At 34.2% G+C, this 72,089-nt stretch overlaps 1 pseudogene; it reads right to left on the bottom strand.

The window, feature by feature from the left end:
• Nucleotides 1–35,709: 35,709 nt before the first annotated feature.
• Nucleotides 35,710–37,292, bottom strand: LOC132519083 (inositol polyphosphate 1-phosphatase-like; annotated as a pseudogene).
• Nucleotides 37,293–72,089: the final 34,797 nt, after the last annotated feature.

Here is a 72,089-nt window from a genome sequence, read left to right as displayed (position 1 = left end):
GAGAAAGGACAGCCTCTTCAATAATTGGTGCTGGGAAAACCGGACAGGTGCATGTAAAGTATGAGATTAGATCACTCCCTAACACCACACACAAAAATAAGCTCAAAATGGATTAAAGACCTAAATTTAAGGCCAGAAACTATCAAACTCTTAGAGGAAAACACAGGCAGAACACTCTATGTCATAAATCACAGCAAGATTCTTTTTGACCCACCTCCTAGAGAAATGGAAATAAAACAAAAATAAACAAATGGGACCCAATGAAACTTCAAAGCGTTTGCACAGCAAAGGAAACCATAAACAAGACCAAAAGACAACCCTCAGAATGGGAGAAAATATTTGCAAATGAAGCAACTGACAAAGGATTAATTTCCAAAATTTACAAGCAGCTCATGCAGCTCAATAACAAAAAAACAAACAACCCAATCCAAAAATGGGCAGAAGACCTAAATAGACATTTCTCCAAAGAAGATATACAGGTTGCCAACAAACTCATGAAAGAATGCTCAACTTCATTAATCATTAGAGAAATGCAAATCAAAACTACAATGAGATATCATCTCACACCAGTCAGAATGGCCATCATCAAAAAATCTAGAAACAATAAATGCTGGAGAGGGTGTGGAGAAAAGGGAACACTCTTGCACTGCTGGTGGGAATGTGAATTGGTTCAGCCACTATGGAGAACAGTATGGACGTTCCTTAAAAAACTACTAATAGAACTACCATATGACCCAGCAATACCACTACTGGGCACATACCCTGAGAAAACCAAAATTCAAAAACAGTCATGTACCAAAATGTTTACTGCAGCTCTATTTACAATAGCCCGGAGCTGGAAACAACCTAAGTGCCCATCATTGGATGAATGGATAAAGAAGATGTGGCACATATATAGAATGGAATATTACTCAGCCATAAAAAGAAATGAAATTGAGCTATTTGTAATGAGGTGGATAGACCTAGAGTCTGTCATACAGAGTGAAGTAAGTCAGAAAGAGAAAGACAAATACCATATGCTAACACATATATATGGAATTTAAGAAAAAAATGTCAGGAAGAACCTAGGGGTAAGACAGGAATAAAGACACAGACCTACTGGAGACCGGACTTGAGGATATGGGGAGGGGGAAAGGTGAGCTGTGACAGGGCGAGAGAGAGGCATTGACATATATACACTAACAAACGTAAGGTAGATAGCTAGTGGGAAGCAGCCGCATGGTACAGGGATATCGGCTCGGTGCTTTGTGACCACCTGGAGGGGTGGGATAGGGAGTGAGGGAGACACAAGAGGGAAGAGATATGGGAACATATGTATATGTATAACTGATTCACTTTGTTATAAAGCAGAAACTAACACACCATTGTAAAGCAATTATACCCCAATAAAGATGTTAAAAAAAGATTCATTTAAGATTTATAGATTATGAAATCATCACCCATTCTACACAGAGTGAAAAATGATTACCAAGACAAAACTATTTTAAAATAAGTCATTCAGTATCTAATAAAATTTGCAGAGGAAGCAAAAGACTTTTTAGGGCACAGTGGGAAGTCAGAGATGTTCATTGATTTACAAAAGGCATACATGACTTAATACACTATGCTCAGTATAAAGTACTTTGGAATCACAGAAGTACCTCACTTCTTAGTAACTGGACCTAGCTTATTTGATAAAACAGTGAAGAGAGTCCATCATTTACATAAGACACTCTTTAAAATTTTTACTATAGGTATCTGAAACCAAAATGTAAAATTATTTGAGCATGAAAGAACTTTTTTTTGCATTTTATATTAAATTTTGTTATAGTGTTTAAAAAGTAAAAATATGTATTACCTAAAATGATTCCACATTATTCCCAGTCTGGAACTAGGAGGAAATGTAGTCTGCTTGGTAGTGCTTTGCTTGGTAGTTGATAGTTCAGGAATTCAATTCTGCTTATCTCTGCATATTGGATTAAAAATTTTCTAATTCTTAGCACTGTATGTAGCAATTAGCCAATGTACTGATCTTCATTATTAAATGTATCTTAAACTTAATCAGAAGTACACGACTTGAAGGTCTTCCTGTTAATCACATGTATTTCTTTGTATGAATTTATAAGAGGAATGACTAGGCTTTAGTAGAATGATACAGCATTGAACTAAAACAACTGCTCTATGTCAGTCACTTCATGATTATAAATTTTAAAAACTGAGCTAACGAGATATACATATGTATGTGTGCTGTCGGATAAGGCATTAAACAAAAATCTAATAAAAACTGTTCTCTGAAGCTTGTCATATAATAAAAAAAAGAAGAAATCATTAATACTTTGTCAAATATAAATCTTATTAAAATGAAAAATAACCTAAACACATACTGACAACATATAAGATTTTTTTTCTCCCACTGAAAAATCTGCTTAGCATTTGTCCTGTTTAACAGTTAAGCATTTGATTATCAGCAACTACTTCCAAAGCACAAACACTAAAGCCTCAGATAACACCCAAATCCCTTAGTCAAAAAGACCAGTCTTCATGATGAATTACTTGTTTACCTTATTGATAAATCATATTTGTTGAGGTCTCTACTTACCAAATTGGTTTTTCCCCAATAAGCTGTGTCCTCTTTCACCTTTTGGTTCACCTCTCTTATCTGGGATTTCCTCCACTGGTTTCCCTCCTTCTGAAACAAACCCAAATGGTTTCACACTTAGGTCTTGCAGATTTTACTTAGCAATCAGTTCACATGAAAATTCTCTTTAGGAAGCCAGAAGACTGGCTAAATGACACCATTAGTGGGCTTCCACATGTTCTGTGCATATACTCACCACAATACTTATTCAATATTGCATTAATTTGCAACTATTACATTCTTCCCAATGCTTGTGAGAAACAAGAATATACTTTTTCAACACTGTATCCCCAAGGTCTAGCAAAATTCTCAGAACAAAGTAGTTGCCTAGTCAATAGTTTTGGAAAAATATTTATAATTAAATAAAGGATGGGGAGCTGTTTATTCTAAATAACACTATAATTTAGAGTTACATTAAAGGGAACTATGAAATCATATGTGTTAGAGAATGGCGAGAAAGAAAAGTACCCACTGAACTGAGGAGGTAATTTGAGACCAAGAAGCGAGGCAGACAGCTCCACATACAGTAAGTCCCCTACATACGAACCTTCAAGTTGCGAACTTTCAAAGATGCGAAAATGTGTTCGCATGTCCAATAATGTTACTTCACATGTGTGGTGTACACTGTCACGTTCGTACATCATCTACAAGTGGTTGTGCTTTTGTGTACTTTACGGTAGAGAGTACAGTAGTACAGTGTCTTTATTTCAGGCCCAGGATGTCCAGAAGCAAGCGTAAAAGCAGCGGTGATGTAGCTGGTACTGGTAAGAAGTGCCAGGAATCGGAGGCCCAGAGAATGGACAAAGAGAGGCAAGAGGAAAACGAAGTAATTGAAGAACTGAAGAGATTCAGGACACAGGAAATGGAAAGGGGATTTTCTTTATTTGAGGAGGCACTGTAACTTTTTGAGGTATAGGACCCGAATGTAGAATGGTATATGAAGGTTGCAGCAGCCATTCAGAAGGCAATCCAGTGCCACCATGTCATAGATGTTGAGGAAAAAACAGCTACTACCCAGGGATGCCATTTTTTCAAGAGGGTAGATAGAATTGAATCCAGCAAGGAACCAGAACCTGTGCCACCAACGTCAGGTGTGAGTGAAATTTCAGCTTGCCCTCCATCTACTATTGCTGATGATCCTTTGGCTCTACCATCTCCCACCTCCTCTCCCTCCTTCAGTCAACAACTCTCCTTGTTCACTCGATGCCAGCTCCTGTATGCCAGCTGTTATACTGTACTACTATATTTCTAAGGAGGGTGGGAGGGAGACGCAAGAGGGAGGGGCTATGGGGATATACATATGCATATAGCTGATTCACTTTGTTATACAGCAGAAACTGACACAACACTATAAAGCAGTTTTACTCTAATAAAGGTGTTAAAAAGAAGTTTTTTATTTTTTGTTTTCTATGTATTATTTGTGTGAAAAGCATTATAAACCTATTACAGTACAGTACTATATAGCCGATTGTGTTAGTTGGGTACCTAGGCTAACTTTGTTGGACTTAAAAACAAATTGGACTTACAAACGCACTCTTGGAATGGAACTCGTTTGTATGTAGGGGATTTACTGTAATCAATGGATCAGTTTTTTATAGGGTAATTTACTCACAAAGTAGGATCAGTTGGACAACAATCTGAAAGCATTCACAGCTGCACTCTGCAACACTGAGGGGCCATTGGGACAATTTTATCAGTAACCTAGGGTATGGGAATGCTTTGGAAGCATGGGAGTGCTTGGAAACAGGAAGTGCATCCCTAAGTCAATATTTATGGATACTTAACTAGTCTTGTGGGTGCCTGAAATACACAATGAAGGTCTTCATCATTGTTTGGAGGCTAACAGATCATAGAGGCCACCTGGCCCTAAATATCATTAAACAACATCTTTTAACTACAAAGTCCTTGACAGTAGAGAAGAGAATTACTACACAAAAAAGCCCTAGGTAGGGTCGGGAGGAACAGAATAGGACCAAGATGGCATCAGTTATGCTGACAGCCATACGTGTATGTCTCATTATTACAGTCTTATATTTTATTTCTGAGTTATCCCAATTAAACATATAAAAATCCTAAAATGATAGAATAGCAAATTCCCACATATATATTTAGGCAGTAAAATTTCTATTTTTCTTTTATTTTTAGGTATAAGAAATAGACAATTTAATATATGTCTGTAATTTTATATATCCATTGGCATTTCTGCTAATGTGCTTGTGATCTAAACCCTTTTATTCACTTGAAATTAACTCACAAACCGTACTAAAAAATTTGATGTCAGTATCAAACAAATTACTCTCACAACTAAAGTGGAATTATCGAGTATCTGGCCTCAGACACTACTGTAAAAGACAAGCAATTACGATTAATTACAAGAAGTAATTAACACATGGCTTCTAAACAACTTGTCAGCTAACATTTGATATATAAAAAAAGTTTAAAATAGAAAAATAGATTGAGTAATTTTTAGCTTTACAAATACATATATTGGGCTTCCCTGGTGGCGCAGTGGTTGAGAGTCCGCCTGCCGATGCAGGGGACACAGGTTCGTGCCCCGGTCTGGGAAGATCCTACATGCCACGGAGCGGCTGGGCCCATGAGCCATGGCCACTGAGGCTGCGCGTCCGGAGCCTGTGCTCCGCAATGGGAGAGGCCACAGCAGTGAGAGGCCCGCGTACCACAAAAAAAAAAAAACACAAAAAACAAATACATATATTTGTAGATATATTTGCAACTGTTTCAGTGGTACCACAAGATACTTTTAGTGCATCAGACTTAAAGATAAAGTAGGAAAAAGTGTACAAAAGTTTGTATACATATTTAAATAGGCATTTTGTTTTTAGGGTTGGTTATTTTTCCTTTGAGCCATTAGTCATTGAGTAACTTCAGTAAAACTTGGGCTATATCCCTTCATTAAAAGCATCAATTACACTTATATGTATTGTCTTTATAAACTTTGGTCCTTAAAGACTAGTAATTCTGTAATTCTATTTTCCTTGTTTGCAAAGACACTGTCCCCTATCTGCCTCAAGTAGATAAGACCTTCCAGGGAGTGAAAAATAAAAAAAGGGCATGAATTCCACCCTTTTGGTATCACCTTAGAACTGTTTTCAATTTTTACTAGATGCATTGATGTCTAAGGTGAAATTTTACATTTGATCCATATTCATTTACATGTACTTCTAGATCTTAAAAAAAATTACCAGTAACTTCAAAGGAAGAAAAACCAGAAAATTTACTATTAAATTAATAACCAGTAAATGCACTACTTCTTAGAGAACAGTTTTGCACAGTGTAACTGTTCTCCTATGACTGATACTGTGTTTAAAATCTGAACTTTATTCAGACTTTATAAGTAATTTCTCAGGCAATCAGAAAGTTAATTAAACAGTTGTTCTATTAATAAAATTTAGATTTTTACAAAGCACTTTTCAAACAAAATTTTCATATTTAGAGTTTACATTTAATCTGTACTTGTTATGATTTGTAGTTTCCAGTATTTTCTTTTGATATTTTTCCTCTAAATGATTTGAGTCAATTTAAAAGAACATGTGGATTAAATCACATTTTCTTGTATCTAGTGATTGACATTTTATATTATTAACATCAGGTTTAAGATAGAAGTGAAAATTCTCAATTCAGTCTATTACATATATCTTCTAAAGTTTAAGATTATATTTTATGTATATTATGAGCAAATATTTATTATAAATTAATTATAACAACACCACATCTAGAATATGTGTTTAAACTAGTGTTTCAACATTTTCATAAAACTGTTATTTTTTTCATTCCAGAGTGACAGTGTAACATAAGTGGATTGTCAAAAACAGCTTCCTAAAGATGCAAATATCTTGGAACAGGTTTAAAAATAAAGTTTGCTTTAGAAGAGCAGTGACTGATAGACAAAGAAAAGGAGAATGAGGTGGATAGAAAAAAGACTGAATATTCATTCTTTAAATACACATTTGAGTGCACTCTGCTGGACACTGTGAAAAACATTATTAAACCAAATACAAGTTCAATGCCCAGGGAATATAATAGTAAGTAGAATGTAGAATGTAAGTAAGATCACAAAACTGAGAAATGAAAAAGAGTACTGCTGACATTCAACTGGTTCACATGTACACGTACCTCAAGACTGTTCAATAAAGAAGACTCTCCTTCCAGAAAAGCTTTCCTTAAACCCCCAAGGTTAAAGTCATGCCCCTCATAAGATCTCCCATAAGTTCCTGTGTAGACAGATTATTAGGTCCTCAAGCCCCATCCAGATCCACTCTGCAATCCCACCCCAAACCCCATCCCCAGCCAGGAGCATCCGCGACATTCACAGTATTGCCCTATCACTCTTGCATTATCTTCCCCATATCCCAGGTGATCAATGATCTATGACTGGTGTGGGAGTATAAAAGCCCAGCTCTTACCTTCAGCTGAAACAAACTTCCGAATGTATACTACAAAGTTCCTCCTGAGATTAGGTTTGTCTGGGACTTTAACTTAAATGCCACCCTTGCCAAGTTTCTTCCCCTTTTCTATCCTGCCTCCTCCACATTCTTTTTGGCTCCTCCTGCAAGCTTTTCCTGAATAAATCACATGCACCTGGATCTTTAGCTTATGATGTGCTTATCAGATACCCTCACCTAAGACAGACATCTTTCATTATACGTATCAAAAATCACTATACTAGCTGTTTACTGGTTATTTTGGGATCATGTACTCTTCATCTTTGTGTCTTCTAAGTATGACACAAAATAGTAAATTTAATCCTATTGGTTTGCTGATGCTGGAATAACAGAATGCCACAAACTGAGTGGCTCTGAATAACAGAAATTTATTATCTCACAGTTCTGGAGGCCAGAAGTTAAAATTTAAGGTGTCGGTGGAACTATGCTCCCTCTGAAGCTACTAGAGAAAGATCTGTTGCAGGACTCTCTCCTAGCTACTGGCAGTATAACTCCAATCTTCACATAATGTTCTCCTGTATATGTCTCTTCACATGGCATTCTTTTATTAAAATACCAATTTATTGGATTATGGACCCACATTACTCATGTAGGACCTCATCTTAATTTAACTAATTACATTTACAATGACCCGATTTCCAAATAAGATCACATTCTGAGGTACTTGGGGTTATTATGTCAAATATGAATTTTTCAGGACCCAAATCAACCAGTAACACTATTTAATACCATAACCAAATTAAAAATATATTGAACATAATATAAAATAATCTAAATGGAATTTTAAAAGTTATATCTCTTTTTATTATATGCTTATTCTATGTCAGACACTACTCTCAGCAAACAATGTGAATTAGTATCTTTAGTCCTCAAAAAAAGATGAAAAACCAAGGGAACAGAGATTAAATGCACTTTAATTTGGGTTCTTAATCTGCAATGTTCACCACTGCCCCACAAAGCAGATAATCTCATCATACTGGGATAACTGTGGAAAAGCACCAGCCTTTAATAAATACTAATATGCTTCAGGTAATTTTATACCTGAGTTGGAAAAACTCCACCTGTGTGTGTCCTTTACTCCATCTACATGGAGATAGTGTCAGATCCCACAGGTTAAGGGCTCAGTCCCTCAAGACTGCTCCCGCCCAGCTTCAGATGCCAATTGCAAACAGTAGGTCCTCAGGTCACCCACAACATCTGTCCTGCTGGACTTTAAATCAGTAGTTCCCATGACCACCTCCTGGGGTTTGATTAATTTGCTAGAGGGGCTCACAGAAATCAGGGAAACACTTATATTTACTAGCTTATTAAAGGATAAATTTATTATTCTTTAATAAAGAATACAGATGACTAGACAGATGAAAAGATTCATAGGGTGAGGTCTGGGAGGGTCCTGAACACAGGAACTTCTGTTCCCATGGAGTCAGGGTGCATCACCTCACCAGTAGGTGGATGTGTTCACCAACATGGAAGCTCCCCAAATACCATAATATTGGGATTTTATGGTGGCTTCCTCATGTGGACATGATTAATTATTAACTGGAAAACGGAAGGTAGGGCTGATATTTCCGAGCTTCTAATCATGGCCTGGTCTTTCCAGTGGCCACCCCCATCCAGGAGGCATCCAGAAGCCCTTCCAGAGTCACCTCATCAGAACAAAAGATACTCCTATCACCCAGGAAATTACAAGGGTTTCAGGAGCCCTGTGTCAGGAACTGGGGCCAGAGACCAAAGATTAGAACAAAAGATGCTCCTAGTGCTCTTATCACTTAGGCAGTTACAAGAGTTTTAGGAGCTCTGTGCCAGTAACTGGGGATAGAGACCAATATATATTTTCTATTATCTTACAATACCTTACATCAGTCATATTCCATAGGCGTTACCTGATTCAGGTAATATCACTGTGCTGTTAAAAAAAATTATGTAGCAAAAAACTTGCCAAATTTCAGATCAATTATCCTTTAGTAGTGGAGCTTAAACCTGTCTGATTACAAACCTATAGGCATTGCACTACAATGAATTTAAGTCATGTGCAGACCCTCTGTAAAGGTAAAGCTCTCACGAACTCCCAAATTTGAATACTTATTTAAATACAAACTCATATGTTATCTACTAAAATAAAGCTAGGTTTAAAATACACTTACAAATTTTAATTTCAAATTAAAAATCATAAGTTATGTAAGCAGAAGCATTATTAAAATTAAAGGTAAGATCAACTGTGAAATATTATATCATATTGAAAAAAATTCAGTCATTATTTGTATGGTCTAATTACTTTTACAGTTTACACCTCCAAATATAGTATTGACAAATTTAATCTACATTTATCAAAAACTGCATAGCATATTTACCACTACTCAGCAGTCAAAATATTAAAAGTTAGCATCACTCTAATACATCCACTAGAATGTGATTTTGGTCTTGACCACAGGTCCTTGGTTCTCTTGACTTTGGACATCTTTCAGACAATATGTTGTATAAAGATTCACTTCTCTCAACACATTTCTCCTTTTGAACCACTTCAAAGACATTTTCCTATATAGTGCACCTGATGCAAATGAATTATTTTTATGTTATATTACCACTTATTAGCTCATGGACACAATTAAATAAAATATGAATAGCTGCCCTACTTCATGATGACAAATGAAATAGTTTAATATTGAAATTAATTCCTTAAATCTTAAATACAAGTTTTGATTTATGAAAATGTATTTTAATTGAAATTTATCGGTATAAATAAAAAAATTTTGTCCATATACAGAAGTATGATCATTGATGATCATTCAAATTAACTATTATTGCGTGTCTTATAAAGGCCAGGTACTATTCTAGATGTTTAAGATATATCAGTGAGAAATATAAAATCTCTGTGCTTATGGAGTTTACACAAAATGATGTCATTATACATTAAGACATGCCAAAGTAGGGTAGTCATATACACTTATCACTATATTGAATGTTAATTTCTTACTATAGATTTATACTCGGCAGCAAATATATCCTAAATGTTAACAAAGATATTAAAAAATTGAGTGCTAATCTTGTCTACAAGGTTATAATTTGGAGAACTACTTGTTAAGGGTTACTAGACTATCATTTTAATACATTTGTTAATGTTTTTAAAAATCTTATCATGGAAATAAAATTTAAAATTCAAATATGTTATATAAAACTTATTGGTCATGACTCGAGTTAACATTTGTGGATCTACAAGTGTTCAGAAAAATCCCACTTGAAAAGATAATGATCCTAATATGGTTATATTGAGTTTGAGTTGTCTGTGATACTGACAATATACATGTATTTCTTATTATTCCTAAGGTTTAAAAATGAGTCCAAATTTCCACAGAAAAATAGAATTGACTTACAAACATTTGCAAAAATGGTCAGTTTATATACAATTTGAAACACACATTGAAACAAAATTCTTTTTTTATAAAATTCTCAAATTAGTGGAGTGTCTTCCCCCCTCCCTATTTTTCTCTCATCTACTTATCTACTTAAATATTTACATCTTAATTTTGGTGAAAATATATGACTATGGGCCAGCAGTGGCAATGTAAATTCATCCTAATATTTCTGGAAAAAAACCTGCTAATATTCATCTTTGTGCTATTTACCTCTGATTCTCTCAAGTTAATACAAATTCATCTTACATAAGTAGAAATATTCAAAGGATCTGAATAGAAAAATGGACTTAAAGAATATCACAAACACATCAATATAAATGTAAATATTGTTTTTAAGAAACTATATAGCACTAGCCAAATAAGTTAAAATGTAGAATAGAATACAGCTATTAAAATAACCCCACAGAAATATATATAATGATGCCTCTTTATTCACTTATTCATATAATTTATATGATTGAATATCTCTTGTGTGCTTGAGACTATACTATGTATTGGGCATATAGCACTGGACAGCATACATGTGGTTAACTTCCTTTATAAATCTTAGGAGAAAAAATAATTAATAGACATCAGTTAAACAGTAAAATGAAAAGAAACAAAATATGAATGGGTATGTTACATACATAATAATCAGGTTTTGAAAAGTATAATCTATTCAAAAAAGTCTATATTGATATATTTCTAGAAAACAGACAGTAAGACAAAGAGGCATAGATGTGATTATAAGGAGTAATTAGCATTTTCCCGTAGCACAGTGCTTGAGCTTCAGCATTAAATTCATATACCTTTCAATAAATGTAACAAAATGTCTTTATAGTAAATAGACAAAATCAAACAGTTTTGTCATTGTGTGTATGCACATGTATACATAAAATAACACAAATGTGCACACGCATATTCTATGGATTTATGGTGCCCCATCAAAATACGTGATTCACAAGCATGAGCCACATATGTAATTTAAAATTCCTAGTAGCCATATTAAAAATAAGCAATAGGTAAAAATAATTTTAATAACTATTTTTATTTATTTTTATTTTTTTTATTTTTTTAAATTTTTTTGCGGTATGCGGGCCTCTCACTGTTGTGGCCTCTCCTGTTGCGGAGCACAGGCTCTGGACGCGCAGGCTCAGCGGCCATGGCTCACGGACCCAGCCGCTCCACAGCATGTGGGATCTTCCCGGACCGGGGCACAAACTCGCGTCCCCTGCATCGGCAGGCAGACTTTGAACCACTGCGCCACCAGGGAAGCCCTTAATAACTATTTTTAAACCAACCTATCCGACATATTATTATTTTAACATACAATTAACATGAAGATTATTAATACTATTTTATTTTTATTCTTTTGCACTACATCCTCAAAATATAGTGTGTACTTCACACTTACAATGCCTCTCAATTTGAACTAGCTAGATTTCACATGCTCAATGACATGTGACAAGTTGCTACCATTTTGGACAATGTAGATTATAGGTAAACTAATATAATTTTAAAATGCTAAGGGAGCAAAATATATAGGAGAAAGAGTTGAATTCAGTTAGATGTTAGCAGGTGCTTTTATGTAGTGTGCCTATAATGAATAATTTATTTTTACCTAATCTGATAATGTAAGCAGCTCTTTTGCTCCTTTCCTGTTTGTCTATTTTGGTTACCATTAACCCTTAATTATAAAAATGAGATCACTAGGTAACATTTAACCTAACTCCTGACTTGTGCTCTTCTGAATGCACACAATGCCTTGCCTAACTTGTTGATTCTAGATTAAAAGAAGTAGGAATGAAGAATTAAATAGTTAAAGAATGACTAGCTCTCCACCCCCAGGAACCCCCTTAACAATTCTATAGGTAGACCACACAGGCAAGATAACAACTGAAGAAAGATCATGAGGAGTCAGCCAGCCTGCATGCAATAAAAATGATGCAGAACCTAACCTTTTGCTTCAACGATTAACTGAGATCTTCCCTTTTTTCGCTTTAAAAACTGTCATGGCTGAGCAGAAACTTCAGAGTTGTTTTGGGGACATGAGTCTATCATCTCCCTAGATTGCCAGCTTTTCTCATTAAAGCAACTTTCCTTTCTACCAACACTTGCTTCTCAAGTATTGGCTTTTGAGTGGTGAGTAGCAGAACCTGAATTTGATAACAATAACTGTATCACCTTCACTGTACATAATCTGAATGTATTATAAAATTACAAATTAATTTTGTAATTACATTTCATGTATATCCAAAATAACATTAACGTCTGGAATTTCTACTACTTAGTTTAGAAAGCACTTGTAATTATAAAACATGAAAAGAAGCCCACATCTGTTCCACAAATATAAATGTCAAATGGACAGAGGAACTGTACCTATGCAAAAATCTGTTTGAAAAGTAATCTTATATTTTAAAACAGTAAGTATATGTTTAATAAACTTTCTCCTAAAATTGATTAGCTATTTTAACCAAAACAGTTCCCAATTAAAATGTTTCAAATACTCACAGACTTATAAAAAGGATGATTTCATTTCTGCTTTAGACTCTACAAAAAGTAAAACATTATTACCTCACTCCTGACCACCAAGATTACCTAACAGAAATATTAACGTCAATAGCAGAAAATAACGCTTACATTCACTGGACAACCAACATGCCAGACATCTGCCTAAAAACATTATATATTATCTCATGTAATTTTTATTACCGTCTCATGAGATAGGTGATGTTCATAAATATGGAAAATAACAAACAGACCAGACTGTTTCTGGAGTTGCCTTTTTTTGTATGTATAAGTAGAAACCTCAAAAGGACAACTGTGGTAAACATGATGGCTCTCGTTATGCTATATTTCTCATTTTTGAAGCCCAGCTTTGGGATATATACCTAAAAGTGCTTGTGATATGAATTCAAGTTCTATTCTAATTATAGAAGTCAGTGGCTACAACTTTAACATAGCCTGTAGCTAAAATGCCTAACAGGAAATAAATGGATTAAATAATTATAACATTAAAAGACACAGATTTAATTTTTTATGTATCTAAGCAGTAGCAATTTACATTTTTAAATTTAGAAATATTAACATGATTTTATTTCATTTTTTCAGATGCAAATATATAATCATTGCTTTAAATCTAACTTGGACTCCTGAATGACAGATTTGCTCCTGTAGAAAACCATACAGAAGAGGCAAAACAGTAGAGATGTCAAGTCTAAAGGGGGTTAGAAATGACAGAGCTGTCCTGGACTTGTGGATCACCTCTTTATAGACATGTGACTGTAAACAGATCAACTGACCTCTTTATGCCTGTACTGTTCTCCTCTAAACTGTGTATAATAGTCCTGACCTCCTAAGGCAGATGGGAGGAGTAAATGAGATACTGTTTGTAAAGCCCTTAGCACAGTATGAGCAAATCACTTACCTGGTAGATAATAATGACTTCTTGGAAATTACTACTATAGGATTAGGGAATAGATTTTTATGGTAAGTAAATGAATATAGTGCTTATAACAGCATCAAGACGAATCATTTTCTAATGATCTCACAATGGTTCTAATTGACCCTGCTTTGCTATTCATTAGGTGTGAATTTCTGAAGTTTCTTTCAAATAGGTTAACCTATATAATCATTATTTTAGCCTGAGATCATTTTTAGTTAATGTAGCCTGAAATGTGAATCTGGTGAGTAATGCATTTTAGTTTCATTGCCAAGAATTCTGAGAATATTCCCAAATTTGCTTGGCAAATGGAGTGTGTCTCCATAAGGTCACAAATTTAGCACTTTTACATAAAGAAGGTGAAAAAGCATATGATCGTAAAATTTAAAATCATTTAAAAAATTATAGGTGCCATATGGTAATATTTCTTTTTGTTAGTTGCAAATGTAATTACTTAAACATTTATTTTCTATACCATATCTTTATCCATGTGGTATGGAAAATAAAGGTAAACTTAATCCCTGCATTTATAAAATATAATGATTTCCACTTTTGCTTTAAGTATATTAATGAATGTTATATTATAAACATGTTTTATACAAAAAGTAATTAGTTTGAACCCTTCCTTTTTCCTATAATTATTGGTCCGTGTAGTCATATTTTATTCTTTTGAATATTATATAAAATCAATATATGTATGCAATAGAACTTAATATGGTTGTAATACAATTATAAGTTAGAAATGACAGACTCAATGGAATAGCTTTACTCAGCTTTTCATAAATTGTGGATGAGCCCAAGGATATTTAAGTTTAAGTAGTTTGTACTTTAAGCTTCAGAATATTTCTCAGGGCAAGTGCATTATTTATACACCACCAAATTTTATTGACCCAGAGTGATTTTGAAACACTTGCAATTAACAAACCAAAATTTTATGTCAGAAAGAAAAAATTTTCCTATTCTATTTTTATCTTTTTGTTTTAAATGTTCTTTAAACTGTTGATAAAGAAGATGAAACCAGAACTGACTGCTTTATGTACTTTCAATAATAACAAATTGCTGACACTACTTTTTTCTTCACTGCAAACCATTTTTGGCTCTTTTGTAGAAAGAGCCTTAGTGACAGAGGTGAAAGCATCTTGTGAGTCACCAGCAACATCCACATAAAAAGATAAATCTTCAAAGGTTTTTTTTTACTGGACCATGTTCTAAAATGATAATGCCTTTTAAGTCCAGATTTAAGAAATGCTTTTCAACTACTATTTCTGCTTTTGTAATGCAGCATGAGTGGCATATAACCTTACATGCTGCAATGCAGCACAGTATTTTAGCTGAAACATCTGAAAATAACTGTTCTCGAAAAGCAAAGTGAAAATTGAGAAAAAAAAGCAACACTTTCTGAATAGATCATATTTATCTATAGAACCCGTAATTTGTAAAAGTTTTGAAATAGTTTCTATTTCCACAAATGTACCTTCAGTGAAATGCCCAAATAATGGCATTCTGCATTTTTAAACAAATTGGTAAATTTATATCAATTTAGTGAGTTCTCTTTCTCTTGCTATCTTCAGGAAGCGGTGAGGAAGTTTAGGAATGTGTATTACCTGAATAGAATAACTCATTTTGTTTTGTTTTTCAAGAATATTCATTTCTGTTAAAAATGGATTAGTATTACTAGATTGAAATATAACTTATGACCTTATTAGAAATGGAATTAGCTCACATGCAATCATTATGGTCAGATGTAATGAAATAGCACAGGAGCCACATGGTGATAGCTATGACAAATACCATGACACTTAAATATAGGAAAAGCATCCTACTCTGGGCCACACACTTTGGAGGGTTTCACAAATACTAATGCTGAAATAAAAATATATAAATAGAACTTTATATATTATAGAAAACATAAATACAAATATCTAAGTATATACATGTATCTATATAATTATTTTTCTTTTCATTCTCTTAAGAAAGTTTGTTCAAAATCTGTAACTAATCTAGTGAATGAAATATACTAGAGCAGGCCCTTTGGGGAGAACTTAGCTTGCCAGGCCAGAAGACACAGTGAGACTGAGAACGTGTGAGCAGGTGGAAGGAGGAAAGGACTCAAGTCACCTGGACAGTGTGCCTACACCACCCAGTTCCCCAGATAAAGGGTCTTCTTTCCTCCCCTCTGCTGTAGTGGTGTTTTGGGAAATATTGAGTGAAGTGTGGCATGGGGGAGGGGAATCAGCCTGTCCTGGTACCCTGGGGTCTTTGACCTTATCAGTCTCTAATCTGGATTTAGATGAGGTAACTCAGATCAGGACTGTATCTTCTGCTTCTCACCCTGAGACCACTTCCAGGACGATAGATCATAACAGAAATTCTTTAACATCCGTCCTCAGAGTTCCAGTGACTGTACTAAGTCCCACTTCTAATGAGTACAGTTTCCCATACGTTGAAGTGCCCCTAAGTCTTTTTTTTTTCTTTTTTCCCCTTGACATTAGCTTCTTGATTTGCTTTGTATTGCTTAGGAATCTTATAGATAAGGTGGAATAGGGCTAAGAATCTTAGTGCCTGATTATTTGTATTTTGTTTCTTCTCTTCACTTGGATATTGGTAGTTAGCAGACTTTCAGAAAACCTTAGGGTTATGGTGACAATAGCACTAAATAATTAAAGTTTTGACAAGATTCTGTCATGGAAAAATTAGAACTTCAGCGTCTACTCCAAAGAATTTAGGATAATATAACCCATCTATGTGCCTTAGAATCAAAACTTTCAATAAATTTAAATACCCATTGGTTAGCATTTTTAGATTGGCATGAGGAGACCACTAAAGAGCAGGAAAATTCTAATATTATTTCTCCTAGAGACTCATGAATAAAACCTAATGAAAATGTGCAATATCTAACATCCAAACTTAAACACTTCTCACCCTATTCTGCTGCAACTCCGGATTGGCATCCTGCCTCCTCAGACCTCAACTTCTTCCTCCCCTTTTCTTTGCTTTTCCTTTTCTCTTGAACTTTGATCAGACCCTTTTCTGTTTCACACACGGGCCTTTCCTAAAGATACTCCACTCACTGAACATTATCATAATATCTTATACTGTGGTTGGAAAAAAATGACAAAACTCTGGTTCCTTAATTTGAAATCTTGCTTGAGATCATACTTGCATAATCTCACTGAGGTCAGCAAAGATGAAAGTTTACTGAAGAATTTAGCATTGCTCTGTGAACTTTTATTCTAGGATTCCTTGATCTCTATCAATTAGTTTATTCCTTTGTAGATCCTGGATATGTGAAAACTTGGTAGAAAAAGCAGGAAGGATTGATTACTAAAATGTTATCAAATATATGGATCAAAATTTGACCATAGATGGATATAAAATTAGCATAAAAATAGGACAATTCATTTTAGTAGCTTTATCCGAGGTTTTTTCTCAAAACTGATTGATCAAAAATTCAGTCTGGTAAACAGGAAGAAGTAAGCATCTACTTCAGAGTCCCCTTAAATGCCACCTTCTGGGAACACACGGATCAAGATAAGGGTGAAGATATCACAAAAACTGTATCTATGCTCTTTGTTGATCATCTTAAACTTTCTGTTAGAAACAGAAAATAAAATGGCAGATTGCCTTTCTCCCCTAAATTACAAGAGCTTGCTGAGCTCTTGGAAGATACTCTGACTCAGAAAAAAGAAAAGTTACATATCAAATTAACAATGCTTAAGATCAAATAATTAGCTGAACCCAGGATAAGGACACCTCTATGTCTAGGCTAGAAAAAACACACCATCAAAATTGTAAGGAAATAAAGTAGAAACTAACACACCATTGTAAAGCAGTTATACTCTAATAAAGATGTTTAAAAAAATTGTAAGGAAAATAAACACTGAAAGAAAAATTATCCAAAAGAATGACTCCTCTCCAAGGAAATAGCCCCCTCTTGTCTGCCCACAATTTCCTTAACACAAAAGTAATCTAATTATTAAAATCTGTTATGCCTTTTGAAAACCATCAGTGAACAAACTGACCCTGGGGATAGCCAAGTGAATTCTGCACTTTAAATAGCATGTCCACTGTCTTTATCTCGGCCAAGAGTCAAAACCATACATTCTGGCATTCCCAGAGATAAGATATAGCTTACCAGTTCAGCTATAAATTAACTCTCTCTTACAAAGTTAACCTCCTGACGCTGAAACAAGTCTTCTAATTATGAGCTGCTATGATCATCTCTTCCCATGCATCTTTTGCAATATTTATAGAACAAAAAAGCAAAAGGACAACTTTCAAATACTATTTTTGCATCATCAAATGAGGTATAAGTAAATCAGTCAAATTATTCTTACTAATTATATCAGTATTACACTAAATAGCAACTGCATCATTAATCTAAAATTATTACAAAATAAGTCATTTAGAAGTACAATAGTATTTTTTTAGGGTTTCCTAACAAAAGCAGTCCTTGCCTGTGTTATCAAATGTTGTCATGGATTGTGATATAAGCCAGGAGTCAAAGCTTTGTTAATTCTGGATTCCAGGTCTCTTTTGGGGCATAGCCATATGACCTATTTCATACTACAAGATTTTATTGACCAGGTTTCATAATGAGCCTTATATTTAAGTAATCCTTCAACCATCCCACAGCCCCATTCCCCAAAACACACACATATACACACACAAATAAATTCTTGGTTAAGCTGAACAGGATTCCATTCCCAACTACTCTAGTAGGTATATCTGTTGTTTGTTTATACATGGGGCCTTGGGATCTGGGGAGCACCTATGCAAATTACATTCATTCTCCATTTAGGAATTCCCATAGACTAGGTGGACAATAAATTTCTCATAAAGTTCATTGCTTTTACTTCTCTTACCAAGATCTAGACCATTGTCCTTGAACTACCTCTGTTTTCATCTCAAGGAGCATTCTTAACGGCGCCTCTTGGTTCAGTGTTCATGCTCTTTTCCACTGTTATTCCTATCATGCTGTTTATCCTTTGAGGTTATTTTATTCATTTTTCAAACAAGCATAATCTGTCTAGACTGCTTGCATCCTTTTCCTTTCTCCTGAAATAAATTCCCCTTTAAGTGGCCAATAAAGGCCAGCATGACTTTTTCCTCAGTATGTCTCTCCTTAGTGAAGGCAAATTCGGCTTGCCCAAGGACTCCTAGACTTGTGCCAATTTCTCTAGGCTCTTTTAGGTAGGAGGTTTTGGTAAAAGTTTATCTACCAAACATTTTGTTGCCTTAGAATGTTCCTTTGATAATTACAAATTGAGTACATACTTTGGACTCAGAAATGTTGAATTCCCCAGGGCAGTATCATATGGATTGTAGTCATCAAAATATAATTTAGTTTGAGCATGTCAAAGAATTTCTCATAGATATCTTTGGCAGCCACTGGAGTTATAAGAAGCAAGAATATGTGCCACCAAATCACCCCTAAACTAATATTGGCCTCTGTTTTCCAAGTGTTCTTTACCTTAACTATTTCCTTCCATCTACTCACAAAAAATGCTCTGTATACAGTAAGACACTGTTGATAAGTCAGGAATGGAGCAGGTGGTTTGACACAATGGGTATCTTGAGTGTCAAGATAAGTTTTTGTCCCTCTATAACAGAAGCAGTTGCAACTAAATCGCAATAACTAGCAATTGCCTTTTAAATACTGTATAACTTGAAACTGCACAGTAAGTTTGTCCAAAATCAGGATGATCTCTGCTGGGTGGCAGTAACAGGTTTTCATGTCTGATCATTATGGACATAAGTTTCAGACACTTCCAAAATCATTTGAGCATGGGGTCTATACATGCTGGATTGTACCATGTGTTTTTTTTAAGCTGAAAGAAAGCTTGCTCTTGCGAGAAAAAAATCAAATTTCATTGTTTTTCTGGTAACTTTGTGAACAGGTGCTAATAATATTCCCAAATTTGTCATGAGATATCTTTAGAAACTGAAAAACCCAATAAATCTCTATATCTCTTGACTGACTACGGAGACAGCAGAGTTAATAACTTAGTTTTGATTGTCTGAGCAATGTCTCTATTGCCCCCCCTATTTAAGTAATACCAAGGAATTTTATCATTTGCTTTGAGCTCTGTACTTTACGGATGTTAATTAGCCATCCTCCAATGGTCATATGATTAATAAGTATTTTTAATTATTTCTTGGATTAGTCTTCAGATTGTGATATCAACATTTTATGATTAATATAATGAATAACAGTACTTTCCGACTAAATCCTATCTATATCTCTTATCACCAAGCTGTGATTACAGTAAATGCACATTTCAGCCAACCCAGGTGAATGCAAATAAGCTTTAACTTTCTTCTAAACACAGAGTTGGAAAAGAAGGTAAGAGCCAACCAAGCTGTGTCCTTCAGTTTGTGGCATATTTTGAATTTTTGAACTGCTGATACCATATTAGTACAGCTGATGCTTTTGAAGGCAGCACTTTATGCTATCCTCTATGATCTACAGTTATCTTTCAAAACTCATTATCTTCTTAGGAGCCAGGCTGGACTATTAAAGAGTTTTGTGATGCTAATATATTTGCATCTAATAGCTCCTTTATTAAACCAGAATATTTATACCTCCCAGGTATCCTACATTGTTTTAAATGAAGCACTTGCATATATTTAGATTATTCTAAATGTTCCCATTCAGACTTTCCAATCAAAGCAGCTTGAAAAGCAGATATGCATATCATCCCTTTTTCCTGGATTTTGGATAAGGGAGAACTCCTCCATTTAGACATCACATATATTCCAATAATACATTCTGGCAATGGTGAGCCAACACCCATAAATAACTTTTGTTCATAAATTCCTGCTTTGGGCCATATTTTCCCCTGAAAACTTTCTATATTTGTATCACCATATCCCATACCATTTATTATCTTCTTAATTTTCATTAGCAAGTTTATAAAGGATAGTACACTAACACCAGTGTCCATCAATTCTAAGAAATTTCCTCACCAGGAAATTGTTCCCATCTCAGTGCAAATGACCTCGGTCCCCTACTAGGGACTGTGCCAAGACCCTGGCCCTCTTGTCAGTCAGAATCCTGATTCTCTGCTGTTTTAATTGGCACTGACTCTGAAAGGACAGTAGACTTCAGTTTTCTATAATCATCAGATTTTAAAAAGTGTATCAAGGCCAAGATAAAGTAAGTGAATTTGTCATAGTCCTTTTACAACCTGAGTAGCTGGTAGGGCTGGATGACCTGGTCTCCTATAGGCATCCATTAAAATTTTAGTAGCTACTCCATCTGTTTCTTCCTTTTTTTCATGTCATTTTTAATTGAGCCTCTGAAGAATTCCACATAGTTTAATTCCACATGTAAGGTTTTCTCATACTTTTTCTTTCTTATTGTTCCATTTCTTTTGTGTAATCCTGAATAATTTCCTGCCATTTAGCTCCATTTTGGGGCTTAAAATCCCTAACAGCTTTCTGCCATCATCTTTTCTCCTCAACAATAAAGTAAATAGGGGTCACAAAAAATTAGAGACCCTTTTATCAGAGCATCAGTCATCACTTGGTGAGGGGTATGGAGACGGTAGAAACCTTAATATCATACTGGAAGTAAAGGTCATGGTTTTGTGGCTCTAGCAGCCTCCAGCTGCTTCTTTGTTAACTTCAGTTTTACTAGAACATAATAAAAAAAACTACAGCACATTCTTGGCTGATTTATCTTTTCAAAAAATTTATTTTGTAATACATTTAGCTGTCCACCTAGCCCTGGATCCATGAACTTCATCTCATTTACAATTTTCCTCCTGTCAGTGGACATAGTGCTTGTACAGCCTCAACCCAGCAATGCCCAGGAAGTCAACCTTTAAACAACAATTATTCCCCAATCCCCTTGGCTTTATATCTCCCAAACATTGTCTTAGTCATTGTTATTTAAATTGCATTGTCAGAGATGGTTTCAAATATACCATTCTCATTGCCAACTGCAAAGATTCCATACCTATTGATCTTTAAAAGGTGTCAAAACTTGTACAGAGCATCCTCATGTTAAAGCTTATTTTAAAGCAACCAAAAAAGTACAGGAAAGCAATGGGATTCAAGAGACATCCAGGTGAAAGCTCTGAGGATTCTTATTCACACACATGTTCTTTGTCCCTAAATTGAACCACCAATAATTGTACAATGAATCCTGACTTCAGAAAAATTCAGCGCGGAATGAATTTCCCTGTGGGGTTTTTATGTCCCTCTAATCGCATATTCAAGCCAAGCTGCCTAACCAGTTACACCAGCTGAAAACCATCAGTGAAAAAACTAGTTCTACAGTTCCTCGTGTCCCAGGGCAATGGCTAGGGAGGTGCGCAACTGTGATCTCTGAGCAACTGGAGTACAGCCCAGTCTTGAAGAGGGGCCCTGGGGAGACACTACAGTATTCACTACAAGTAATCAATATTTCTAGGGTATGTCCTGTGATCAATATGTATTCCACGTCATTATAAAGTGAGAAAAAGAAGATATTTGTTCAGTGCTTCCTATGTAGCAGATGATATTATACTAAGGGCTTTACACTCATCATCCCAAATCCTAGCAAAGTAATTATTATTAGTTCCATTTTACAGATGAGGATACTAAGCCTCATAAACTCGACTGGTAACTACATGTCTGAGTCCACCCAGCTGGTTAAGTGGTGGAGCCAATTTTGATATCAAAACTAGCCCATTTAATCCCCAGTTCACCACACAACACATGCAGCACACTCTCAGAATGCTTAGAAAAGAACTAATGTTCACAAACGTCAATTTAATATTGTAAGATTCTTAGTCCTCAAAGAAAGATAAGATTATACTCAGTAAACTGAGCTTCTTAAATAGGTAAAAAATTCCCAAGACCAATTGACAAAATATTAAACAAGGACTGAAATGAAAAAAAAACCTCTGGTAGCCCAGAAGTGGCTGAGCAGATCAAGGTTTTCACTGTGCATTACAAATCAAAGATAATTACATTTTTACTCTATATTTTTTAAACAAACAAGCAAAACAAAAACTAGCCTTGGGAAGTTGTGAAGTCATCAGGGATGTTTGAGGTTCAAATGCCACATCATAAATGACCCTGCCCTTATCATGGCCAAGAGTTAAAAGCTAGACATTCCGTCTTCTCCAGAGAGAAAGATAGTTTTCCCAGTCCCCCTGTGAATTCACTCTCTCTTCAATAGGAAGATTAAAAATTGTCTATATTAAAACCAAAGATATTCTGTTTATCCAAATAGAGCATAAAGGAAGTGAATATTCACCTTAAAATAGAAATAATATTGGACATAAAACTGAGAAATAGTTTCCAATATATAATTTAGATGCCTACAAATAAGTAAGAATAAGGTAAACAAATCAATTTATATGAAATAAAGAAACCTTAAATAAAGTATTCATTCAAGAGGAAACATGAATAGCTAATAGGCATATAAAAAGATGTTTATCATCACTTGAAGTAAACAAAATGAAAATCAAAATAACCAATAACATTTTCCCTGTCTCCATTTGATAAATTTTTTAAGTCTGAGAGTATCAATCATTGCCAAGAATTTGAAGCAATCAGAACTTTATATCCCTGGTATAAATGTAAACTTATACTGAATGGTGTAAACAATTTATGCCAATATTTTAGATGACAATGTGGCCTTTTACAGTAAATTTAGAAATGCTTATATTCTGTTACTCAGCAATTCCACTTCTGGGCATATGCACTAGAGCAGTTTTTTTTCAAAATTTAATAGGGACTTATAGTAAGAAATGTATTTAATATTGTAACATTGTAAACACATGCATGCTTACAAGAATTTGTGTCCATGTATATGAAAACAAAAGGAAAATATATCCCACACTATTTGTATGTGTATAAAAAAAAGCTCAATGAGCAATATTTGCCACAAAAATATGAGATGAACGATGAAACTAATGTATTCTGTTTACTTCTTTCTGTTCCTTTCTAATCCACCCCATTACATTCACGAATGTAGGACACAATCCTCTATATCACCTTTATGACCCTGTGAAGTGCTGTGACTTAGACTGAAAAACACTACTCTGTACATGTGTATAGGATATAATACCCTTGCACATGTGTACTAGATGACATATATAATAATTTTTAATTAGCAATGTTATAGTAAAAATGGGAAAGAATCTTTCAAAAGAGATGAATTCTTATGCATCCTGTAGTATACTATGCAGTAATGAAAATAAAAGACCTGGATCTAAACTACATATAACAATAGATATGAATTTCACATATATACTGTAGAGCAAAAAATAAAGTTGCCAAAGTATGTAAAAATATAATTCCATTTATGATTTTAAAAATATATAAAACCAATCAGTATTTGTCTGTGTGCATGTGCGTGTGTGCGTGTGCGTGTGTGTGTGTGTGAGAGAGAGAGAGAGAGAGAGAGAGAGAGAGAGAGAGAGAGAGAGAGAGAGAGATCTGGAAAAAACAAAGGAGTGGTAGATAGCATAGTTAATACATTGGTTGCTTTCTGGCAAGAGCACACAGGTGGTTTCAAAGGCATGTATTCCAATCTTAAATTTTGATGTGTTTATCTGTGTAACTGGTACATTGGTGTTAATTTTAACCTTAATTTTAACATATGATTTACATTTATCACCTTTTGAATTCCGTTATTAATAATTTTATGAAGGTATGATTTTAAACATATATATATGATTTTAAACATATATATATGATTTTAAAGTAAATTGAAACATACAGGAAATAAGAGATCTAAAAGGGGATGTGTCTACTACAAAGAAGATCATTGGCCAAGGACAAAAGTTTTCTCATTCTGACTATTAAAAGCATTCTGGCCTCAACATTAGTCTTTTAGCTTCTATTTTTTCATCAAAAGACACTATGCTCCTTTATATATTCCTGAAAGAATGGAAATCGGTTTTAAATATATATTCTAGTACTATGGTAAAATGGAGATAAATAAGGCTAATAGAAAATATTTTTTTCTTTTTCTTATATGTATGCAACAATAACAACAACAAGCATCCCTATTTAACACTTGCCATATGTCTGAAGTACGTTCACTCATTTGATCCTCAAGAACTCTGAGACAGAGTTTATCTCCACTACACAGAGAAGAAAATTGAGGCACAGAACAGTTAAGTAACCTATGCAAGTACACACAGCAAGTAAATTGGGGAACAATGGCTTAAATGACTCCAAATTTCAGTTTATGGAAAGAAAAATCATAGTACACAAGTCTCACCAGGACTTTAACTATATGTTGCTAATAAAAAGTTAGAAACAACTGTAATTAAATTGATTGGTTTTTGTGAGCAATTTATATATTTGTAGTGGTTAAATATGCTCTATTATTAAATATTCCAATATAATATCCTTAAACTATCCTTATGCAAATTCTTCTTATTTGACACTAACCATGTACATGAGCATCTCTATTTCTTTAGATATAATATTTATATATATATTTTTTTCTATCAATATATATGTATATATGTTGGTTTTCCTAATAAATGAAATGATAAATTGTTTCATATTATATCAATTTATAGTGTGTCTTCCTGATGTATTTCAAATAGTTAATATTTGGTTTTAAAAATATCTTTATTTTTTTAATGTCAAATGTCCAAACTAAATAAATTTGTTCCACAACAAAGATTTATCAGTGGCTCAGCCTGTAGCATAGGAAGTCACAAATACCATTTAAGCACATATTTTATAATACAAAGTTATCACAAAACTATAAACTTGCAGTCAGACTGTGGAAATATAAGGTTAAAATTAAGGATTTTAAGAGGAAAAAATGCCCTGTGAAAACACAAGTGAAAAAAATACCAGTGTTTCTTCCTGAATATTTGCATGTGAAAATGAAACCACAGATTTCACCCCAAGAATTTCCTGTCATCTCAAGCTTAAATGAAGGTGAAATATACTTGGGGCATGTGTATATGCGTTTGTGATTCAAATTAGCATATTATTTTTTGTCAGTTGTGTTTTGTGTTTGCTTGAATGGCTATTGGTGGCATCTGTTGAGGAACCAATGAGAATAGGGACCTGGTGAGTCAAGGTTTTGACTTTTGTTGTTCTGAAAGTGTGTGCTTATGATCTGTCATTCCACAGAAAAAGTTTCTTTTAAACAGAACAGACCCTACTGCTTTGGGAGTTCTGCTGTCTTAACATATTATTTTTAAAGTCATTTCAAGAAAAGATCCCTTTACCTTAAAAAACTAAAAATAGAACTACCATATGACCCAGCAGTCCCACTACTGGGCATATACCCTGAGAAAACCATAACTCAAAAAGAGGCATGTACCACAATGTTCATTGCAGCTCTATTTACAATAGCCAGGACATAGAAGCAACCTAAGTGTCCATTGACAGTTGAATGGATAAAGAAGATGTGGCACATATATATACAATGGAATACTACTCAGCCATAAAAAGTAACGAAATTGAGTTATTTGTAGTGAGGTGGATGGACCTAGAGTCTGTCATACAGAGTGAAGTAAGTCAGAAAGAGAAAAACAAATACCATATGCTAACACATGTACATGGAATCTAAAAAAAAAAGGTTATGAAGAACCTAGGGGCAGGACAGGAATAAAGACCCAGATGTAGAGAATGGACTTGAGGACATGGAGGGGGGAAGGGTAAGCTGGGACGAAGTGAGAGAGTGGCATGGACTTATATATACTACCAACTGTAAAATAGATAGCTAAAGGGAAGCAGCCGCATAGCACAGGGAGATCAGCTCAGTGCTTTGTGACCACCTAGAGGGGTGGGATAGGGAGGGTGGGAGGGAGACACAAAGAGGGAGGAGATATAGGGATATATGTACACGTTTAGCTGATTCACTTTGTTATACAGCAGAAAGTAACACACCATTGTAAAGCAATTATACTCCAATAAAGATGTTAAACAAAAAATCAAGGAAGAAAAACAAAAAGAAAAGATCCTTTTGAAGAGAAAAAATTTAATAGATACCATGTTGAGTAAAAGAAGCGGTTCTTTTTATTTTATTTTATTTTTAACATCTTTATTGGAGTATAATTGCTTTACAATGGTATGTTAGTTTCTGCTTTATAACAAAGTGAATCAGTTATACATATACATATATCCCCATATCTCTTCCCTCTTGCGTCTCCCTTCCTCCCACCCTCCCTATCCCACCCCTCTAGGTGGTCACAAAGCACCAAGCTGATCCACCTGTGCTATGCATCTGCTTCCCACTAGCTAAAAGAAGTCATTCTTAATGTAACTTAGTTTTTGAATAATTGTGAACAAACCAAATTTCCACCACCTAAAATACTTTAAATATGAAATAAAAGATCTCTCTCACTCTCACTCACTACAACATGAATATACTGTAAAAATTAAGTTAATATCCATCACTATTACCTACTGTCCTTTCGTTAAGCTTTCTTTCTTCTTAAGTGTTAAAGCACAAGAAACAGTAAATTATCTAGAAGAAAACTCTGGAATGCAAAATAATTCTATAAATTAATACATTACTTGTATGTTTAATAAAAGAGTTTAAGGAATCCATAAACTGAATATTCTACCCTTTATTTTGGTCTTTAGTTTGTCAGATTCTGGCAGTCTTTCTTTACGCTCAGTGACTCCAGATCCAGAGGCATTCCAGTTTCTGAGTTGATAGATTGTGCTAGGTACAGCCTTATTAAGTAACATTTCACTTCTAATTTATTCTTGTGTGGATTTACCTATGTCAGTTTGACACCTCACCCTGCTTCCTGAGATACCTAAACCCTCTAGTTCCTGATCCTGACTGGATTTCTTTAGGATAAATTGTCTTGAGTCATAAGACATTTATTTTGGCCAGCATTTAGGTTTCATCTATTTCTACTCTTCTAGGTGAGTTACTGATTCTTCTTTCTAATTTCACTCTATCTCTCATCACCTACTGTCTCTTTCATTCTCTTTGTCCTTTAAAGTGAAATTCAGAAGAAAGCATGTATTAATTTTTCATGTTTAATTAGAAGTCCGTGCATGTTACTCCATGTTACTAGCACCCACTAGCCCTAAATTAAAAACCCTCAAAAGGGTTGTTAAAATTTCTATTACTACATAGAATAATAAAACATAACAAATTTTAACCTTTCTATGTTGGTACAAGAGTTATAAGAGAATGAAGAATGAAGATCTACTGAATAGCAATGTGTAGTCCTCACTGGCTGAAATTCGGATACACTCACATTCCTGGAACTAAAGCCTCTAACTAAAATAGATGTCTTACTTGTAATGGAAAAAAGCATCTTTACCTTTTTCCTTATTTATTTTAAAAGGCTCTAAGGCATCCACTGATATGTCATTGCTTAGGAAAAGAACACTATACTTTGGACTTAAGTTGAATCACATTGACATATTCAAACTGCACTTACAACCAATAATATTCACATAGTTTATTCTCTAAGTATACAAAACCTTCCTGGCTGCCCTATACTCAAGCAGAAAATTAGTTATTTCAATGTCTTAAAAGAAATACACTTATGATTATTTATATTCAATACACTTATGGTTATTTATATTCATTACTCTTGAATATCCCATTACTGACTATACACATTTAAATTATGAATTCAAACTGATTCATTCAAAATCACAATATCTACTAAAGTAAACTCCGGAGACTAATCCCATGGGGAAGAAATACTTTATTTTGCATCTTTCTAAGGATAATCTGATATATAAAATTACTTTCCAGGTGAAGTTTGTCAAAAACCCTTTACTCATTAATTACTGTGATATTCTGGTTTTCACTTATATGCATTTACTACAATTGCCCTACTTTGGTACTAAATATCACAAAATAAGTAAAATTGCTTATCTGTCATTTGATCATTGATTTGTCACACGAATTCTGTGAAAACCATAATAACCTGAAAAATGCACTGAAGTAATATATTCTCTATACTTCTAAACACTCTTCCTCCTCTAAACAGAGCATACGCTAGAGATGAATAATTAGATAAAGGCAGTGAGACAATATTAAGAGGAAATAATAGTGAATATAAAATACTGAATTTAAATTCAAAAGGTTTGATTCTTATTGAGAGTGTGACTTATAGTGGGGGATACTGGAAAGATAAAGTAAAAATGCAGATAAAATTATTTGTAAACTGTACAAGACAGTAAGTTACAGTGATTTTTTTAAAGTTTTTAAGATATCTCAGCTTAGAATAAGAACAGCTCACAAGTATGTAGAATTTGTGTGTTTGAAATTATTTCGAACATGTCTTTTTGGATTGAATACGTTTAAATCATTAAATAATATACACAAAGTTTTAAACAAAGCCAGTATATTAAGAGTACATATCATAAATGTTTAAAAATTATAGTCTGCCAAATGACTTTTTTTTTATTAAAGAGGTTTATTTGAAGGGTGAGTCATGCAATGAAATTGGTAGATAGTTTGTCTTGGGCTCTGCTTTCCTGGAATTAGTATAATGTGTCATAAGCAAAACCCTTATTTCACACACACACATATACACACACACACACACACACACACACACAGTCACACAAGCACTTCCCTAGGGCAAGTAAAATGAATAACTCTTAACCTCTAGGGTACTGAATGATTTAAGTACTCCCCATGCTGATGTTAAATATTTATTCTCACATTTACTGCAACTGAAGTCAGAAATAGTGCCTCAAACTGACAAATATTGTGTGAACCACATGTGAAACAATGAGCAAGCCTTAATAAGTACACTATAAGCTTCCTGCTGTTTCATAACCCATATTACTGGCAGAACAGTATTTTTCTAATATGAATCTTATGTCAATGCCCTGCATAAAATCTTTCCTTCGCTTCCCTTCAAAAAGATAAGTGAAATTCAAACTCCTTAAGATGGTGGGAAGAAGGCTGCACAATTGGCTGTTTGCTGTCACCAACTATTTCAACCTCATTTGGTATACTACTACCCCTCTTTTATATGCTCAAGGTGCACAGCTATAACTACCTAGTCCATGAAATATCCCAAGCACTTTCCTGACTGAAAATCTTAATTCTTACTATTTTCTCAGTCTAGAACACTCCTCCAATCCTCCTGCTATTTTTTAGTCACTAACTCCTATTTATACTTTAGGATTCTGTAATAATACTTCTTCAGAGAAGGGTTAACTGGTGCTTCCCCACTAAATCAGTCTGCATTGCCATTATGTCTATATTATACTTTTTTCTTTTCCTTTATAGCACTTCTCAGAGTCTGTAATGAAATAATTTTTAGTGTGATCACTTATTTATGGTTATTTCTCCCACTGAACTATAAGTATTCAGGGGGAAGTGATCTTTGCTTATCATTGTATTACCAGTGATCTGGTCAGTGTCTGGCACTTCATAGGCACTTGACTGTATGTGAAATAATAATAGTAAAGAAACATACAAATACAACATCACTTGGATGATATAAATATCTCTGAGTAGTTACTGTGTGCCAGGCCCACATGCTAGATTCTGATGGTACAGGTAAATAAAGCAGAATTGCTCTTCTGCTAGAAAGTATAGGCTGACTATTAGAACAAACATATAATCAAACAAATGTACAAATTCATTATGTAGAGAATGAAAAATTGGGTGGCTATGCTGTCTGGTGGCATTATGGTATTTATAGGCACATGAGCTCCCTCTGGAAGAATGGATCAGTGTTTGTTAATTAAAAAGGAAGGAAGCAGCAAAGAGCTTATAACTGGCATTGTGAGAAGCACCATGGAAAAAGAGTGAAGAAGACGTGTGCAGTTGAATTATGCTTCCCTGTAATTAACAGGAACACAATTTAAAAAAATTAAAGAAGAGACTTAACGAGCTCACTTGTGTGTGTGTTTGTGTGTACCAGAAAGACACTTCTGAAAACAGGATAAAGTCTTATTAATGAAAGCTTGGTCCACATACAGCAACATAAGCATCTTCTGGAAGTTGGATAGACAGAAGAATCTCAGGCCTACCCAGAATTACTGAATTGGAATCCACATTTTAAAAAGATGCCAGGTGACTTTTATACAGTTCTAAAGTTTGAGAGTCACTGCTATAGAGGATGGGCTACAGGGAAGAGAAGATTGGAAAGATTGGAAAATGGAAGAGGAGTTATTTCAAAAGCACAGAAGCTTGATAATGATATCCAAAGGAAAACAGGAGCATTCCTGTTCCAAAGGGAGGTCTAAATTTAAGTATACATGAAACACAGTCTTTCCAAATTGAAGTCCATGTCAAGAATCCCATATTGCTCCACTCTGGTGGATTAAAATATTTATCATTCAGCATATTTCACCTTTTCTTCTCTTCCACTACCTACATGGATGAAAGGGTAGATACCATTAAAAGACTTACCTTACATCTCAAAGCTTCTGTTTTATTGTTGGTTATCATCCTCACATCTGTCCCTTCACTTTTGTCTTGATCATGCTATATTTTCAGCAATGGGATATTAGCAGACATTGAACAAGTAGAGAACTTCAATATGTTTGCATGTTGAGCATTGCTTCTTTTCCTTCTGCCATTTCCAAGAGAAGAACATGCACTGGGTGACCAGCTAGGATGAAAGAAATGAGAGACACATAATGGTGACCTGAACTAATTCTTTTCAAACACTGCAGCTACTCTTAGATATTTCTCATTTCTTACATACTTTCAGATCATTTGCCTCAATAACAATAGCAACAACAAAAACCTGTTGAACTTCTTAATGAATAGCACTAATTGCATTAATTTGAGAATATTGGAATTTTATATTGTTTTCCCACCCCAAAACATCTAATTTTATGTCTTTTGAAGATTTTACATTTTTTAATATATGCCATATAACATTCTTATAAAGCTTATTATGGGGCTTCCCTGGTGGCGCAGTGGTTGAGAGTCCGCCTGCCAATGCAGGGGACTCGGGTTCGTGCCCCGGTCCGGGAGGTCCCACATGCTGTGGAGTGGCTGGGCCCGTGAGCCATGGCCACTGAGCCTGCGTGTCCAGAGCCTGTGCTCCGCAATGGGAGAGGCCACAACAGTGAGAGGCCCGTGTACCGCAAAACAACAACAACAACAAACAGCTTATTATGAATATTTTACAACTTTACTGATACCATATATGGGATATTTTGCTTTCCTAAGTGTTTTGTTTTAATACAAATAGAGAAAAAGCAATTGGCATTTAAAAACTTCCTGTATTCACCTTGCTGAATTGGTTTTGTTTCTCTAGAGAACCATGATTAATATGAGGAAGGAATTTCCTTCCTAAATTTTCTATTCCTCTAAATATAAAGTATTTTTAAAATTCTCTCTCATGATTTGTTTGGCTCAGGAATTTGGAATGGGCTTAGCTAAGCCATTCCAGCTCAGGTTGTCTCACGTGGCTGGATCTGGAATAGCGGGTACCTACTGTACACTGCACTGTCTCTGGCTGATTGTCTCTCTCTCTTTGTGTAGTTCCAATGATTTTCCATGTGGTTGTTTCATGTGTGGTGCTTACAGAGAAGTCAGACTGTTCATACGAAAACTCAGGGCTCCAGTACAAGTAATCCACAGAGACAGGCATAAGTGCATAGCCACTTAGGATCTAGATCTGGAATGCAATTGTATCACTTCCACTATACACTACTATCAATAGCCACTAAGTATAGCACAGTTGCAGATGGACTAGAAAAGTGATCAATCTAATCTACAGATATATAGAGAGTAAGCACTGGGGCTCTGAATATGTTGTTGGAAGAAAGAGTGACCATGGGTTCATTTGTACACAAAAGTTACTTAAAACCTGTTAGGCACATACATTGTTTTATCACTGTGGTTTGGAGTTTATAGATACCAAAAAAGAGGTATACCGTTTAATATTATCTTTTCTCAACTGTTGAATTCTCTTTTTTATACTCTCTCCTATAGAGCAAGATAGAAAATTACAGTCTCTAAGATGTTTTGCAAGCAGAGTTAAAATTCTGGTTCTTCTGCCAATGAGGGATATTTGCAGAAGATTTGGAAGACAGAATAGAAATTGAAAGTATTCTTAGATGAGAGCTGAAGACAGTTGCATGGGAACTATGTAGAATACAAGTTTGCAGTGGCTTCTGGAAAACATCCCCAAATCACTTGTGTGTTATAATGCGGGAAGAGCCAGCACTTCTGGATTTCCCAAGCTAATTCAGGACCCTTACTCTTCAGCCTACCAATTATTGCAAAAGCTTCTGATGCCCTGTATTAAACTCCTTATTGCTGGGAATATTAAAAATTTGTAGTTTTTCTGACAGAACTTTGGTCAAAGATGGAAACAACATACTTCAGATTATGGTAGCATTTACCACTTATGAGGCTGTCAGTGGTATTTTCCAGTAAGACTTCTCAGACCAACCTGAAAGGCTTATTAGGGAGTACCCATTTAACCCATAATAAAACAACAATACCAAAAACATATAAAAAATAAATTTATCTAAATCTCTCAACATTTTTGTCTATGTTTTATCTACCTATCTATCTAATAATACAACTTCCCTTACTTATATTCCTCTTACTTTTCCCCAAATGCCTCTCTTTGTCTAAATGAATATAGGTGTGAATTCTCAGTTAAGTAAATTTTAATCTAGTTTTATATAATTAAGGCATATTTATTTCTCATTATATTAGTCTTGAAATATTTACATTTAATTTCCTGAATATGAAAGACATACACACAAAATATTTTTCTGTGAGGACAAACTATGCACCGTCTATAGATTCAAAATATACAATGGAGTATTAAAGGTTCTGAGAATCTTTTATCAAATATCACATGATAACATTGAGTGGATGTCCCTAACAGTTTTTGATAAATAAATCCTGCTAAACTCTTCATCTTAGAAAAGGCTGACATAGAATGTTTGATCAGAGCTGTCAAGCATTCTAAATAATTAGCAGAACAGATTAATTTATTTTCAGATTTTTAACTACTTACACTGATGTCAACACTATCCAGTCATCACATAATCATTGTGCTGTGAAAATAAAGTCAAATGCATAATTAAATGTGTTGATTGGCAACCCTTAGAGTGAAAGGGGAGAAGTATTATAAGGATAAAGACCAGCTGCTTTCTCAGAAAGACAGATGAACAGAGAGAAAGAGCAAGAGGAGAGGAGGAGAGGGGGAGGGAGAGGGAGAGAGAGAGAAAGTGCGAGCGCACGTGCTCGCCAGAGAGAGAGAGAGAGAGAGAGAGAGAAAGAGAAGCAGGTCTGTTTATTGAACATGTGGCATTCTCAGGAGGAAACTAAAAACATATTCCAATATGCAAGTATTCTAATATGTGTAAGCATCCTAATAAAATTAACATTTATATTGTGTGTATAAAATGTTAATTTTATATCAAAGATGATTCCTGAGAACTCAATGAAGTCGTTAAAGTATTCAATTTCATAATCCTCTTCATAGTCTCACATTCTTAAAGACTTGCTTTTTAACTGCTCAAGATTCATTAGCTTGAAATTCTGCTACTCATTTTCATCAACGTTTGAATTCTCAATTGAGATGTGATATTTCACTCCTGCCACTATGTCAATCTGGAATCTTTTCAGAAATAAATTAAATGAAAATTTCAAAGCCTTACTGAATAAAATAATTTATGGTATATTAATTAGTCTCAAATTGACATTAAACTGTCTTTGTCTTTTGCAGATAATAACTAAGACTTCTTTGTCCAGGCTTTTAAAAATCAATATTATTTCTGTACTTCAAAACCAGAGCAAGAAGGAGGGATGTTAACAAAGTGTTACTGTATGGAATAAAATCTTATCTATGGAAGAAAAATTGTCAGTGTCCTTTGCTAATGTGATGTATCTAATAATAAATTAGTTTACTGTATTTAAATTCAGTGTTTTATCCCAAGAAATAATATTCTATGTTGGTGTTCAAAACTTTTCTCAAATGCCAATCTCACTTGGATACTTAGTCGGATGGATGCTTTGTTGTTCTTTCTCCAAACTATTTTCTTTTCCCCCTAACTATACAGAAAAACTGTCGTTTTTCTACAATGTAGCACTGTCTGCACTTCAGAACTGTCAGGTAGGGCCATGTGACTGAGTTCTTGCCATTTGAAAGTGGATGCAAATTACATATACCAATTCTATGCCCTAAAATCTCTATGGAATACTCCATGCTTACCCTCTTCTTTCAGATAGATGATACCAGGCTAACCTTGAAGCCATGTACTAATAATGGCAGACTGAAGTATAAAAGACACCTTGTTCCCTGAATGACTATGTGGGGTAGAGTCTCCTTTTCCTCCTCCCCACCAACCACAACGGGCAGTGAGGCGAGTAACAAATGTTCATCATGCAGAGAACCTTGAAATTTCTTGTCTTATCGGGTAGAGTGGCTCTCATTAAATACCCTAGTACAGGTTCCTAATTAGAACACATGTAGACAGCAATTTTATATTACTATAAGTGGCAACAGTATACAGTTGACTGGTAATACTTAAAAAAATAAAACATTAATAATAATAATAGTAATAAATTTATGTGGGGCATTTACCCTTGCTTGAATTTATCAGAAGTTTATAAACAAGCAGGACACATCTTGATTTAATCAGCAGGAAAAATGAATTTTGGAGAAAATCAAAACTATTCCAAGATCACATTTTGCAATACAGAAAAAAATGTTATTAGAACTTAGTGATATATATATGCTCCTCAAAAGAGGAAGGTGAATGTTGACTATTCACCTTCAAAACAAGCACAAAACTACCTTCAAAAGATAGAGATGTGAAAAATAGTTTCACAGTTCAGTTTATAAGCATATGAGGACAAAGTTTATCTATGTAGTGTGCAGCTGCAGATTCAAGACTTTAGATGAGGAAGCTCAGAAATGTCTCTTGCTGCTTTCTTGATCTGTATGCAATTAGTCCTCCCTTATTGCCCCACTGATTTACTGCAGTGGCACCTTCATTTTCCATGTGGTACCAACTCCAGTTTCTGGATTCTGTTCCAAGAATTCTTTTAAGTTTACCATTCCCTCACCCATGGCCCTGAGTTTGACATTAACAGTACAAGACACTCACTTGAATGTGAAAAGATATATCTTTTCTGAAAATACATAAATGTCAGCAAGACCTTGGACAACTCAGGGCTCTTGTAAGCAGCCTTAGTTGCCGGGAATAGGCTATCTCCACATACAAGTGTTAGGTAGTTAGTCAGACATTAGCAGCAAGGAGGTGACGGTGGTGAAAAGAGGGGAGTAATCAAGTCACACCCCAACCATCTGGGAACCCTCCCCTGACTCCACCCAGAACAGGCAAAACTATGGTCAGGTGGTGGGCAACTTTTCCTAATAAAGAGGGAGCACAGTAACACGAAGGAACTTCCCCGGGCTGCTCATGCCCAGACTAGACAGGCGTATAAAACCTAGAGTAAACCCGAACTCATTATACCATCATTATAATAAAATCTGCATGTGGTTTTGCTCCCCCCCGCCCCATGGACTTTTCTTAGTGAAGCTAGGGTAAGGGCATGCACAATAATGAACTTGTTACATGACTCAGGACTGTGAATCAAATAATGACCCCCTGTCACTCACCCATGATCACACCCCACCTCCTCGCAGAATTCTCCTTATAAACACCCTTAAACCTGTACAGAAGGGCTGGTTTCACTTTGCAGAAGCAGCCCACTCTCCCTCTGAGATTACAACTATGCTTTAATAAACTTTGCTTTGTGCTTAAGCCCAAAGTGGTAGTCTGCAATTCTTTACTTGCTATCGTAAGGACCGAGATTGCTGGCCCAGGTCTTCTGTTGACCTCCTCAGTTGAAGCTATTTGACACAATGCACACCAACCCAGTAACAGAGGTGACAGTGAGATTTTGATAGTCTCCTTTTCACTTGTACTGATAGCTGAAAACCAGTGGGAGAATTCCACCTGAGAGCTGTGTTTTTGGTCAGTTGGCTCTGCATTTTATTACCATTTCTTTTAGAAATGGGGGCTGAAATGCATGGATATTGGTCCCCATGTAAGAAGAGCCCCAGTAGTACTGTCCTTTCCAACTGAGAGTGCTTAGGTCTTGTGATACAAAGGCTGGTTGATGACAAACATCAGGGACACCCCTATTTGTACATCCAATTAAGACACCAATTAAGATGGTGACACACTGAAGTCCACAGGAGAAGATTCCTTGGTTGGATTTAACGTCAGCAGAACCTTTTATACACTGGTAAGTTGAATCTATGGGATCCACCCAAATTCCCAAAATGTCCTGTGGAATGTTGACTTCTACTGAATCCAGAGTTGGGTACATAAAGGTGACAGACATCCTGATGAACAAGTTTGGCGAATGCTTTAGATGCCAACTTGTTACCATTAAGGACTTTGCTAAGAAGCTCTACTGTTGTACAAAAGGCAGCAACATATGTCATTTCAAACATTTTCAAAAGCATCTAGTATTCCTAATTACAGATGATTACTAATGAAACAAAGGCCAATTAAATAAATCAATCAAAACACAACAAATTTGACTTGAGGGAATTTAAGTTTCAATTTCAAAGTGAATAATATTCCTATGGCATGATAAAATTTTAGACATTTAAATTGTCACTAAATAAAATTAGTGCAACTATAATTTACTTTCTCTCTAGCTAAGTATCCTAATCAAAAAACGGTTGCACTGTACCAGCTTCCAATGTTCTTAGAAAGTTTACAAACCATGTAGGCATACATGACCAGTAGAAATTTGATGACAAAATATGGATTATTACATTATTTAGTTATTATCCAGGTTAACAAAATTAATACATTATATATAAAACTAAGAAAAATATAGAAGTTATTTAAATATAGAAGTTATATAAAATGAAGTTAAAGACTTAACTTGCATTGAATTAAAAAAAAACAGCAGTAGTAGGAAACTAAAATATGACAAGGGGCAGGATCAAGATAGCAAAGTAGAAAGATCATGAGCTCACCTCCTCCCATAGACAAACCAAAACTACACCTATATATAGATCAACTTTCTCTGAGAACAACCTGAAGACTAGTAGAACAGCTCTTCTATAATTAAGATATAAAGAAAAAACCACATTGAAGGTAGGAGAGGCAGAGACTCAATGTAATCAGCATCCATATCCCAGGTGTGATGACCACATGCAGCAGGGGATACAACAAACACGGCAGTCCTCCCTAAGGAACAAGGGGTTTGAGCTTCACACTGGGCATCTTAGCCCTGGGGACCCACACCAGGAAGTTGAGCCCTCATAACAGCTGGCTTCGAAAACCAGTGGGGCTTATGCCCAGGAGAGCCAGAGGGCTATAGGAAACCAAGGCTCTACTCTTAAAGGGTACACATAAAATCTTACTCACTCTGAGTCCTGGCACAGAGGCATCTGGCACTCCAGCCAGTCTGCCAAGGTCACTCCAGCCAGCCCCTGGCCATGCCCACTCCAGTTCCAGCCACGCCAAGGCAACTTGCCCAGTGCACCCCAGGAAAAACCTGGCCTGCACCAACTCCAGATCCAGCTATCTAGCCAAGGCAGCCCTAGTTCAGTGTACTCCAGGACCCTCCAGCCTGTGTCTGCTGCGGCCCCAGTCCACCTGCCAAGCTACCCAGCACAGGCAATCTATATACGAAAGGCTCCTACATAAGGTCATGCTTTCAAGACCAAGAGAGGTAACCATTTTGCCTGATTTATAGAAAAAGAACACAGAAAGTCAAACAAAATAAGGAGCCAAATATATTCCAAATGAAATAAGATAAAACACCAGAAAAGAACAATAATGAAACAGAAGTAATTTATCTGATAAAGGGTTCAATGTGATGGTCATAAAAATGCTCACTGAACTCTGAAGAAGAATGAAGGAACACAGTGAGAATTTCAACAAGGAGTTAGAAAATATAAAAAAGAACCAATCAGGTCTGAAGAATATAATAACTAAAATAAAAGTACATGCAGGGAATAAAAAAAAGATTAGATGATACAGAAGAATGCATAAGTGATCTGGAAGACAGAATTGTGGAAATCAACCAATTGTAATAGCAAAATGAAAAAAGAACTAAAAATATATATAGTTTAAGGGACCTCTGAAAAAACATCAAGCATACTAACATTTTAATTTTAGGGGTCCTAGAAGGTGAAAAGAGAGAGAGAAATGGGCAGAAATTTATTTGAAGAAATAATGGCTGAAAACTTCCCTAACCTGGGGAAGAAAACAGATATCTAGGAAGCACAGAGGCCCAAACAAGATGAATCCAAAGAGATTCACACCAAGATATATAATTAAAATGACAAAAGTTAAAATTAGGAGAGAATTTTAAAGGCAGCAAGGAAACAAGGAAACAAACAAACAAACAAAAAAGCTAGTCACATACAAGGGAACTCCCATAAGACTATCAGCTGATTTTTCAGCAGAAACTTTTCAGGCCAGAAGGCAGTGGCATAATATATTTAAAGTGCTGAAAGGACAAAACAAAACCTTACAACCAAGAATACTCTACCCAGCAAAGTTATCACTCATCACTGAAGGAGAGGTAGAGTTTCCCAGGAAAGCAAAAGCTAAAGAACTTATCATCACTAAACCACTCTTACAAGAAATGTTAAAGAAACTTATTTGAGCAGAATAGAAAAGGTCATAACTAGAAACAATACATAAAAGGAAAAATCTCACTGGTAAAGGCAAATATATAGTAAAGGAAGTGAATCAGCCACTTAAAAAGTTAGTATGAACGTTAAAAGAATAAATTTGTAAAATTAACTGTAACTACAATAAGTAGTTAAGGTACACGCAAAGTTAAAAGCTGTAAAATATGACTTCAGAAACATAAAACAAAACATGGACGGAAGGAGTAAAAGTGTAGTACTTTTACAATGCATTTGAACTTAAGTGATTATCAGCTTAGAATAAACTTCTATATATACAGGTGATATATATGAACTTCATGGTAACCAAAGCAAAAACCTATAATAGATACACAAAAAAATAAAAAGAAAGAAAACCAAATATAACACTAAAGAAAATCATCAAACTACAAAGGAAGATAATAAAAGAAGAAAGGAACAGACAAGAAACACAAAACCAGAAAACAATGAACAAAATGGCAATAGGTACATACCTATCGGTAATCACTTTAAATGTAAATAGATTAAATGTGCCAATCAAAAGACACAGGATGGCTGAATGGATTTAAAAAAGAAAAAAAATAGAAGATCTATATGCTGCCTACAAGAGACTGACTTCAGATCTAAAGATACACAAAGGCTGAAAGTGAAAGGATGAAAAAGTTCATGAAAATGGAAGCAGAAAGAATGCTAGGGTAGCAATACTCATAACAAGCAAAATAGATTTTACAAGAAACACTGTAACAAAAATACAAAAAAGGACACTACATAATGATAAAGCAGTCAATCCAAGAAGAGACTATAATATTTGTAAATATTTACGCACTCAACATAGAAGCCCCTAAGTATATAAAGCAAATACTGACAGACATAAAGGGAGAACTTGACAGTAATACAGTAATAGTAGTGTACTTTAATACCTCACTTACATCAATGGATAGATTAACCAAGCCAAAAAAAAAAAAATCAATAAGGAAACACTGGCCTTAAACAATACCTTAGACAAGATAAAATTAATAGATATATATAGAACATTTCATTGCCAAACTGGAAAACACACATTCTTTTCAAGTGGACATAAAACATTTTCCAGGATAGATCACATGTTAGGCTACAATACAAGTCTCAAAAAATTTAAGAAAACTGAAATCACATCAAGCATCTTTTCGAACTGCAACAGTATGAAACTAGAATTAATTACACAAAACTGGAAAATACACTACTATGTTGAGATTAAACAACATGCTAAACAACCAATGGGTCAATTAAGAAATCAAAGAAATTAAAAAACCTGAAACAAATGAAAAGGGAAACACAATTTCCCAAAATCTCTGGTACACAGCAAAAGCAATTATAAGACAGAAGTTCAAAGCAATATAGATCTATCTCAAGAAACAAGAAAAATCTCAAATAAGCAATCTAACTTTATACCTAAAGCAACTAGAAAACAAAGAACAAATTTAGTAGAAAGAAGGATATAATAAATATCAGAATGGAAACAATGAAACAGAGACTAAATAAATATGTGTATGTGTGTGTGTGTGTGTGTGTGTGTGTGTGTGTATGATTAAAGAAACTGGGAGCTGGTTCTTTGAAGATAAACAAAACTTACAAATCTTTAGCCAGACTTACCAAGAAAAAAAAGAGAAGGCCCAAATAAATGAAATCAGAAATGAAAGAGGAGTACCACCAATACCACAGAAACACAATCATAAGCAATTACTACAGACAATTATCCACAAGTTGGACCACCCAGAAGAAATGAATAAATTCCTAGAGACATATAATCTTCCAAGAGTGAATCAGAAAGACAGAAAAAATCTGAACAGACTGATTATTAGTAATGAAATTAAAACATTAATCAGGAAACTTCCAACAAGCAGAAGTCCAGGACCAGATGGTTTCATAGGGGATGTCTACAAAATATTTAAAGGGGAATTAATATCTACCCATCTCAAATTATTCCAAAAATAGAAGAGGAAGAAACACTACCATGAGGTTAGCATTACCCTGACACCAAAAATAGGAAAAGATACTACAAAAATTACAGTCCAATATTGCTGACGCACATAAGATGCAGAAATCCTCAACAAAATTTTAGCAAATGAAATTCAACAATACATTGAAAGGATCATACAGCCTGATTAATTGGGACTTATTCCAGGGATGCAGGGATAGCTCAATATCCACAAGTCAATCAATGGGATACACTACATTAACAAAATCAAGGATAAAAACCACACAATCATAACAATAAATGCAGAAAAAAACAGCTGACAAAACTCAATATATGTTTATGATAAAAACTCTCAACAAAGTGAGTACAGAGGGAATGTACCTCAACATAATAAAGGCCATATATGACAAACCCACAGATAACATCATACTCATTGGAGAATAGCTGAAAGCTTTTCCTCCAAGATCAGGAACAAGACAAGGATGCCCACTCTTCCCACTTTTATTCAACATAGTATTGGTGGTACCAGCCACAGCAATCAGACAAGAAAAGAAATAGAAGGCATCCGAATTTCAAGGGAAGAAGAAAAACTATCACTATTTGCAGATGACATGATAATATATATAGAAAGCCCTAAAGACTTCACCAAAAAACTATTAGAACTAATATATGAATTCAGTAAAGTTGCATGATACAAGAAGAATATACAGAATTCTGTTCCTTTTCTATACACTATTAATAAACTATGAGAAAAAGAAATTAAGAAAACAATCCTACTTACAATTGCATCAAAAAAACCTGAAATGCCTAGGAATAAATCTAACCAAACAGGTGAAACCTATACACTAAAAACTATGAAATACTGATGGAAGAAATTGAAGATGACACAAATAAATGGAACATGAATTGGAAGAGTTAATATAGTTAAAATGTCCTGAATTGGAAGAGTTAATATAGTTAAAATGTCCATACTACACAAAGCAGTCTACAGATTCCATACAATTCCTATTAAAATACCTATGACATTTTCACAAAACTAGAACAAACAATCCTAAAAGTTGTATCAAATCACAAAATACCCCCAGATAGTCAAAGCAATCTTGAGCAAGAAGAATAGAGCTAGAGGAATCACACTCCTTGATTTCAAACTAGTCTAAAGCTATAGAATCAAAACTGTATGGTACTGGCACAGAAACAGACACATAGGTCAATGGAATAGAATAGAGAGCCCAGAAATAAACCCATGCTTAATTAATGTATGAGAAAGAAATCAAGAATATACAATGGGGAAAAGGCAGTCTCCACAATAATTCATGTTGGGAAAACTGGACAGCTACATGTAGAAGAATGAAACTAGACAATACTCTTACACCATATACAAAATAAACTCAAGTGGATTAAATACTTAATGTAAGACTTGAAACTATAAAACTCCTAGAATAAAACATAGGCTGTATGCTTTTGAACATCAGTCTTTATAACATTTTTTTGGACCTGTCTCCTCAGGCAAGGGCAACAAAAACAAAAACAAACAAATGGGCCCTAATGAAACTAAAATGCTTTTGCACAGTGAAGGAAACCATCAGCAAAATGCAAGACAACCTACTGAATGGGAGAAGATATTTACAAATAATATATCTGATAAGGGCTCAATATCCAAAATATAAGAACTCATACAACTCATTATCAAAAAAAATCTGATTCACAAATGGGCAGAGGATCAAAATAGACATTTTTCTAAAGAAGACATACAGATGGCCAACAGACACATGAAAGGATGCTCAACATCACTAATCATCAGGGAAATGCAAATCAAAACCAGTAATGAGATTTCACCTTACACCTGGTAGAATGACTATCATCAAAAAGACAAGAAATAACAGATGTAGGAAAAGATATAGAGAAAAGGTCTTGTACTGTTGGTCAATTGATACAGCCACTATGGATAACAGTGTGGTGATCCCTCAACAAATGAAAAATAGAGCTACCATACAATCCAGCAATTCAAATTCTGGGTATTTATGCAAAGAAAAGGAAAACACTAATTCAAAAATATACATGCACCCCAGTGTTAACTGCAGCACTATTTACAACAGCCAAGGAATGAAAACAACTTGTGTCTATTGACAGATTAATGGGTAAAGATGTGGTATGTACACACAATGAAATATTACTCAGCCATAAAAAAGAATGAAATCTTGACATTTGCAACAACACAGATGGACCTACAAGGTATTATGCAACATGCAATAAGTAAGACAGAGAAAAAGAAATAGCATTTGATCTCACTTATATGTGGAATCTAAAAAAACAAAACAAATGAACAAACAAAACAGTAACAGACTCACAGATACAGAGAACAAAATGGTGGTTAGCAGAGGGGAAAGGGGTGGGGATATCAGCAAACCAGGTGAAGGGGATTAAGAGGTCAAACCCCAGTTATAATAAATAAGTCATGGGGCTGTTATGAATAGCATAGAAAATGAGTTAATAATATTGTAAGAACCTTGTATGGTGACAGATGGTAACTAGACTTATGGTGATCATTTCCTAATGCATAAAAATATTGAATCACTATGTTGTACACTTGAAATTAATATTGTAAGTTAAATATACTTCCATTAAAAAAAGAAACTAAAGTATGATTTTACTTCCTCATTTTTTGTTTCATTGTAGATTCAAAAGCCAGCAAAAATACATAATGCAGAAGAGAGGAAATAAAAAATTATTATGCAAAGAAGTATATAGTAACATTAATCATTAAGCCATATTATTGTAAAATTCATCAGTGTGTATACATTTAGACTTAACAGAAATGGTTAATGTCAGGTTAAGTGCTATCACTTAATAGTTATTAAGCGATACTGGGAAATAGTATTACTGTGATTAAAAGGATCATAAAACAAACTGTAATTATGAAATTTAACTTGGCAAATTAGATAAAACTATATTGTTGGAAATAGTAACTCTTACTACTATTTTGTATGAAAAACATGAATTGCCAGAGTTATTGATGTATTTTAGAAAATATAAATCTTTCTAGGGCTAGGAACATAAAACAACCCAAAGCACACTGGAAAATTATATTTTGGGAAGTTAAATTTCACTCATATAACAAAAGCCTTTGAAAGTTAATGTGAAGAAGTTTTTACTTCCTTTTGAAGGCAATAAGGAAACAGAATCATTTCAAAGAATATCTGAAATACTCACTTAAAAAAATGAAAAATAATTTCTGCATGTGGGTGATTAATACACTGAACCCGTAAGGAAAATGGGAAGTTATGTCCTTTAAAAGAATAGTATAGTAATCTCAATCTGACTTAGGTGAAGTTAAAAAATTCAGGGTAACAATACTAATAGTAAATAGTGTATGCATTTCTGCCACACGTGCCATTTATTAATTCATCAAATACTTGAGTAGTTACTTTGTTCCAGAAAATGTACTATGTGTTGGAGAGACAGTGAGGAGACAGCATTCCCCTGCTCCAAATATGCTTACAGAAAAGGGGAAAAATAATATCTTGAATGTCACTGTATTGACATCGGGAAATGTTCAGTAAAGTAGCTATGAATAAGTACTATACTTGAGTAGCTTTCTTGTGTGATTAATTACAATAACTAATTTGGCCAAAGATATAGAATTTTCCACGAATCATAGAGGCTATTTGCGATGTAGGCTTTTCCTAGAAATGCAAAGGACTTGGAAACTCTAGTTACCATATATCCTGTAATAGGGAAGTATTTGTACATCCTAGGAAAAAAAATGCTAACTCTCCAATGGTGCAGGAGGAGGGAAAACATCCCTCAAATAATAATGATAACAGCAATAACCAATATTAATACTCAATCATTAAGGATGCTATAAAATGGTGGTCCTCAAACTATTTGCTCTTGGTAACTCTTTACAATCTTGGAAAATATTGAGAGTCTAAAGAATATTATTTATATGTTAGATCTATTAAAATCTACAATACTAGAAATTAAATTAAAAATATTAATTCAATTAAAATAACAATAAATCCACTGCATAAATAGCATACTCTATTAAAAATAATTACACTTTCCAAAAACAATAGTGAAAGAGTGACATTGTTTTACATTTCAGCAAGTTTCCTTAATAACTGGTGTAATGAATAAATGGCATAGAGATTCATGTATTCTTGCATTCAGTCTGTAAGCAATATCACTAGTCCTGAAGCCTTCTGAAAAACCCACTGTACACTCATGAGGGAATGCGAGTGAAAAAGGAATTATCGTGACAGTAGTTTCAACATCTGATGTCCCTGGAAGGTTCTTGGGAGTTCAAGTTGAGAGCCTTCTATAATAATATCATGAAAGGGAACATGAAGCTCAATAGATTGGTTAACTGTTTTGTAGCCTAGATAGAGACAGAAAAGATGACTATATTTAGAAGTAGTCAATGCCATTTGATATCTTGGACAACTCATGCTACTTGTCACTATAGTCTCAGAATTCTATGCTTAATATTGACATCTTTCCTCTGTGGTCTGAAGTGAGGGCATGATTCACTATCTCATCCAGGAATTCTCTTCAAGAACCTTCCCTACATTGATGGACATGGTTAAATATCAGTTTGATTACCACACTGTAGCCTATTTTTTTCTTATAGAGATAATTAAGATTATAATGGCAGGATTTTAGGCTTGGCAAAATGACTAGCTGAACTATAACCCACCCCAAGTTTCTTACAGCTCTGGATATATAGTGAGTAAAGATTTTGTAAAAAGTATCCTCTAAAGTATCCTCCCCCAAAACATTATCTTATTAAAACTGAAATTAATTATTCTTGAAACTCTTGCCTCTCATTTTCATTGAATTATTAGTGAAAATTATGCAAACACAGTATATAATATAGTTATCTACCATTCAGTTATCTTTCAACCATGCTAATTAATGATTACCTTAATAGAGTGGATATTGTTTCAGTATTATATATTTTTATATTTGTATATGCCTACTAATGTAAGTTAACTTTGTTAAGTATACTGTTTAAGTAAAAAAGATCAATCTGTTGATGAAGACAATAAATCAAGTATAAAGCAGGATTTGGTACTGTACCGATTGTAATTAAAATATTTAGCTGACCAAGTACAACTGCTGTTTACATTTCGATAAAAGTATTTTGCAATCACGTTAATCAGAAGGATGTCTGACACCTCTGGACTGGCAGAAGTTGAATATTTGAGACAAATTGTTCTTAGAAACAATAATATGAATAAAAACTTCTTACTGATATATGAGGACAATTAAGCCTATTTTAAATAATTTCATTAATAATATAAAATGACTTCTGTTCATTCCTTTCCTACTATATCATTAAATATTATTGAGTTAGGTCCTGACATTTCATTCAGAATTATGTTTCTGGCATTTAAGTATTCAGCTCTAAATGTTAAGGATGTCAATTATATAAGCATCCATCTTTTTCACTGTCATTTCCCATCAAACATTAATGGTAGAAGCCTTAATTCATTTCAACTAGTCTCAAATATCTGCCCTGAAGAAGGCTGATACTCTACAAGTGCTCTGACAACCTCTGCTAAGTAATTACCCTTAAAAATATCTCAGTAAATTCAACTCACTCCCAGAGGCATTTTAAATTATATGTCGTTAAAATGCAATGCTTTCTCAAATAACAAGGTCATGCCAAAAGGCAAAACTATATTTTTATCTGAGACATATCCACTCCAATAAAAATGTTACAACTTACACTTCAAACCCGGGAAAATGGGTTGTGCTTATCTGAGAGACGTAGTAATCAAGGCAAATTGTTATATACACCAACAATAAATCAGTACCATGGTCGCATTCTGTGTGATAAAATGGTCTATTTGTGGGAAGAGTAGGATACTACATGTTTTGATAAAATTTGGGACAAAAATGTACTCATAAAATTGCACGTTAAGCTGTCTCTAGCTAGCATTCCCTCCTGACACTTCAAGTCTTCTTCTTCTTCTGGATAGATATTTTCTAAGTTTGAAAACTTGAAGTTACATGAAATTTCAACTCCATGTTTAAATGAATACATAAATGAAGGAAGCCTTGCAAGGCAAACTGACTGTTATATTTTTTTGCCCCTCTTAATACAAGAATACATAAAAATTTAGAAAAAAATATAAAATCCAAAAAGAGTTATGAAGAAAAGTAACCTAATTCCATTCTTACTCTACAGAACAGAAACAATTTTCTAAATAAAACTATTTTAATAATCTGGGAATAATTATGGACTAAATATGTTTTCTAAATTATGACAGTCAGGATACTGACTAAATAGAGTCGATTTTATTATCTCCCTCAGTTCAATCCACTAGGAAAACTAAATGATATCATGTCTATGGAAGTTGTAACTTATAAGATGACTGAAACATACTAAGCTTAATGTTTATTTCCATAAGAATTTGATTCTGAATTTTAAAAAGAAAAATATATAATATGTAAAATAAGACATTCATTTTCTGATCTACTGTAAACATGAAAATAGTGTACACAAATGATGGTTTTAATCTAAATGAATTTTTAAATGTTTATCTACTATCAAGTCTTACTTGAGTAAACCACTTCTAATCTCTTCAGCAAATAAATATTCTTAATAAATTTGAAATAAAGTAATAGCCATCTCACACAAACTCATCCAGAGAAAAGAAAAAGGTGGAATTCCACTTCTGAAGACATTTGAGCAAAATGAACTAGACAGCAAAACATAAAAGGGACATCAAAAGAAAGGAAAATTAGAAATCAATCTTGCTCATGGGCCTAGATGAAAAGTCTTAAAATATTATACATCAATACAGAAAAACATAAAACACCAATCAAATGAAGATTATTATAGAAGTTGAAGTTTTTTGGGTTTTTTCCCCTAATCTGTTTCATCACATAATAAGAAATGAAAGAAAAATCATATGCTCATTTTTAGACATGCTGGAGAGCATTTTATAAAATAAAATACCAAGTCATAATAATATTAAAAAGTAGGATAAAAAAACTTTTACATATATGTTTAGAATATTAACAACAAGCTTAGAGAAGACATCCTACCCTTAATGAATTAATTATTGAAAGGTTTCTTTACCTAAAATTAGGAACGGGATAAAGGCCACTATAACCACTTCTATTTGGCATTACACAGGAGACCACAAAAAAACAGTAAGAAAATTACAAGAAGGGAGTTGGGGGGTGGGCAAAATAGATGAAGGGGATCAAGTGTATGGTGATGGATGGTAAGTAGACTTTTGGTGATAATCACTTTGTAATGAACACAGATGTTGAATCATAATGTTGTGCCCCTAAAACATTGTAATGTTATATACCAATTTTACCTCAATAAAAAAAAAGAATAGGCATCAGTATTCAGAAAGAGGAAATAAGTCCATTACTAGTCACAGATAACATGACTATATATGAAGAAAATCTAAAATTATCTAGAGAAAACAGTAACAATAAGTGAATCTATCAAGATCACAGATACAAATCAATATAAATAACTGTAATTTCTATATACCATCAATGAACAATTGAAAAATAAAATTAATACATGCTTTACAGGAACACTAAAAAAAACGCATCAAATTCTTAGAAATACATATAACAAAAGATGTACAAAACCTCCATAATGTAAAACATAAAACATTGCTTAAGAAAATGGAAAAATGTTCTAAATAAATGTATAAACATGTAATTTTAATGGACTGGAAAACTAAACATTGTAAGGAAAGGTTTATGAATGTTGGCACCAATGATATTTTGGTTTGAATATTTTGATGTTGTTGGATGTGGGCTGCCTTGTACACTGTAGATATTAAGCAGCATTCTTGGCCTCAATCTCATTAGATGCAGTAGCAACCCCCAGTTGTGACAACCAAAGATGTCTCTAGACATTGAAAAATATAACTTTGTGGTTAAAATCTCTTCCATATTGGAACTATTATTGTAAAGGTTTTCATTTCCTTAGATTGATTTATAGATTCAATGCAATCCCAGTCAAGATCATGTATGCATTCATGTGTGTTTGTAAATTCATAATCTGATCATAAACTCTGTATGGCAAGACAAAGGGCCAAGAATAGCCAAGGCAAGACTGAGAGAAAACAAGTTTGCACTACCAAATATCAATACATGTTATAAAGTTATAACAATTAAAGTAGTATTACTTTGTCAAAAGGCAGATCAATCAGGACTAGCATTTACTGTCCAGATAACCCCACGTATATGGTCATCTGACTTGTGATAAAGATGACACTAACTCTGAAATTGAAAAAGAATGATCTTCCTGAAATAATGGTTTTGGACAAGTGAATGCCCATAAGAAAAAAAAAATGAGTGGCAGTAACAAAATCACTTTCAGATATACTGTATATCTAAACATGGAAAGCAAATCAATTAAAATCACTGAATAAAATATAGGAGACTATTTTTATGTCCTTGGTTAGGCAAATATTTCTTAAAAAGGACATGGAGGTGGAGAACAATAAATTTGGTTATATTAAGAAACTGTGTTCACCAAAAGACACAATTAAGAGAGTAAAAAGACCAAACAAAGAGTGCATGGGTGTATTTTCAATATCTACAACCAACAAAAATTCATATCTAGAATACAAAAGCAAATGAGAGACAACTCAACAGGAAACAAAAATAGGCACCTCAGAAATTACCCAATAAACGTGAAACAGTGCTCAACTTAGTCATCAGGAAAACAGAAGTTAAAATCAAAATGCAATACTTTTACACACCATGAGAATGGCTAAAAAAATTTTTAAAGACAAAAAATTCAAGTGTTGGTTATAATGTGGAACAAAGGAATCCTTATGCACATTTGGTGAAAGTGTAATTTTTATAACTAATCTGGAACACTTCTTGGCAAGGTCTATTGAGCTTAATATATGAAAATTATTTAACCAGCAATTGAATTCCTTGTTATAATCCAAGAGACCTTTTTATAGATGTTTGCCATGATATAGGAACAAAAAATTTCAATAGCTACTTTTATTGTAGGAAGCACAAAAGGGAAACAACTCAAATGTTTATCAATGGAAAAATACATGTAGTATATTTTATATAATGAATCTTTACATGACAATGAAAATGAACAATTATATACACATGTAACAAGGTAGATGAAACTCATAATATGAAAAAATGGAAACTAGATAAAGTAAAAGCTGTACATACTTTCTTTGATATAAAATTCAAAACTCAAGCAAAATCTTTGTGTTAAAAGTCAGCATAGTGGATACTCTCTTGGAACAAGTGGTGACTGGAAGGGGTACTTGGAGTACTTCTGGGATGCTGTAAATTGTAGTTCTTAATTTGAGTGCTGTGCGAGTAATTAATCTGTGCTCTTGTGATTTGTGCACTTCTTTACGAAGTACCTCTAAAGCCAGCTTATAAAATATGAAATACAGATTAGGAAAGAAAAAATTAATAAATTAATGTACACCTTTAAATTGAGAAAAGTGATAGAAATGGATCTAGTAAGAAATAAATTTATCTTACTTTGTAAGCGTTTGAAGGTAGAATTGAACAGCTGGACAGCAAGGACTATGAAACTGTTGCATTAGGTCACTTGCCAGCTCATGTCCTCAATCTATGGTGGTTCCTATATTCCAATGTTACATGCATTTTCAGCCCTTCACCTGGCTCATCCAGGAATAGCAAATATTCCCTTGAGAAAAACAGCCTCAAACACTGGCTTTCATTTCTGGATTCTGTCTTCTTTTGAATCTTGGCCCAGTGATAATTAATAGTTACGTCTATATAATGTCTTCAATATGTGTGTGCTTGCATGTGCACACACTGTGACACACACACACAAGGCATCGTTTGACATTTTATAACACTTCCATCAAACCAACATATGTTAGACAAAGACTATTTTAAAGGGAAATGTGTCAAATATGTCAATATATAACATACATGGTAAGTAAACCTATGTGAAAGAATGAAAAAACATTTCTCTGAAGTAAAAAACAGGTAGAATTCAGGTAAAATATTATGGAGACATGAGTTATAATAATTTACTGACAAATGAACAAAGTATACTATAAAAGGAAGAAATTTACTTGTTCAGGTGTGTTGGATCTCTGGCACAACGATGCCATTTGTAAATTTAGAAGTACAGAAAGTTGAATAAAGTATTATATTTACTTTAAATTGACTAATGTATAAATAACTTTTGAAAAGTATAAATTTTTAACTCTTTCATCCACATAATTCTGGGGATACCTTCATGGTAAAAATTCAAACAGCTATGTCCATATTTATCCTTTGTTTTAGCATAACATTTTTAATCAATTGCCTTAGCTTGGCCAACCAGACACACATACACATACACAGACACACAACTCTTATATGTTAATCTTCACTGACTTCATCTTCATGAAGGAGGGAAAGAGCTCATGGAACTAAAATTACGTTAAATCCACACACTAATAATTTTAATTCCACATAAATTTTAAATCATCTACTGATATTATTATTGGCAAAAGAATGCAAGTAATGCATAACTACTGTAAGAGCCAGTTACAAATACATACTTATTTACATATACATGTATATATAGGCATATATAAAAGTATATTAAACTAATACGTATATATGTAAATGCACAAATATGAATATATTTTCAAATTTGTACCACACATTAAAATACTGTGTGTGATAAGCTTTTTCAGTACTCTAAATTTTGACTGGTTTGACCTATCTTTTGAAATTCTGCTCAAAAGAGTATAACCAAGAAAAACAGAATGATCAATAAATCAATATACAGCCCATAACAAGTCATTATTGATAGTATTATCTTTCACAAAATACATGTATTAAAATTCACATGCTATATTTTTTACTTGAAAAACTAAACATGGATCTTCTGCCATGGGAATCAATATGATTTTTATCTATGTATGTTTTCAGGATTTTCCTTTCCTTATATAAAGCCAAATACCTTAAAATCTGTAGTTAAAATACAACTGAAACAGGCATAAATAATTGTCATATACTCTTCTTTGTTGCCATTTAATCCTTAGGATTAAATAATTAATTGATGAAAGTATGCTTACTGAAAAAGCACTAAGTATGTACTTTGTACAGGCATTTAAATCACTCTGACTTCTCATTAATCAACTTTTGGAAGCAAAATGATTTATGCAGAATGTTTTGAATTATAATAATGCAGACCTAGGAAATCCAGATAATGGTATGTCTCCTAATTATAACACTACTTCAACTACCCAAGGCAATGTGTTCCCCCTTCAGCTGCAAGTGGGCTTACACAGTTAAGGCATCATCTTAATATAATTTTATATTAATATTAATTAATATAATTTTAATATTAATTTTAATATAACATCTGAATAATGTCATATTCATATTATATTAATAATATAACATTAATATAACATCTTAATTTTAATATAACATCTGAATAATGTCATAAAATGGTGGTGCTAGGAGTGAGTCTCTCCCGAAGTTAATTTTAGCCTAATAGACTTGACCCATGATTATACATGGACTGAATTTGTCATATCTCATTTTAATAAACAATATTCTAGAAAAATAATATACTATATTTTAGAATAGATGCCAAAGTCTTTAAAGGCATACCAATCCAATCCATTAAAAAGTATAGTGACTTTTGAGAAAACTTCTTACATTTTAAATAATTATAATTATTTCATCCTTAATAACTTTTCTTACCTATCTACTCCATAACCATCCTTAACTTTAATTTTATTTAATACTTCTTAAAATAGCTCCTTCAAAACCAACAATGAATTATTTTATAGAATTTAATAATAGTTTGAACACTCAATACTTATGACATAGATTTTAGAATCAGAAACACTTGGTTTCAAATGCTTTCTTATAAACCATGTACTATTCAAGGTAAGGGTGGTAATTTCATGTCTTTGAGCTTTATGTTCTTCATCTTAAAAATGGGAATAATAATAAAATCCAATTAACATGGTTGCTAAATGAATTTGTTGAGAAACAGCTTGGTGGTTGGCAGAGAAACAGCATTCAAAAAATGATTTATTACCTTTATTAAGGATGATTATTAGCAGTACACTCAAAAGCTAGAAGGATTATTCTGGAGAGAATACTCTTTTAAACAAAACTGTTTCCTAGTCTAATGATTTGGCTGGATTTTCAGAAAGTGTACTAAAATTCTTATATATAAAACTATGAGCAATCTTTTATCATTCAGTTTTCAAATGTGAACTAACATTGTGTTAGCTACTAAATTTTAATAATTTTAAGGCAAAGTCACATGACAAAATTCATTCTTATTGCTTCTTCTGTAAATTAAATTACATTTTTATTACGGAAATGACAGTGTTAAAATATTTGAAAAATCTTCTTTTAGAAATATGCAAAAAAGACAACTGTTATATAATCCCCAAATGCCAAGTATTGCCATTCTGTTTTTTCGTTTTCTTCTCCTTTCTTTGCACATATTCACTTACAGATTTATACAAAGACATTAGAAATGGATTTTATGAGGTATTTGAAATAAAGATTGGAGACAGACTGAATTCCTCAAAGTCAGACAGAAGAAGTTAATGAAACAAAAGGTGGGACACTGGGTGCTTTGTGGTATCACACATACAGCAACTAAGCAGTGCATACCTAGGAAGAAAAATTCGTCTTTTTTAGTCATCATGCCATACTCAGAGTTGTGAATTAAACAAAATAATTGAGAAATAAGGAAGCCAGATAATACAGAAATGCAAGTGTCTTGGGATAACAAGAGGCTCAAAATCAAATGCATAGTGTTAGAAGGAAGGAGCAGCTGAAGAAAAACAAAAATAACTTCAAATATTCAATTCTACAGGACTTGGAAACAAAAAGGATGTAGGAAGAAAGAGTGAGAGAGTTTGAGTCGGAATGTTGTTTATACTACCTCAGTATAAATACCCGTATTAGAAAATTGCAGAAAGAATAATTTTTAGGTTTCTTTAAACATATTTTCGTATCATTAAATTAAAATTTTAGGGGTTATTTTTCTCCTCACTTCCATCTTGGTAATAACTACTGCAAAGATAGTCCAGTAAATTACCCTTCTGTATACTCTCTTCTCCCCAAGGTAATGATGATGATGATAACAAAAGTAAACAACACTTGAAGATATAAATCAAATACAACTTATATATTCCATACTTTGAGTTACCTCATCTCAAAAAAATATAGAAAGGGGAGGGCACTGGAGGTTGGGGAGCATGCTTCTCAGGGCCTGAGAATTTATCTAGATTCATATCCATAAATTTCATCAACATGTCAACAGCTACAGGTCCTTTAAAAATCATGTAATGTCTTTGACTCTTGTTTGTGTCCTCTACAAAATTAAATAATAAAAACTAAAGAATATTCCAGGGAAGCATTCAATAAGATAATGTAGATAACCATTTCTACAGTGAAATATATATATGTGTGTGCGTATGTATATACACACACATAAATATATATAACAATAAATACCTAAAATAATGAGGAGAATTTTGTAAGGTTCCTATTCATTGAATTATATAACATTCAGTTTGATAATGGTGTGTAATAACAGTCCATTATTTTTTGCTTAGTTATTTATCCACTTGTTCATCTCCTTGAGTTGAATATAAACCCCATGAGACACGGACCAATCTTGTTCACTATTTTATTTCCAGCATCTGGGACAATGTCATGCATCAGTGGAGTATGGACAAATGAAAGAAGGATAGGAAAATGGACAAATGAAAGGATAGGAACATGGTTGTTAGATTAAAACAGCAAGATGATGGGAATCTGGATGACACTGTAGCACTGAGACTGAAAATAAGGTGAAAGACATTATTAATGTTTTGAAGTAAGATGATTAAATTTAAAAACTTGGTCATTGATTTGACCTACTTGGTAGTCAAGTAGAGGAATGAGACAAAAATAAATGGCTTCAGTGATGTGAAAAATAGTTGAAACATTGACAGAAAAAGGAAAGATTAAAGGTAAGCAAATTGGTATGATATAAAGATTTATTTTACATTGATTTCGGAGATAGTTAAAGGGAAAGTTATGTAAGAAATTATCAAAGAACTGAGATCACGTCAAAATTAAGAACTGAAAGAAGGAAAATATGGGTGCCGAAAAATAATAAAATGGAAGAGTGGTAAGTATGGCTATAAAGGTAAGAAAAGATCTTACCATTTAAAATCCTGTAGGGTAGTTTAAGAATTTTGGAATATCTTCTACGAGCAACATGGAGTCCACAGGATTTTAAGCAAAGAAGTGAAAATAAAAGTTTTGCAGTTTTTAAGAGATTACTCTCAGTGCAATGATAAAGACAAGAACTGATATGGGTAGACTGGTAAGTGAATATATTTTTTTGATATACACTGGGAATACTAGAAGAACAATCATAGCCAAGAGAGTGATTACAATTTCTCACTTTAAAAAAAAAATTAATTATTTGGCTGCGTTGGGTCTTCGTTGCTGTGCACGGGCTTTCTCTAGTTGCAGCCAGCGGGGGCTTCCCTTTGTTCGGGTGGGTGGGCTTCTCATTGCGGTGGCTTCTCTTTGTTGTGGAGCACAGGCTCTAGGCACGCAGGCTGCAGTAATTGTGACTCGCGGGCTGTAGACTGCAGGCTCAGTCGTTGTGGCACACGGGTTTAGTTGCTCCGCAGCATGTGGGATCTTCCCGGACCAGGGCTCGAACCCCTGTCCGCTGCACTGGCAGGCGGATTCTTACCCACTGTACCACCAGGGAAGTCCCTACGATTTCTCACTCTTCTAGGCACGTTTGTTTGAGGTGTTAATAAGACATTCCCGTTGAAGAATTCAGTTACGTAGTAGTCATGTAGGTTTGAAATTCAAAAGTGTGGCCTGGCTTGGAAATAAATATGTGTGGAAATTTCAGTAGACATTAAAATTAATTTCAATTAAAAATTCCAATTTTTTACTCCATTTCCTTCACCTTCATCAAAAAGGTGAAGGAAATGGAGTAAAATTTTATGTATATGCGGGTAGACAACCCAATGATTTTATATTTTAATTTTTAAAGGTAACTTCAGATACTGACAAATACAATATATTAATATCTTCATGAACAAAACAGAGTGATATTTTCAGTCTGGTTGGTGCCTCTGGTTTTCTTGAGATTTTTATATTATGAAAGATAGAAACCAGAGTTTTAACAATACTCATTTTTCAGAAAGCATTTAAAGATGTTACATACGAGCAAAAAAGTTTAAGATGTATGTATGTCTCGTCTTTAAAAAAATTGTTGCATTGTGCATAACTGGAGACTTTGTAGAGCAGTGACTTTGCACATTACTATTGCTCAGATTGTGACAACTTTTGAATATGAAGATAAATAACCACAACTGTGAGGACATTAATATGCATCAAATATTCCAACAATATACCTCGCTGAAACATGATTCATCTTAAATATACTGATGATGCTTAAAGCAGAAGCATTACTGAAATTAATCTTGTCCTATGGAAGAGTTCCATGAATGGTGCTGTGTTTATAATTTCAATTTCTGGATAACATATTGAAGCTTTAGCATTTGTAATTCCACATATTTTGCTAGGATACTTTATATTAATGATTCTATTTTTATAAAATTTTGTAGAATAAGGATTCATTTTAAAATGAAGGAAAGCATACTGCATTAAGAAATGGGATACTATCTTATACTAAATGATGACAATTTAATATGTTTTCTTTCTTGGTGGAGAAATTTTGGTAACTGGGGAAGCCACCTTGTAGACTTGGAGCTCCAAAAACCTGCAGTACCACAATGTCTCCCTTCACATTAAACTGCCTGATGAGAAATCCTTTCTTTCTATCCATTTATTTTTTGTAATAGTGAATTAATCATATTTTAAAATTATTCTATGTGCATAGTGAAAAAGAAAAGTTAAAGATCTGAAAACTGCAACAAAAAAGTCCAGTTTCCCAGAGCATAAACTATGAAAAGTTTCTTTTACAATTTATAGAAGCATATATGCATTCATTCTTTCATTTTTAGAAAATCATGTTTATAAATATATATTACCCTGATACATGAATTACTGACTTTAAAATATGCTGGGTATCTTTATGCATCACTAAATATAAATCTATATTTCTGTCATTTTCATAGCTGTTCAATACTAATAAATTACAGAAGTTTAATTTGACATTAGTGAAGACAGTGTGGCAAATGTAGCTTAAATAAAATTGGAGAATTACACAACAGCCAGATTAAGAGGATTTTGAGGATTTACAAGACATTTTCACTGAACATACAAAACTCAATTTAGTTTCAACCCTATCATGTAATAATCCAGCACTCCACCAACATTACTTCCCCATTTCTTATCATCCTCTTTTGAATGGTCAGAGCTTACAAAAAGTTTCTTTCATTCACACTTGCAGACATCATTTTTATTTTATGCCAATTTGTGTATTGTGTTTGTGTGAATCTTAGGTTATTTTATTTATATTACTTATGTTAGCAGGTGCTAATTTATATGATTATATTTTTGTTGATTTTGAGAAAAAGGTATGAACCGTCAGAAAGAATTGGCAGTTGTTTCCAAAACTAACAGACCACTTCATTAGAAACAAAGTTTCCCTTATACAAGTGAACTTTCTGTTCCTGCCAGTTGAGACAGGGACATTAATGTGTTTGAGAAGATATATGCCAGGGTTTCTGAGAAAAATAAAATGAATGTCAGAATACTTTGTCAACTCAAACCATCACACACAAAAAAAGCACTACTACTTCTACAAAATGTTAGTTTTGAAATACATATAAAATAAAGCAGTACATTTACCAATGTACATCAGATTAAAAAGTGTAAGTCAATATTTAGCCAAACTCCTTAAACAGAATTTACTCTACATAACTCTTACCAGATTGACTGTCTTAATACTTGAAATGTTCTATTTAAAATAAATAAAATAATTAAAATAACCACCTTGGAATATAATACATATGCTGAAATTTTTCTGACAAAAAATGCAATGGTTTCTTACTTTATCAAATTCAGTGATAATAAATTCCTGGCATTTGCCAAATTAGACTTTCTGAATTCTTGCAGAGAATGACAGTCTGCCCTCTCAAGCACAAGTGAGGTGAGACAATTAAGTTCCCATCTATTTCTTGCAATAGGTACATTTTTTTTCCTGAAAAATGACAAATTATAGTTCAATATGCCCTCACTCTAAAGGTTCATTGCTCAAAGTTCAAGCTTGGTCTAACCTTTGGGAGTCAGTGATGAAATAGGCCTTCAGAATTTTTTGCAAGTTAAGTTAAATGAATAGTCTTAGAGCTGACAGGTTATTGAAACATGTTCAAAATTTAAAGACATTTCATAATCTCTGTTCTCTCTACTATGTCAGAGATAACTTAGTAGAGAAAAAAAGTTCTTTTTTACTGGAGAAAAATTGCACTACATAAGGTCAACATTTCTGTTAAAGGATAGGTGTATTCATTTTGACAAATATCTATAAGGTAATGATATAAGCAGATCTGCAGAACTAAAAGTCAGGTATTAAACAAATGACCATTATAACTTTTTGAGCCTCTATTTTCTCACCTGTAAGTCATTGTATTAGTTGATTTCTTATTTTCCTTCTACCTCTATATCATTCCTACAATTAAATCAAAACGTATAAAACACTGTCAAACAACCACCTTTTGAAAAGCAATTTGCATGCTTTTTTAAAAATTCGCAGATATTTTCTTGTCAGAGATTTTCCATGAAGAAATTATTAGTAAGTAGAGTCTTGAAATGTCTTAATTTTTTGTTTCCGCACTTATTATCAAACTTGAGTTTAGGGGCTTCCCTGGTGGCGCAGTGGTTAAGAGTCCGCCTGCTGATGCAGGGGACACGGGTTCGTGCCCCGGTCCGGGAAGATCCCACATGTCGCGGAGCGCCTGGGCCCATGAGCCACGGCCGCTGAGCCTGCGCGTCCGGAGCCTGTGCTCCGCAACGGGAGAGGCCACAACAGTGAGAGGCCCGTGTACCGCAAAAAAAAAAAAAAAGAAAAAAAAAAAAACCAACAAACTTGAGTTTAAATTTGAAATAACTAAAACTAGAAAATTATTGAATATATTAGAGAGGGGTGGGGGAGAGGAAGAGGGGAGAACTATATTGATGGAGGGGATGAAAATCAGTAACCAACAAATGGAACAAGTATCAGTCACTGGACATTTCTCTCTCCAAGTGTATGCAGAAAACAATAAACAGTAGTTTCAATATTGTGAGTGAAAATGATGTGAAGGTAAAAGTACTCTCTCAACTGAATTATAATAAAATCGTATCGTGGTTTTCCTTGACTCTAATTGCTCTATTTGTAAAACCACTTTAATTCAGTGTTGTTTCAAAGCAATTCTTCCAAAAATCCAAGTGTGATTATGACACTTCTCAACTTAAAACCATTCAATGCCTTTTCATTTCTTTTAGAATAAAAAAAAATTCCTAAAAATTACTATGTCATTTATGACATATTACCTAGTTCTCTTTCCAAGTTTTGTTCCAACTAGTGTTAATTTTTTCTTTCATTTTGTCAAAAGAGCTTTCCTTTGGTCTTAGCTTCTAACCTATTAAAACTCAACAATAAACATAAACCCATTTAAAATATGGGCTAATGATATTAACAGATATCTTACCAAAGAAGATATACAGATAGCAAATAATCATATGAAAAGATGCTTCACATTATATGTCATCAGGGAAATGCAAATCAGAACAACAATGAGAAATCACTACAACCTATTACAAAGGCCAAACTCCAGAATACTGACAACACCAAATGCTAACACAGATATAGAGCAAAGAACACTCACACATTGCTGGTGGGAATACAAAATGATACAGCCCCTTTGGAACACAGTTTGGTGGTTTCTTACAAAATTAAACACACTCTTACCATACAACCCAGCAATCACATTCCTTGGTATTTAACCAAACGAGTTGAAAACATGTCCACACAAAAACCTGCACACAGATATTTCTGGCAGCTTTATTCATAACTGTCAAAACTTTGACACAACCAAAATGTCTTTCAGTAAGTTAACAGATAAACTTCAGTACATCCAAACAATGGAACGTTATACAGTGCTAAAATGAAATGAACTATCAAACCAGGAAAAGACAAAGAGGAAACTTAAATGCATATTACTAAGTAAAAGAGAATAATCTGTAAAGGCTATATACTGTATGATTTCAACTATATGACATTCCAGAAAAGACCTAACTATGAAGTCAGTAAAAAGATCAGTGGTGTCCAGAGTTTAGAGGGGAAGAAGGAATGAATAGGCAGAGCACAGAGGATTGTTATGGTAGGAAGCTTTTCTATATGCCATTAAAATGCTGGATACATGTCATTATACATTTGTGCAAACTTAATATATGTGTAACATCAAGAAAAACCCTAAAGTAAACTATGGACTCTGGGTAATAACAATGTGTCAATGTAGTTTCATTGATTGTAACAAATGTACCATTCTGGTGGGAGAATTTGATTAAGGGGGTACCTATGCCCTTGTGGGGGCAGAAGGTATTGGGAAATCTCCATATCTTTCTCTCAAATCTGCTGTGAACATAAAGCTGCTCTAAAAACTATCTAATATATCGTAGACCTTACATGTTATATATATATATATATATAAAATGTATATATAAAATGTGTCTATATATAATGTGTGTGTTGTGTATATATATATTATATATTTATATATACACAACACACTACCATACACCCACTAGAAAAGACATTTTTAAAAAGACAAAACACATACAAAGCAAGGATATGTTACTCTACCAGAACTCTCATATACTGATGAAGAGAGCAAATTGGTAAAACCATCTTGGGAGACTGTTTAGGACCGTCTGTTAAAGCTGAACATATACAAACCCTATAAATCAGAATTTCCATTCCTAGTATGGAATGGAAATACAAGCCTACAGAACAGGTACATATACCCTCAAATGACAGCAATATGAATGCTTGTATCAGCAAAATACAATGAAAAATATGGGTACCTAAACTGCAATATAATCACTTGCTGGAATATTGTAATGAAAATGAATGATATAGAGCAACATGCAACAATATGTATCTCACAAACATAAAGGTGAGTTAAAGCAGCAAGATAAAAAAGAGTGTACTTTATATGAGTCTACTTATGTAAAGTACAAAACAGTCAAAGTTAATATATTCCATAAGAAGTTGAAATACTGGTTCTCTTGGAGGAGGTGGCAGTCGTAACTTGAAGGATATGAGAAGGCTACTTGTGTACTGGCAATATCTCTTTCTTAATCTGATTCCTAGTTTCACACTGCTGTTCAGTCTGTGAAAAGTCACTGAGTTAGACACTTAGGTTCAGTTTTCTATAAAATTTTTAGAAGTCTTTTTTGAGAATTAAATACTAATATTAATAATATGACCTCCTTTATATATAATACATATAATTTATATATATATATTTATATATATTTATGACACTGACACACTGCCATATATATATATATTTAAATAACTATAAGGATATATCCAAATACTGTGGTTGCCCCTGAGATGTATTATATGACGCCTTCAATTTTTTTTCTTTTACTTGGATAATACGTGAATTTGATTGTAATGTAAAAAGAACTTTAAAATCTTAATATATTGCATTTTAACTGAATATGTTGATAGAAAGTTATAAAAAAAGATAATATTTCATTCAAGGCTCATCATCTTACCTGCGACACCTGCAAACTGAATTTCTTAATACTTTCTCCCTATGCTGCTTCTCTCATAAATTCTCTCCAATAACTGCCGTTACTATTTTGCCCTTTCACATTAAAAATATGGCAAAATATAATGTAAATCTAAAACACTCAGAGTACCACCACCTAGTATAATATAACTTTCAACATGGTATATTGACTTTTGTTTGTGCTCTTAACACTCTAAAGTTGCAATTATAATCTACATGCCCATTAGATATCTTCTATTGTAAGTCTGTTCATGAAGTTCAAAAATTCATCTTAATGACTTCATATTATCTGAACTAGCAGATCTGCTGGAACATACTCAAACATTTCCCTGTATTGGTCATTTATGCCTGTTTACTTAGTTGCTTCTTCCTTCCTTCCTCTGTTCCTTTCTTCTTTCCTCCTCTTCTTCTGGCCTTCCTTTTAACCCTTTCTTTACTTTTTCCATTGTTCCTTTCTTTTTTTTCTTTTATAGGTATTAAATATCTAACTCTTGTTCTAAATACACATTTCTATAATGATTTATTTCATGAGAATAAAATGTTAGCAGTAATAGCTTAAGAGTAATCATATGCACATCTATAGATATAGATATAGATATATTGATGTATTTTGGCTTTTTTATTTCATTCCAGCTTTGTTTCTTAGATACCATTCTATAACACAATATCTCATACTCCTCTGATCTATTTCTTTTTAGTTTTTTTCCCCTGCTGATAGAAAATTAATAGACAAATGATGTTCTTTACAATTTGAGCTTAATCAGTCTTCCAACTTATTATCATCATTATTATTCCCATATCTTCTCCTCTCACCACCACCTTTAGAACATTATACTCCAGCCTCCACTCAAACTGTCCTTGACCAAGTTTTCGTAATACTCCATTCATTTTCAAGTTTCCTCATTTTTTTCTGAAAATACTCCCTCTTTCAGGAATAAGTTTCCTCTACTGGGTAGAATCCTCCCCATTCTCAAATATAGATTTAGTTTTGAATAATGTGAAATATTCCTATTTTCCATCAGCCAGAATAATTACCATCATCTTTCATGCTACTATATTTATATCACTCTATGATTAATTAACTTAAATGAAATTTAAAGGGTCCTTTTCACACTCTTTGGTACATAATAAATTCCCAGTGAAGATTAAATAACAGAAACAATATATCCTTATATTATTATTAAAATGACAAATACAATATTGTTATAAATTATAATATGGTATTTCCCTTCCACTAGATGTTGAGCTCATTTGGAAGCACAAATAATGCTTCCCGTATTATTACATATAAATATCTATATATTGATATATAAACACATAGTTACAGAAACACATATTTTTCAGATATTCTAGAATACAGGTGCTAAATTTTTATCACATCAAAATGAAATGCAAGAATTGACTCACTTCCCCTTTCCATTCTGTTGGAAACGTATTTATTCTAAGGGCTAAGTCTTAAGGAAAAATATCTCTGTAAAGTATTTCTTGAACAACATTATGATGGTACATCTCTTTTACTAATTATTAGCAATTTCAAATCAGAGAGCTTATCTATATTATCTCTGATGTCCTCATTCAAGCACAGAGCTCAGTTCATCTGAAGTTCTCAGTAAGTATAAACTGTCATATGAAACATAAAATAACAAATATTATGCATTTGAAAAAACCACTTTTCTTATGTTTTACCTCTTTATTATCAGACAATTTTAAAAGTATGCTGTACAGTGTGCATAAATATGCAAATATGCATATATATGTATGTGTATATTTATGTATGCTATATGTTTAATTTCAAATAGTTTGAAAATGTGTTAAGGAAGCCATCGGCTTATATAATTATCTCAGATATAGATTAAATTTAGAAATGTAAACAACATGAGTACCTACTTCATACTTTATAATTTATTTAAATGTTTCATACTGTCTAGTAATGAGAAAAGAGTTATCCTTCCTTGGATAATTTTTTTTTTTTAATGCTGCTCTCTTTGTGGGTTAAATACTCAGACCTATCTATTTTATACCCAACACACAGTTTTTCTAAATATGTATAATCTTGTCTAAGATTATAATTTATCCAAAGATTACACCCTAGATGTTTATTTTTTCCTATCAAGATTTGAAGAACAGCAAAACTTCGCTACTGATAGGTTATTTTAATAAATTATTTACCGAATCTATGATTTGCAAAGTAATTTTTCATATATAAATGATTAAGTTCCTAAGCATCCATTTATCAAATATATTCCAGTATCTATATATAGATTAATTTAGTTATAACTTAAATAAAGAATAACTCCCTGGTTAAGTGAGGATGTGGCTACTGAAAGACCAATGGTAGTAAAAACAATAACAATAGTGATAAAATAGTGATAATAACACTACCCATACTGATCAATTCAGAGTTAGAAACTATGGAATCTCATACTGACTATGCAACTGGCATGCTCCATTACCAATAGAAATTCCAGCATATTTCTTTCCCGACTAAGAAGACGATTCAAGAAGAATGAGTGAAAGGAAAGATACTTGTCTATACTTTTTTCTTTTAAAAAAATCTTTAATAATTTTTCGGTATAATTAAAGCTTTCCAAAATTTAGAAATAAGGGAAAAAAAGTGAAAACACTAAGTTGTACTTAACTGACATTAATTTATGTGTTGAAAGTGTTTGGCACAGGATTTCAAACATAAGTTAGACACACAAACACACATCAATCAACATACTAAATATAAGCAGGTGTTATTTTTGGAAGTATTTTGAACTGAAATTTTCAAAACAAGATTTCAATAATTAAATCCAACTAAACACAAATATATTCACTAAATAAATCATCAATAACAGAATACCTCTATGCTTAACAGACCCAGAGATCTACTTTCCTCATTAATATATGAGATGTGTAAGAGTCTAACCTTCCAATTACCCCATTTAATTCTTGGCTTTGTAATAACTGAATTTTTGTGCCTCAGTTTAGAACAGAACATCAGTTTATACCTGAATACTTATAGTCTTGAATCTGAAAGATGTAGGGCAGGCTAGCAGGCTGTAAACTAAGGCAGGGTTTCTATGTTACACTTCTGAGACAGAATTCCTTCTACTCTGAAAAATGTGATTTTCCTCTTAACTCCTTTAACTGGATAAGGCCCACCCACATTAGGGAGGATAATCTCCTTTACTTAAAGTCACTGATTAAAAATGTTAGTCACATCTACAAAATACCTTCATGGCAACAATTAAACTAGTGTTTCAGCAAACAACTGGGCATGAAAGCCCAGCCCAGTTGACACATAAAATCAAGTGGCCCAAGACAAAGATTTTGTAAGTAGGAACCACCTGTGGATGAACTGTATGACATTCACTGTTGTATTTTCTTTAGCCTTCAGGCCTAGAGGCTTACCCAGAGATTATATAAATCACTGTGAACAGAAAACAGAACTGAAAGCTTCACAATTTTGGGGTTTTCTTCTGGAATTTGCTATCACTCTGTTTTCCAAATGGATTGGAAATGTGCTGAAAATATTAAAATAGTTCTTTAAATCATACTAATCATCTTTAGATCATCAAGCCTATTTTTTATATATATATGTTTTGTCCTAGTTCTGTGAAAAATGCCATTGGTAGTTTGATAGGGATTGCATTGAATCTGTAGATTGCTTTGGGTAGTATAGTCATTTTCACAATGTTGATTCTTCCAATCCAAGAACATGGTATATCTATCTCTCCATCTGTTTGATTCACCTTTACTTTCTTTCACCCAATTCTTATAGTTTTCTGCATACAAGTCTTTTGTCTCCTTAGGTAGGTTTATTCCTAGGTATTTTATTCTTTTTGTTTCAGTGGTAAATGGGAGTGTTTCCTTAATTTCTCTTTCAGATTTTTCATCATTGGTGTATAGGAATGCAAGAGATTTCTGTGCATTAATTTTGTATCCTGCTACTTTACCAAATTCATTGATTAGCTCTAGTAATTTTCTGGTAGCATCTTTAGGATTCTCTATGTATAGTTTCATGTCACTGCAAACAGTGAGTTTTACCTCTTCTTTTCCGATTTGGATTCACTTTATTTCTTCTTCTGATTCCTATGGCTAAAACTTCCAAAATTATGTTTAGTAATTGTGCTGAGTGGGCAACCATGTCTTGTTCCTGATCTTAGGGGAAATGGTTTCAGTTTTTCACCATTGAGAATGATGTTGGCTGTGGGTTTGTCATATATGGCCTTTATTATGTTGAGGTTAGTTCCCTCTATGCCTACTTTCTGGAGGGTTTTTATCATAAATAAAAGCGGATAAGGACATTTTTCAACAGCGATAGGCAGTAGGTGTCTGTCAGAGGCAACAGTCAAGCACAGTCCCAATGCCTGCTTCAAGACATTGTTTGCAACGTAAAATGAATCAATGAATTCAACTAAACAGGTTATTTTCCTTCTTTGTTTTAAGTTGTTTTTCTATTGGCAGTGTGATTCTCCTCAAGCAGCTCTATAAAATAATAAGAGCTTTAAACAATTCAGGTCCAAGATTGTATTAGGATACACTGAACTTCTCTTCTTGCTTTTAAATAATGAAACTATTATGATAATCCCCAAAGTCTACTACTTGTATTTTTGCTCTATAGAAAGCCTGTCTGTTGCATACAAGTGCAAGTATTCTCTCCTCCCATAAACCTTAGGAAACTATCCAAACTTGTGGTTAGATGTAGCATAATTTTCTTTCTTAAATTTTGTGCCCTTTTAATGAGTAGCCTTTTATTCTACTTAATGATGAAGGCCTAAATTAAATATCAACATTTCAATGGCTTGTCATGGTATTTATTTGAAAGCCTCTTTCGTGCAAATTATGTATAAACTAATTTGAATATGAACTTACTGTTAATTTTATAGCTAAAAAGTAATGTAATGGCCAGAGTTTTGCCAAGAGGAGTATTTTTAACGATTTTAAACCTGCAAACACTAACGTTGTGAGATAATTTTGAGTGAATGAACCTGTGAATTACACTGGAGGCTTTCTAGGCTTTTTCATATGGTCTTAGCTGTTGGAATGCTTTGAAGGCATCAATGTACTACCTAATGATACGTTTTTATTAACATAATTTGAAAACAAACAAAAAACAGAAATTCTATAGGAACTGATAAATTTCTAGTGTGGTGATATGGGATCCATTTTAATAGCTCTTAATCTTACATATCATTGTCAAATAGGAAATACATTTTAATTGCATTGAGTCACAATTATTTAATGTATTTCATTAATTTATTCACTAATGAATATTCATTTAACACATTTGTGCCAGACCCTCTTCTAGTCCCTAGGGATATAGCGTTGAACAAAAGAAACATATCATCTCATGGAGCTTATATTGTAGTGGGAGAGATAACACAAAAAAAGTAAAATATGTGTAATGTTAGGTAGTGATAAGTGCTCTGGAGAAAACTGATGTGGAAAGTTTTAGGCTTAACGGGTGGGAAGTATTTATTGTTAAATATGGAGGATAGAGAAGTTTTTGGTGAAAAAAATGTCAATTTTGAGTAAAGACTGGATGGAGATGTGGGAGCATATTTTTAGATAAAGTATTCTAAGAGAGGCAAAAAGCCTAGGGAAGTAGAGTATCTGGTATGTCTAAGGAACAGCAAAGAGACCAAGATGGCTGAAGAAGAATAGTGGTGGTAGTCAAGTAACAAGAAATGAGGTCACAGAGGAAATAAGAAGGTGGTTAAAATTTGAACTATGGAGTTTGACTTTTCTCTAAGTGAAATGTGAAGAAGGCTTGCTGGGTTTAGTGCAAAAGAGTGACATATACTTTGACAGGATCACTAAAGTTGTGTTGAGGCTAGGATGAAGGTGAGCAATTCTGAAGTAGGAAGACCAGTTAGGAGGCCATTAGCACAATGCAGGTAAGAGATCATGGTGATACGGACTAGATCTATGCAGTGACAATAATAATAGTCAATTACAAATATATTTTAAAGGTAGAGCCAAACAAATTTGCTGCCAAATTGAATGGGAAATGTTTACAAAGAAAGATGTCAAAAATACTCCAAGATTTTGGACTAAACCACTGGTACACATTAATTGCTAATAATAACAATAGCTAACTAAAACTGTGAAAGTAACATATTTCACATACGCAGGAAGGAGGTGGGATGAAAAGAGTTTAGTTCTGAACATATTAAGTTTAAGATGCTTGTTTGACATCTATATAATGATCTGAGTTAGATGGGGAACATTTTAAGTCTGAGATAATCAGACTTACATTTTATTTAACAGAATTAATCATTCTAGTTTGTTAAGAATAGAGAGAGTGGAAGGGAGCAGTCCAAGATAATGAAGTTGGAAATAAGAAATTGGCCATTATCAACATAAATATCATACATAATGAACACACCATCCACGTTCCAACTAAACTACAAAGGTCAGAAAATACTGGTTACTCTTGGGATCTGAAAAAATAATGAAAAAGTAAATGTCTTGAACAAAAGACTTTTCAAGTTGAAGACTTTTTCTAAATCACCTCTGCAGGAAACAGGTAGCATTCAAAAAGACCAAGCCCAACTTTTACTTGTATTGTTCATAATCCTGGCTAGCATTTATAACAGTATGTTCACCAGCACACAAATGATGATTTCGAAGTTTATTCAGAATTATAGTATAAGGTACAAAAGATTAAAGTTATCTCAGTTTAGAAGTTAGGTTTGCCTAAGGAAGTTGAGTGTTTCATCCACTTGAATTCTCTAGTGAATTTTTAACGGGATAGAATAAAAATAAGTATCAAATTGTCTAGTGGAAATGCTTCAAATCTGATCTTGGAAGCTATTGATTTATGACTTGATTATCCTGGATAAAATAACATTTTCCAAAGATTATTCATCCATCAATAACACCAAACAATATACCAAATATGGGAATTTCTTAAGTCATCTTTAATCTCCACAAGTTTTTATTTTACTATATGTTTACACTGTTGGGTGAGTGACTTGTGCTGGTCTAGTAATAAATTGGGTCAAAAGATATTTTTTTAAAGAGTGAATTTTATGGTATGCGAATAATATCTCAATAAAGTTATTTTTCAAAAGACCCAAGGACAGAAAATGGGGACTTTCAGTATCCCCCATCTCAGGAATCAGGTCCCATACCCTCAATCCCACTTAGGACTGGCCAGTGAACCCAAAGGTCAGCCCTGAACAAGCCCCTTGTGGCTTTACCACCGTCTCCACTCCACCCAACATCAAAGAAGCAGTAGCTTAGGAAGACATGGAGATAATATTCCAGAGACTCTCTCCATCCAACAGCAGCTCATGTCTTAGCACTTAAAGAGTTATACCTCAGCCATGCAAACATCTCCCCCTACCCCAAACAACAGAAACCTCAAAGAAGCACTTTGGGCACACTAGGGAGCCCAGCAAAGCCTCCTCTTGGGGGGAAAAAAATGTCCTTGGGGGCAGAGCAAGGCCTCTACCATTCCAGAGAGCTGTAACCAGAACAAACGGCCCCATGGTCCCAAGCCCAGCTCCAACCACAACACACCTGCCTGAGTCCACCTTTCAACAAGAGAAGGAATGGCAGGGCACCCAACAGAGTAGCAACAGCTCCACCTGAGCGTCTTGGAAAAACAAGGGTAAAATAGTGCCCACCTTTAAAGGCAAGTTCAGATCCACCCCTAACCAGGGAGCCCTCAAACCTCCCAACACTCTCTCTTCTAATCCCACAGGCTTTCTGGTTCCTCATCATCCCCATTGCGGGGAGGGGAGAGAACACCAGATTAAGGGTCAAAAGGCCTAGGACACTAGTCTCAGCCCTCTGCTCAAGTGCCCAGACAACTAAGGAAGCCAACAGACCACCACCCAGCCTCCCTGACTTTAAACCCAGCCAGAGGACCACACAGATTCAAAACAACCTCTCAAAAAGAGGGGCTTTCAGGCTTCCCTGGTGGCGCAGTGGTTGAGAGTCCGCCTGCCGATGCAGGGGACTTGGGTTCGTGCCCCAGTCCGGGAAGATCCCACATGCCGCGGAGCGGCTGGGCCCGTAAGCCATGGCCGCTGAGCCTGCGCGTCCGGAGCCTGTGCTCCGCAACGGGAGAGGCCACAGCTGTGGGAGGCCCGCGTACCGCAAAAAAAAAAAAAAAAAAAAAAAAAGAGGGGCTTTCGAGTGCTCCCATGTAGCCTTTGGAAGAACCTGGGACTCAGGGAGGACGGGCTGGCCCAGGTCACACTGCAGGGCTGGGCTGTCCCGGGCATCACGGAGGCCTGCTACTTCCACCGGTCGGAGAAGGGTGCACCCTCAACAAGCCCCCATTCAGCCACCCACTGCTCAGAATAACGAGACTGTGGCCAGAGAAGCCCAGCGCTGGCCTCGAGCCACACCTCCTGTCGGGCCTTACTAGCGTCTCCTCCGCTAAGGGCTGAGACTGGTTTGCTAGTGCCGGTAACCTGCAAGGGTACTTGCACGTGCGGGGTGGGGGTGGGGGTAGTTCACTAGGCACTCCAACCCAGGGCCCCGTTGCACAGACGGTACACTGGGGCCAGGGACGACCGGCTCGGAACCCGGCGCCCAACCAGGGGCCCACTGGCCCCACAAAGAGACTCAGACACGGAGGACCACCACAAGAACTTACCGGGCACGGCGCAGTCATGGCTGGTCCAGAGACGCTCAAGGCGCTGGGAAGCCCAACAAAGCAGCCTTTATCTTTGCTGCGCGTTCAGTTTCCACGCCTCCAACCGCCGCCAATAGCAACGCGGTCGCTTCGCCGCGCCCCGCCCACCGCCAGTAAAGGAGACGCGGAGCCTTGGCTTTTTACTCCCCGACCGGAAAGAGAGCCGTTTGGCCTGTTTCATAGTCTCCGTGCGCCCAGTCGCCACCAGGACAGACAGCCCATGGACGATGCCGCCAAAGTCTTCTGTCCACCGTCACTCATTCCCCTGAGAAATTCAGAAGACTTATGTATAGATTTACTATTGCTCACTTAAAAACAGTTGAGTTCAAAGTACATCCTGTTAAAGCCAAGAATACAGACCTGAAAAGAGTTTTTATATTTAGTGTGTTTAGAAATCATCCTGGCTAGATAGGTCTCCCAGGCTGCTTAAATACTGATGTGCTCCCCAGCCCTGGTAAACAAACTTAGGTGTCAGGCAACTAAAATGTTCTCTACTGGAGTGTGCAAGAATTAACACCCTTCTTTGCTCATGATGCTTGCTAGAAGTTTGGCAAAGGACTTACACTGGATTTCTTTAAAAGGAACCAACATAATATGCTTCAAATAAATAAAGTTTATCCGTGTTATTGTGGCAAATAAATAACTGAGAGGCATGTAGGTGGGAAGCATCATGACCCTAATACGAGGAAGCTACACTAGCTATATAGTTGTATAACTGAGCTTTTGGTCTAGATCCATTTTCCACGCTTCCTGGGCACACTGTTATGCAACTCATCTTGTTCACATTTTGTAGCCGCTCCTCAGCTGAGTGAATTGGCACTGTTTTCCACTGCTTCACCTTCACTTTGAAGGACTGGAATCTCCTTAAATGGACTGTTACCTGACATAAATTCTAGGAAAAAAAGTAATTGTCAAAACCTAAAGCCCCACACATCTCCCTACTCTTGCCCATGAATCCACAGGTATCCATGTATTACAAAGTTTGAGTCTTAACACACAGAAAACTTTAATTATTAAATATTGCTCTCAAATTAAAAACACATGTATCGTTAATCAGTTTCTAAGTACTTAATTGTTCCCAGCTCCCCACTCCTTTTCAGTGGAGGGGGCAATAAAGGAAGTGCACAGGTGGAACTGAGAGTATTCAAGAGCACCCAGTCATCAGATGTGAAAGGGAACCTGCTGTGATTAGTTGTGCAAATATATTAAATTAAATGGTAAAATTATTTTCTGTAAAAAATTATATTACATTAACTATAATATAATATTTAAATATGTATAAA

This window comes from Lagenorhynchus albirostris, chromosome 4 (genome assembly GCF_949774975.1).
Source record: "Lagenorhynchus albirostris chromosome 4, mLagAlb1.1, whole genome shotgun sequence".
Classification (NCBI taxonomy): domain Eukaryota; kingdom Metazoa; phylum Chordata; class Mammalia; order Artiodactyla; family Delphinidae; genus Lagenorhynchus; species Lagenorhynchus albirostris.
The sequence above is the reverse complement of the archived record's forward strand: the minus strand, read 5'-3'. Positions and strand labels throughout refer to the sequence as shown.